General features: G+C 36.8%; 3 protein-coding genes and 1 long non-coding RNA gene across 12 annotated transcripts; 2 read left to right on the top strand and 2 right to left on the bottom strand.

Annotated features, from left to right (window-relative positions):
• Positions 1 to 1,325: 1,325 nt before the first annotated feature.
• Positions 1,326 to 5,157, top strand: LOC104225100 (uncharacterized). 2 transcript variants are annotated; one of them, XR_011406180.1, is made up of 2 exons: positions 1,326 to 2,503; positions 3,837 to 5,157. It is a non-coding gene; the product is annotated as an uncharacterized lncRNA (long non-coding RNA). The 2 variants fall into 2 exon arrangements; XR_011406179.1 differs by having other exon boundaries at positions 2,728 to 5,157.
• An 8,563-nt stretch (positions 5,158 to 13,720) lies between these two features.
• LOC104225101 (low-temperature-induced 65 kDa protein) lies at positions 13,721 to 16,687 on the bottom strand. The gene is made up of 5 exons (XM_009776867.2): positions 16,404 to 16,687; positions 16,074 to 16,310; positions 15,230 to 15,931; positions 14,163 to 15,137; positions 13,721 to 14,047 (listed from the first exon to the last, which is right to left on the bottom strand). The coding sequence occupies exons 1-5, from the start codon at positions 16,447 to 16,449 to the stop codon at positions 13,998 to 14,000; spliced, it is 2,010 nt and encodes a 669-aa protein (XP_009775169.1). The 5' UTR covers positions 16,450 to 16,687; the 3' UTR covers positions 13,721 to 13,997.
• Positions 16,688 to 39,501: 22,814 nt separating this feature from the next.
• LOC104229366 (protein SHORTAGE IN CHIASMATA 1) lies at positions 39,502 to 58,221 on the top strand. Of its 7 annotated transcripts, none has more exons than XM_009782005.2 (10): positions 39,743 to 39,832; positions 40,473 to 40,594; positions 40,925 to 41,014; positions 41,110 to 41,181; positions 41,999 to 43,944; positions 45,518 to 45,725; positions 46,442 to 46,948; positions 48,550 to 50,196; positions 50,309 to 50,441; positions 57,151 to 57,355. In XM_009782005.2, the coding sequence occupies exons 3-9, from the start codon at positions 40,967 to 40,969 to the stop codon at positions 50,396 to 50,398; spliced, it is 4,518 nt and encodes a 1,505-aa protein (XP_009780307.1). In that variant the 5' UTR covers positions 39,743 to 39,832; positions 40,473 to 40,594; positions 40,925 to 40,966; the 3' UTR covers positions 50,399 to 50,441; positions 57,151 to 57,355. The 7 variants fall into 7 exon arrangements, with proteins under 7 accessions (XP_070027121.1, XP_009780305.1, XP_009780306.1 ...); XM_070171023.1 differs by lacking the exon at positions 39,743 to 39,832 and adding an exon at positions 40,087 to 40,162; XM_070171020.1 differs by lacking the exons at positions 40,473 to 40,594; positions 57,151 to 57,355 and adding an exon at positions 57,848 to 58,221 and having other exon boundaries at positions 39,502 to 39,832.
• LOC104229367 (uncharacterized) lies at positions 51,069 to 57,476 on the bottom strand. Of its 2 annotated transcripts, XM_009782007.2 has the most exons (9): positions 57,349 to 57,476; positions 56,979 to 57,204; positions 56,568 to 56,768; positions 56,355 to 56,477; positions 56,131 to 56,168; positions 55,926 to 56,034; positions 52,695 to 54,542; positions 51,819 to 51,967; positions 51,069 to 51,696 (listed from the first exon to the last, which is right to left on the bottom strand). In XM_009782007.2, the coding sequence occupies exons 2-9, from the start codon at positions 57,048 to 57,050 to the stop codon at positions 51,459 to 51,461; spliced, it is 2,778 nt and encodes a 925-aa protein (XP_009780309.1). In that variant the 5' UTR covers positions 57,051 to 57,204; positions 57,349 to 57,476; the 3' UTR covers positions 51,069 to 51,458. The 2 variants fall into 2 exon arrangements, with proteins under 2 accessions (XP_009780309.1, XP_070027125.1); XM_070171024.1 differs by lacking the exons at positions 55,926 to 56,034; positions 56,131 to 56,168; positions 57,349 to 57,476 and having other exon boundaries at positions 56,979 to 57,158.
• Positions 58,222 to 71,870: the final 13,649 nt, after the last annotated feature.

Here is a 71,870-nt window from a genome sequence, read left to right as displayed (position 1 = left end):
ACGAAGATTTCACATGATAGTTTTATCAATCTAATTTATTTCGTATTTTTTTCTTTCAATTTTTTTTTAATATATCCAAGGTTTACATTTGTACTTGCAATTACTAAATTTTTTTAGATTGTGGTGAGAATAAGGAATTGGTAATGCACTATGAGATGAATATTTTATTTGACGATTCATTTTTGTTAACAAAAGAAGAACCACAACTTATTTGCTTAAATTAAGAATTTGAAATAACCAAACCAGGTACTCCAAAATTAAACTTTTAAAATCAAGCCAATCTGAACTTATTTGGTTTTGTTATAAATAGAATTTTATTTATGGTGAATGTCCATATTTAGAGAGATTCTAGGGTTTATTACTTGGTGGCTAAGTCACTCTCTCCCTAAAAATAGAGAGTTCTATTCCATTGTAATTCATGTCATATCAATAAGAATTCTCTCTCTCTTTACTTTGCTCTGCAATACTCTTCTTCTTTTATTATTTTATAACACATTATCAGCACGAGACTCTACCGTCTCAAGAAGATTAAGGTACAACTTTTCTCCTCTTTTAATTATGACTGATATTATGAAAAGAAAGTTCGTTGCCCTTGAAATTTCGGGCAAGAACTATATGACATGGGTGTTGGATGCTAAAATCCATTTAGATGCAATGAGTCTTGGAGACGTCATTAAAGACAAAATTAAAGCATCCACTCAAGACTATGCTAAGGCCTTGATTTTCTTGCGTCATCACCTTGATGAAGGGTTGAAAATAGAATATCTCACAGTCAAAGATCCACTTGTTTTGTGGAATGGCTTAAAGGAAAGATATGACAACTTAAAGTTGGTCGCTCTTCCACAAGCACGATATGATTGGGCTCATCTGAGGCTCCAAGACTTTAAATCTGTTTCTGAATATAATTCTGTGATGTTCAGAATTACTTCTAAATTGAAACTCTGTGGAGATACTATCACTGATTATGCTTGAAAAAATGTTTACAACGTTTCATGCCTCCAATATGGTCCTGCAACAGCAGTACAGAGAGAAAGGTTTTAAGAAGTACTCTGAGTTGATTTCTCTTCTCCTTGTGGCTGAGCGAAACAATGACTTGCTCATGAGAAATCACGAAAATCGACCCACTGGGTCTATACCATTGCCTGAAGTGGATGAGATATATTCTCATTATGCTAAGCGTGGAAAAGGTCGTGGCCCTTGTTGGAGAGAATGGCTAAGCATAGAGAAAGATTGAGAAAGATTCTGTAGATATAGTAGTTATATTATGATAAAGTTACTTTGTATTATTGATAGAATTATGTATCCTGATAAGTGTAGGACTATTCCTTTGTATCTATCCTTATCTCTTAGAGAGTCTTAGTTGCGCCTTAATCAGTATAAAAGGCAACCATTGTACGATTGATTCATGAACTGAATACAAAAGATTATCCCTTTCTTCTCTAATTTCTACATGGCATCAGAGCATTAAGCTTTCTTGTTGCGCAGTACTTATTCAACAGTCTAATCCTAAACTCTTCTATTTAAAAAAAATGATGGCCTCTGCAACATCTCTATCTACTGCTTCTCTCCATCATCTCATTTTATCATGTCCTATTAAGCTCAAACCGACAAACTATCTCATATGGAGAACTCAAATGCTTCAATTGATCTAAGCTATGAAGCTTTCTCATCTTATCAAAGGTGAAACTTCAGACAGTACATCCAAGAAGAGCACGGATAGTGATGATTTAGAGGAGAAGGATGTGTTATTAAGAAGCTGGATATCTGGTACAATGTCTGAGGAAAGCATATACCTTATCGCAGGATGTTCATCTACTAAAGAGATGTGGGACTGCCTGGAGGAGACATACCTTCAAGAAACCAAAGATAAGGAGTTTCAAATTAAGCAACAACTCCAAAACATTAGGTTGGGCAGCAGATCCACGGATGATTATCTCAAAGAATTCAAGGGCATTTGTGATGATTTGGCAGCCATACACAAGCCTGTGGATGAAGATAGTAAGGTAATCAACTTTGATAGAGGGCTAGGTCTTAAGTATAGAACATTTAGGACAGTTATGCTAGGAAAGCCTCCATATCCCATCTTAAATCAATTGATCAATGCACTAAGAGGATTCGATATAAGAGAGGATGACGAAGATACTCAACTAAATCACAATATGGCTTTTCAAGCTCAAAGGTTTTATCGAGGCTGTGGTGGATCTAATCAACGAAGAGGCAGCTTCTCTTCTAGATAGAGGATTTCGTCCTGCTGTTGGTCAAAACAATCAGATTACTCAAGGTATGAATGCCCAAAAAGGTAAGGAGATCTCATCACCCTGTCAAATTTGTGGTAGAAACAATCATACTGCTCTTAAATGTTTCTACCGATGGGATTTCTCTTATCAAGCGTCTGATGATCTTCCTCAAGCTCTAGCTGTAGTAAACTTACAAGACACAAAGAATGAGGACAACACAATGTATGTCGACTCCGGGGCTAGTACACATATGATAAATTCTCCAGGTAACTTGTCCAATCTTCAGCCTTATAAAGGTTCTGATAAAATTGTTGTTGGTAATGGTTCAGAACTTAACATAACACTTGTTGGAAGTGCAGAAGTTTCTGGCTTAAAAATGCAAGAAGTACTTGTAGTTCCAGAACTTAAAAATAACTTACTTTTAGTTAGTAAGTTATCAAAGGATAATTTTTGCACGATTGAGTTTTCTGAATCATTTTTTGTTGTAAAGTACAAGGCAACAAGGAAAATATTGGCGATAGGATCTAAAAGAGGAGGACCGTATGCTTTGGATAACAACAACCTTAAGTCCTTGACTGCGACACAGAGGAGTACATCTAGTATTTGGCATGCAAGATTAGGGCATCTGAATTTGAAGCTTTTACATTTCTTGAGTAACAATAAGCGTATCAATATCACATGTTGGAATAAAACCCCTACTATATGTGTTAGTTGTCAAATGGGCAAAAGTTGTAAGTTACCTTTTGAGCAAAGAAATAAGATTGAAAATGAACCTTTGTTGAAAATTCATTGAGATGTATAGGGACCTGCACCTATTGAATCATCGCAACATATGTTATATTATGTAATTTTTGTTGATGATCATACTAGGTACACCTGGTTGTATCCTTTGAAAAAGAAATCTGAAGTGTTTGCGGTATTTGTTAAGTTCCAAAGAATGGTTGAAACTCAATTTTCAAAGAAGATTAAAGTTTTTCAATGTGATGGAGGGGGTGAATTCTCCAAAGCTGAGTTTATTAATCATCTAGAAAATAGTGGAATTGTGAGGCATATTTCGTGCCCGAATACTCCTGAGCAAAATGGAGTTGCAGAGAGAAAACATAGACACATTGTAGAGACCGGTTTAACACTATTGTTTCATGCTAAGTTGCCTCTTTTCTTATGGGTTGATGCATTCTTGACTGCTACCTTTCTTATAAATAAGATGCCCTCATCGGTTCTCAAGATGGAATCTCCTATTTTCAAATTATATGGAACTCATCTTGATTATAATATCTTGAAGGTGTTTGGATGTTGATGTTATCCCTATTTGAAAGGAAAGTTTTCTCCGAAGACTTATCCGTATGTATTCATTGGCTATAGCAATCTGCATAAGGGTTATAGATGTTTTCATCCAGTGAGTTGGAGAGTTTTTATATCAAGAAATGTGGTATTTGATGAACTAACTTTACCATATGTGAAGTCTCAAGAAAAGCATCAGGATGTTGCAAGTTCCATTCATTTGGCCATATTTCATGAATTTTTCACTACATCGTCAGATTATGATGCCTCGAATTCTTCTAACAACTCCAATGTGAGCTCTTCAAATTTTGAATGCAGGAATGTAGATGAGGAGCCCATTACTTCAGGGGAAGTGTTCACAGGAGGTGAACAATACATCATTGAGCTAGCTGAAGTTATTGCTGCACCAAATGAGTCAAATCAAGTCGTTGTACCAGATGAGTCGACCAAGGTTGTTGCACCAAGCGAGACTGAAGCTGCTACATCAAATCAGTTGACTGAAGCTGTTGTACCAAGTCAATTGGCTGAAGACACACAACCCGAAGAGGTGCAACGAAGAAAAAGTCAGAGAGAAACAAAAACCCCAAGTTATCTTGGCGATTATGTTTGCAATGCTGTGATTGCAAAAATAGGAGGTGCATATGGTGAACCCAAATCAGTGAATGAAGCATTAACTATCCCACACTGGTACACAACAATGCAAGAGGAGTTAGAAGCACTCGATAAAAATGAAACATGGAGTCTTGTTCCCAGGAAAGCAGGTATGAATGTTGTTGGCTCGAAATGGGTGTTTAAAATAAAATAAAAAATCTGATGGATCCATAGAAAGGTATAAAGCACGATTAGTAGCTAAAGGTTACTCACAACTTGAAGGTATAGATTATGAAGAAACGTTTAGTCCTGTGGTTAAGTCTGCAACAATAAGGATAGTTTGATCACTAGCTGTGAGTTTGCATTGGCCTATAAGACAACTTGATGTTAAAAATGCATTCTTACATGGATTACTACATGAAAAAGTATATATGGCACAACTTCCAAGTTTCGTGAATTCTGAGTATCCAGATCATGTTTGTTTATTGAAAAAGGCATTATATGGATTAAAGCAAGCCCCTAGGGCCTGGTTTGAAAGGTTGTCTTTACTTGCTTCATCTTGGTTTTAGATGTAGTAGAGCAGACCCTTCTCTATTTATACTTCATTGTAAACAGGGAACAATTTTGCTTCTTCTCTATGTGGATGACATAATTGTAACAGGAAGCAATCATGAGCATATTTCAGAAATTATTGGGAAACTAATGTTGAGTTTGCCATGAAAGATCTTGGACCTTTAAGCTTCTTTTTGGGCATTGATGTGTCTTACTTTCGAGGAGGAATACATTTGAGCCAACGTAGGTATGCTACTGATTTACTCAAGAAAGTGAATATGACACAAGCAAAGGCAGTTGGGACTCCATTAGCACAAAAACATGGATTGCAAGAAGCTTTTGGTGATTTAGTTGATCCATCATTGTATAGGAGTATTGTGGGAAGTTTACTGTACTTAACACTCAATAGACCCGACATAACACATGTTGTAAATCTTGTAAGCCAGTTTATGCAAACCACATTTCATTTGCAAGCTATTAAGAGAATTTTACGATATGTCAAGGGTATTTTAGATTATGGGTTACGCATTTTATCTCGGTCTCCTTTGAGGCTATATGGTTTTTCTTATGCTAATTGGGTAGGATGTCCTTCTACAAGGAGGTCAACCACTGGGTATAACATTTACTTAGGAGCAAATTGCATTTCGTGGTCCTCAAGGAAACAACATAAAGTTGCAAGATCAAGTGCAGAGGCTGAATACAGAGCCTTAGCATCCACAGCTGTTGAACTTACTTGGATAACTTTTGTGCTACGTGATATTGGGGTTTGTCTCAAAACAACTCTTATATTGTTTTCTGACAACCTTAGTGCACTTTATATGACCACAAATCCAGTTATGCATGCTAGAACTAAGCATGTTGAACTTGATTATCATTTTGTGAGAGAGAAAGTTGCACAAGGACAGTTTCTCACTCAGTTTGTGCGATCAAGGGATCAACTCGCAGATATTCATACTAAAGCTCTGGCAAAGGATCAGTTTACAATTCTTCGCAGCAAGCTAGGAGTGGTGAAACCACCTCTCACTAGCTTGAGGGGAAGTATTGGAGAGAATGGCTAAGCATAGAGAATGATTGAGAAAGATTGCCCTATTCGTGGTCATGGTCGTGGCCGTGGACAAGGAAGAAATTTTCCTGGTGTTAATCACCCCCCAAAGAAAAATAACCACCAAAAATGGAAAGGGAAAGATGAGAAACCAAAGACAAATGGTTTAGAAACCGAATGTTATCATTGCGGTGGAAAAGGCCATTGGGCAAATATTTGTCGTGTACCAAGACATTTGGTTGAGCTTTATCAAACATCTCTAAAGAACAAAGGCCCTGAAGCTAACTTTGTCTATGACAATGAATTTGACATCACCCACTTAGATATGGCAGACTTCTTTGAGCGCCCTGATGGGAAAGTGGACCATTTGATCGGTGATGGATCTGTGGTTAAAGATGATTGAATAGTTTAATTTTTATTTTTGCCTATTCATAGTAGTTAGTGAATAATTATCATGTAATCATAGTTCTTTACATGAGTATAGTCATTAGTTTTATTTGTTTTATAAAATTGTGTTAGTTCGTTTCGATTAAATATTGTTCTAGTATTCGTTTTAAACAATGTTTCGGTTTATTTAGTCTTCTGGTTTCGTTTTTCAACAATGCGTGCTCGTTAAAAACGTTGGAACACTTTGGTTGCTGGTGGTAGTAGTAATACGTTATTATACGTATGTTGTGCATTCATGCATATATATGTAACGCACAGAACTTATTTTAGCGTGTGAATATATTGATAATAAAACTGTTATTTCATAATACAGTATGTATTGTAAACCATCAATAACTTTGTAACATTGTATGTATGTGAATACATGACTAACTTATTTTTAAACGTAAGAATTATAGTCCAATTGTTATCATCAATTTTTAGCTATAAGTAAACTGTATAAGCATGTTTCGTAAGTGATTTGCACACTTGATCACTTAAATTATTATAGTTATTTTTTGTTGTTATTTATTTTACGATATTGTGATGGTATAACCAGCTTAATATGAATGTATAATTGTTTAATATAATTAGTGTTGATACTCAAAAATGGGGAAACGGTCCATTCATTCATTTTTTTATTTTTCTTTATTAAATATAAAAGTAAATAACTTATACATGTAAATAAATTTGTTATAATTGTATTAATCATATGTGTTGTGTACTTATAATTGTTTCTTTTCTTTTATCTCTGAAAATACTAATATTTATTCATATATTTCTTTTGTATGTCAAAACAATGGGAAGCAAATATGGATATCTCACAAAACAAACTTGGAACAAAGTTCAATTGTAAAAATATTTGTTTAATTGATTCATGTACAACACATACAATATTCAAAGAGAAGAAATATTTCTCTCATTTAAATATGTGTAAGGCAGATGTTACTACAATTTCTGGTAGTAGTAAATTAATTGAAGGCTCTGGAAGAGCTACTATAACTCTGCCTAAGGGAACAATACTTATCATAGAGAATGCAATGTTCTCCTCCAAGTCCAAGAGGAACTTGTTGAGTTTTAAAGATATCCGTCGAAATGGATATCATATTGAGACAATAGATGGGAATAATCTTGAATATCTCATCATTACCAAGAATGTCTCTGGCCAAAAGAGGGTTATTGAGAAGTTCTCATCTTTATCTTATGGCCTGTATTGGCCAAGAATTAGTGCAATTGAGGCACATTCTACCGTAAACCAAAAGGTTACCGATTCCAATATTTTTGTACTTTGGCATGATCGATTGAGATACCCTGGATCAATTATGATGAAACAAATTATAGAAAACTCAAATGGGCATTCATTAAAGAATTTAAAGATTCTTTTAAATAATGAATTTTCTTGCACTTCTTGTTATCAAGGCAAGTTAATTATTAGACCATCACCAACAAAGATTGAAATTGAGTCCCCTGCATTTTTGGAACGTATACAAGGGGACATTTGTGGACCTATTCACCCACCTAATGGGTCGTTTAGATATTTTATGGTCTTAATAGACGCATCTTCTAGATGGTCCTATGTGTGCCTATTGTCATCTCGCAACCTCGCGTTTGCAAAATTAATGGCACAAATAATTCGATTACGGGCACAATTTCCCGATAATCCAATTAAGTCTATTAGACTTGATAATGTTGTTGAGTTTTCATCCCAAGCATTTAACGATTATTGCTTATCAATTGGGATAAAAGTGGAACATACTGTAGCTCATGTTCACACTCAAAATGGTCTTGCAGAGTCTTTAATTAAACGTCTGCAATTGATAGCAAGACTGTTACTCATGAAAACGAGGCTGCCCACTTCTGTTTGGGGTCATGCCATTTTGCATGCAGCAATACTAGTTCGTCTCAGACCGACAAATTATGATAAATATTCCCCTTTGCAATTAGTTTTGGGTCATGAACCTAATATGTCCCATTTAAGAATTTTTGGATGCGCAGTATATGTGCCTATAGCACCGCCATATCGCACCAAAATGGGTCCGCAAAGAAGGTTAGGAATATATGTTGGGTTTGAATCGCCCTCCATTATTCGCTACCTCGAAACATTAACGGGAATTTTTTTACTGCACAATTTGCAGTCTGTCGATTCGATGAGACACTTTTCCCAAAATTAGGGGGAGAAGTTGGTGAAACCAAATGGAAAATTTTGTGGAAAAATCCATCATTATCTCATCTTGATCCACGTGCTTCTATTTGTGAAAAAGAGGTGCAAAAGATTATCCATTTGCAGAGAATAGCAAACCAAATGCCAGACGTATTTACGGATTTGAAAAGGATAACAAAATCACATATCCCTGCAGAGAATGTTCCAATCCGTATTGATGTCCCTATTGGACAATCTTCTAGTGTCATAGCTAATGAGTCAAAAGCATGCCTAAAATGTGGTAGACCATTAGGTTCAAAAGATCGAAATCCTAGAAAAAGCAAAACAAATGATCAAAATGACACTACGAAAGAATCTCATGAAGAAATCCATGATTTAATAAATTCTGAGATTCATGAGGAATCCACTGAGCCCGAGGCTCAAGAAAATAAGGAACTATCAATAAATCCAATCGATATTGAGATAAATTTGAAACGAGTGGATATAGTAGTGGATTATGTCTTTGCATATAATGTTGCATCTAGCATTATGCAAGAAAGTGAGGATCTTGAATATCAATCTGTTAGAGAATGTCGACAAAGACTTGATTGGCCAAAATGTAAAGAAGCAATCCAATCAGAGTTGAATTCACTTGCAAACCGTGAAGTTTTTGGGCCTGTAGTCCAAACACCTAATGGTGTTAAGCCTGTTGGCTATAAATGGGTCTTTGTACGCAAGAGAAATGAGAAAAATGAGGTACAAAGATATAAGGTACGCCTTGTTGCACAAGGATTTTCACAAAGGCCTGGTGTCGATTATGAAGAGATATATTCATCTGTTATGGATGCTATAACGTTCCGTTATCTCATTAGTTTTGTTGTCCATGAAAATCTTGACATGCATTTAATGGATGTGGTTACCGCCTACCTTTATGGCTCACTTGATAATGAGATATACATGAAAATTCTCAATGGATTTAAAATGCCAAACGCACATAATTCAAAGTCCCGAAAAATGTTTTCAATCAAATTGCAAAAATCTTTGTATGGTCTAAAGCAATCAGGACGAATGTGGTATAATCGTCTTAGCTAGTATTTATAAAAGAAAGGCTATATAAACGATGTCATTTGCCCATGTGTTTTTATAAAGAAAACAACATCGGAATTTGTTGTACTTGCCGTATATGTTGATGACATAAACCTTATTGGAACTCCTATAGAACTCCAAAAGGCAATTGATTATTTAAAGAAGGAACTCGAGATGAAAGATCTTGGAAAGATAAAATTATGTCTTGGTTTGCAAATTGAACATTTGGCAAACGGATTTTTTGTTCATCAATCTGCCTACATAGAAAAGGTATTGAAACGGTTTTACATGGATGGAACACATCCATTAAGTACTCCGATGGTTGTTCAATCATTTGATGTGAATAAGGATCCATTCCAACCTCAAAAAGAGAATGAAGAGCTACTTGGTCCTGAAGTACCATATCTTAGTGCAATTGGTGCACTAATATATCTTGCTAATACTACAAGGACTGACATAACTTTTCAGTTAATGTCTTAGCAAGATATAGCTCTGCTCCTACAAGGAGACATTGGAATGGAATCAAACACATATTGCGGTATCTAAAAGGAACTACCGATATGAGCTTATTTTATGGCAATAATTGCAGTCCTGATCTTGTTGGTTATGCCGATACTGGGTATTTTTCCGATCCACACAAGGCTCGATCTCAAACAGTCTATGTGTTTATATGTGGAGGCACTGTCATATTTTGGTGATCGACTAAGCAATCAATTGTAGTTACTTCATCTAATCATGCTGAGATAATTGCTATTCATGAAGCAAGTCGAGAGTTTGTGTGGTTGACGTCTATAATACATCTTATTTGAGACAAATGCGGTTTGAAATGTGACAAACTACCCACAATTTTGTATGAAGACAATGCAGCATACATAGCCCAATTGAAGGGAGGATTCATAAAAGAAGATAGGACAAAGCACATTTTACCAAAGTTATTTTTCACACATGATCTTCAAAAGAATGGTGATATCAATGTGCAACAGATTCGTTTAAGTAATAATATGGCTGATTTGTTCACAAAATCTCTACCAACGTCAACCTTCAAGAAGCTAATGTACAAGATCGGGATGTGAAGGCTCAAGGATGTGAATTGATGCTCTCATCAAGGGGAGTTAATGTGCGTTGCACTCTTTTTTCCTTACAAGGTTTTGTCCCACTGGGTTTTCCTTGAAAGATTTTTAACGAGGCAACCAAAAGGCGTATTATTAGATATGTGTACTCTTTTTCCTTTTCTAGAATTTTTTTTCCCATTGAGTTTTCTTTTAGTTAACGTTTTAACGAGGCACATTATCTATTGAATAGACATTCAGGGGAAGTGTTATAAATAGAATTTTATTTATGGTGAATGTCCATATTTAGAGAGATTCTAGGATTTATTACTTAGTGGCTAAGTCACTCTCTCCCTATAAATAGAGGGTTCTATTCCATTGTAATTCATCCCATATCAATAAGAATTCCCTCTCTCTTTACTTTGCTCTGCAATACTCTTCTTCTTTTATTATTTTATAACATGTTTGATTTTTTTATTTATTGTAATTTTACAAATCTAAAATAAATTCAAATTAAATCAAAATTTTCAAATCCAATCCAAAATAACGACGCCAACCCCTAACCCTTAATATTATGAGTCGATTACAATTAATCCACTAAGTTGAAAATATGACTGATAAAGGATGAAAAGTATGTTTTGAGTGTGTTTGAGTATTAATTTTTGTGGGAGTTCACACCGTTTTTGAAGTGAAAATACTCATTACGTGTTTCTTATGTGTAGGAACAAATTTATGCGGAAAATGATCAAATAGGAGAAAAATTGGTGAAAAAAGAGCTCAAGAGAAAAATTCTAGACAGCCAAGCGAGGCTCACTTCGCCAGTCCGAGGCCGGAGCAGAAAAACCCAGAAAAAATCCCGGACAACGAAGCGAGGTTCACTTTTCCAGACCGGGAATGGAGCAGAAAAAAACCAGCTTCTCTAATCCGAAATAGGAGAAAGAAAATTTGCCCCATATAAACCCTAGTCACTATAAATACATCACGAAACGTGATTTTGAAGTGAGAGACACTACTTTGGGGTGAGAGAAGACTTTGGGGAGGCAAGAACACACTTGGAGCAAGGATAATGATTCAACTTCAAATTTTCCCCTCTTTCTTCCTCTATTTTCATTATTGATTATGAATCTAGTATTGTAGTTTTGTATACTATTATGAATATCTAATTTGTTATCTAGAGTTTTGATGGAACATTTTGTAGGATAAATTTCTTGTTATGTTTTTATATAATTGAGCCTTTGAATTTCTCTACTTATTTAACTACGTGCTTATTTCAGTTGATTGAAGAGCTCTCAATTGGTTGTGCCTATTTAGTATGTATTGCTTGGAAAAGGGTACATATTTAGGTAGTTATTGAACAACATCACTCCTAACGTACGTGATGAATTAATACGGAGGGTTTAAAGGTGGAATTAGGAATAACGAAACCTTGATGTTATCTTAGTGAGCGATGAATTAGTGTCAGCTAGTGTAGTTCGGAAGAATATGTCTAGTAAATTGTTGTAGTTGCTCAGAAGATAATTACGACACCGGAAGTACTCACGATCGGTAAAGAATATATAGGCAAATTTATAAGAGACGTAGTGGGGAGGATTCCGACGATTGGGGAAATCGTAACCCTAAACCTTTCAAATCTTATCTTCAATCCTTAGTCTGTTAGTTGATAATTTTACTGCTTTTAATAGTTGCTTGTTAATTAGTTTAAAATAAGAATCGAAATTTTTATAACTTAGGAATTGTTCGAGCTTGTCTTCTTAGTGATATTGAACAGTTATAGTGAAACCTTAGTTTTCTGTGGGATTCGACTCTAGACTTTTAAACTGAATTATATTTGCAACGACCGTTTATCTTTTTTAGGATTAGAGTTGGGTGTGATCAATGGCTACATCGGCAACTTACCTAGTTTGACATTGTTGCTGCATCAGCTCAAATTAGCTATCCATCTCCTTCTATCTATGTGACACTTCCCTTATATTTGTGTTTTGAATCCTTCATAATGTTTGACAATAATACATTTTTGTACAACTTTTACAATAATCGAGAACCTAAATATATTAAACAATTCAAAATTTTAAATAATAATGAGACATTTGTGGTGTTAACTAAGCTAACTTTTCAGCTGCATTATGGTGTTTCTGTACTTACTACCAATAAAATATAATACAATAAAATTTAACATATTAAACTTCCATCAAATACGTTAATGTAAATGGATAGCGAGACACTATTTTTGTTCTTTTACGAGAAATATGCAAGTACCAACCATGTGAACTCTTGTTGCTTCTATATTTGTCCTCTAGAAAGTAGAAACCAAACTATGAAATTATAGAAAAGGAGAAATACACAGGGACTACACGATAATAATATACTCGAGATACTTCTCAATGCTCTGAACAAGAACAGAACCTCAGAAACGATAATAATATACTCGAGATACTTCTCAATGCTCTGAACAAGAACAGAACCTCAGAAAATGTTAGGTTCTAGCTGAAGTTTTGTGAGTTGTGTGAGACACAAAATAAAATTTTTAGTTGTAGTGTTTCAGTAGTTCAGTTAAACCCTGTGTTCTTTCTCTATGCTGTATTTTGGTAAAAGTATCGAGAAATGTAGGACATTGTGGCGTAGACTTCTCCTCCTTGATTTTTTTTAAAAGATAATTTTGTTAATATACTATAGAAACTAAAGTACTACGTGACTAGTTCCTTCTAGGATATACAATCCCAATAGAGTCACTTACAAAAGATACTGGTATACGTAAGGTGGAGAATCAAAATACACCATTAAGCTATCAAAAAAATTCAGTATTACTTTGTTTCCATAACTTTAGCTCAACTTGCTTAGTAAAAAGTTCTGTGACTGTGGTAGCCACTTTCGTATTCATTCAAATAACAAAATGGGAGGAAAAAGGTATAGCTAGTTCCGGGTAATTGGCCAATAGCGCAAGGGGTTAGTGACAATCATATCCCTCTAAATTCAATTTTATTGTTTTAATTTGATTGTCGAAAATATAAGCAGAAAAGTTTGATACAAGGGGATCCTCTATAAGAGATGAAGAGGCAAGTGAAACGTAAAACGTGATCCAAAACTTTTCCCAGTTCCATTTATTGCTCGGCACTATTATCAGTTTTCTCGCCTTATGAACATTAGCAGCGGAGGAAATAAATGATGCGTGTTATTTCAAATCGAACAGATACATTATATATTCAGTTTCAGATTTTAAGTAGCCTCTTGGTAAGGAAAAGAACTGAGTAAGGACCCAATGCAATTTATTGGCCTCTAGGAAAAACTAGAAAACACGGTGGAACACAACACCAATAGGTACAGGAAACCACATGTCCATTTGGCCCGCTTGTCCATGAGTTTCACAGGTCAGTACAAAACAACAGAACCCCAAACTAGCTGGAGTGAACCACCACAGATCGATATACTACAACTTAATATGTGTGATTACAAAACACAGAATAGGCAAAATACAACTTCCTAGAATAAGCTTATGTTTGAACACACCACAACAAAAAAGAAAATTAAGCGAAAATGCAAAGCACAAGAAGTCAAGGAATCATGGTTGTATAACTTCAATTTCGCAAACATCCTGATCATGTACCCCTTCCAACTACAGCACCTCCATCCACAGCAGAATTTGTTCCTAAATCCCAAAAACAAAAATCAACTCAATTAGCACTAAATTAAACATTTATTTTGTTGTTAATAGATGTCAAAATGGGGAAAACTGCAACAAACATCTGATACATTTTGCTTACCATTTGTGGACGTCTGTGTTTCACCACCTTTCCCAAGCCACGTAGTTACAGCATCTTTAAGCCTATCCACTACACCCTGTCCAAAGCCTTCGCCAACTTGAGTTTCCCCAGAAGCACCATCTTCTTCTTTCTTTGCGTCTTCAATAGGACCTAATCGCCTCTCCTCTTCCTCCGATTCCGTTACCTTCCCCATTGGCTTTGACTCCTCTGTTTTCTCCTTCTGTCTCGAAAGTGATCCTGAAATCACCTCAGACAGCGCCTTGTCCTCCTCTCCAGGCTTAAATTTCTCGGCCAAATACTCCTTCATTGAAACTCCTTTATCAGTAGCTTTAGTCTTGTCTTCATGTTCTGCATCAACTCCTCCCCTGCTTTCATGTCCTGTTACTCCAGTTGCTGTGCCCTCAACTTTTGCCATGACTCTGGTGCCAGCACCTGCTACTTTTTCATAAACAGGAGCAAGTTTTTCTGCCACTGTGCTCACAGCTTTTTGTGCTAATTCAGTTGCTGAGGTTGTTTTTGCTTTATCTTCATCACCTACACTTGCCTGTGACTTTCTTGTGTCCTCCTCTGTGCCACCATACCCAAGCTTGGAGGCAACAACATTCTTAGCAGCAACTGCCTTATCAGCAATTGCTGATGTGGCGGATGAAATTTTCTCTGTATAGCTACCTGGTTTTCCAGTTAGTGCGTCCTGAGGCGAATCTTCTGGCTTGCTAGGATTCATGCTTTTAGGAAGTGATTCAGTGTTTTTAGGAACTGAGGGGAAACCAGTAGGTTCTTCCTGTGGTGCAAATTGATCATGTGTTCCTGTATATAGGCTGTGTTCTGTTCCTTGATCAAATTTGTTGTCCCCTGCTCCTAGCTCTGGCATTATTTGTTCAGTCCCTTGCTTTGGTGTTGTTTCTGGAGGAGCATCATTCACACCCATTTTCTCGAATAATGGAACAAGTGGACTAACTCCTGCCTCTTCATTAGCTGTTACAAATGCATCATATAGCATTTTTTCAAGATCCAATCAAAACATATTCAATCTATTTTACTAGCAATTTAAGAGAAGTGACACTTACTGGCGCCTGTTGGATCAGTTACTTTACTCTGATAGTTGGTTGGATTCGGGCTCAACTCAGGACGGTCCTTAGGAGCGTGAGGATCCTCCTCTATGCCTGTTGGTACACCGATTTTTTGCCCCTGCAGTCCTTGATCTTCTAATTTCCCACGGGCAGTAACATAATCAATGTCCTTAGTCTCATGTATATCAGATTCAGCAGCAGCATGTGGCCTATGCATCTCTTCACGGAAGCGGGAAGAGTAAGGCTTCTCCAAACCTGTTGGTGCCCCAATATTTTCATGCTCCTGCAGTCCTTGATGCTCTTGTTTTCCATAGGCAGTAGCATGATCAATGCCCTTAGTCTCAGCAAAAGGTGATCTATCCCTCTCTTGGGAGAAGTGGGAGGCGTGGGGATTCTCCAGACCTGTTTGTGCTCCAATTTTATACACGTGTAATCCTTGATCTTCTACTTTCCCATGATCAGTGCCCTTAGTTTCATGAGTCTCAGCAAACGGTGGTCTATGCCTTTGTTCAGGGAAGTGAGTCTCGCCCACGGATGGTGGCCTTGCAAATTCGTCTTGTCTCTGCAAAACTGGCCTATGTGTTTCTTCATGTTTCATCTTAGCATGATCGTAACGATCCTCCTTTGGGCTTGTTGGATTCTCTAAATTGACCATTGGCCCAACATTCTCTTTTCGAATATCTTTACTCCTAATAGCATCTGACCAGTGAATATTGCAAGAAAATCACAAGTTCATTAATCAGAAAGCAGTTAAGCCAGTAGTAATTGACGTGCTAAAAAATTAGTAGTACTATTTTATTTTATTTTTTTTTTTTTTGGGGGGGGGGGGGGGGGAACGTACAGGGTCCACCATGAACTTCTGCACCTTCCTCCATTTCTTCATCGTCAGTTTCATCTTCTTCTTCCTCATGTTCACCTTGCAGTGGACGATGCTCGTGCTGATCATGGTCGTGATCGTGTCCAAGACCATGCTTTAGAGTATCCTTGATCTTTTTTGCCTTTGCCTTAACCTTCTTTAGTACTGATTTCTTATGATGATGATGTTCACCTTCATCATGAACTTGACCTTGGCCTTCCCCTTCAATCACAAAAACACTTTCAAGTCAGACAATTCAAAAAACACGGCATATATAATACTACTACATCTCATTGTTCATTAAGAATTTCTCACCTTTGTGCAATCCAGTATCCTGGGGATGGTGCAGTTGCGCCTCCATAATCAAAGCTTAAAAAAACAGTAATTCCTGATCTCTAATTATATACGATGCTCCTTTGTTTTCTTTGGGATTTCTGACACCAATGTGTAAATATAATGTACAAATAGTTATAGTCATCAGAAGAAAGAAAGCAGATAGCTGTATGGAGAGAAGACAAAAAAGATGAGAATGGTTTATAGAGGGAAAAATTGAACCAATTGGCCACCTTTGCATGGCAGTGGCATTCTCTGAGAGACACACGTTGTTACTGGACATAGCACGTCTCTGCTATAGGACGCGTGGTACGGCCTTTATGGGAAACTACTGTGGACGTGGCCTTCTCTTTACCGACGTGATTGGCCGTTAGAATATGAACTGCAATTATATGAATGTCGGCACTTCTTATCTTCCAACATCTTTTTATTTCCTTTTCTTTCAAGATCTTATGGCCGTAAAATTGTTAAACCGATCCATTACTCGTGTTCAAGCAGTTTCAATCCTTATATAATTGAACTGCCTTAAATCACTGGATTCTTTCTGAACCGTTTTAAATGATACTAGACAGTAGAGTAGTTGTTTTCTTTCAAATTAAGTTTTAGACTTAGACATAATTTTATCCATGGTCATTGAACTTTTGTGTTTGTTATCCAAAGTCTTTTTTTTTTATTATTTAAAAATTATTCAACTTTGTGTTCATTACACAAAAATTATTTTTTTTCTTTTATTACACAAAATTACTTTACTTTGCTCTAATTATCATAAAAGTCACATTTTTACTTGAAAAATCTATTATGTCCTTGATATTATATAAACCTTCGTATTTATCTAATACCTTCTATATTTTATATATATATATATATATATATATATATATATATATATATATATATATATATATATATTATATATTTTTAACTATATATTTTATTTTAACTTAATATTTTTTATAATATTTTATATATTTAATTTTTTCTTAACGTTAATTTTCAAGATATATTAGTAGCGTTATAAAATAACCTTTTTTCAGCAATTATTTTTTTTTTGAATTTATTGACCGACCAAAGTTGGTCTGTAATTATCGACCAACTTTGGTCGGTATGCCCTTCCGACTTTCAAAATACCGACCACACGTTAATGGTCGCGTTTTGAACGGTTATTGGCCATTACCGACCAACTTTGATCGATTTTTTTGGACGATTTTTTCCGAATTTCTAGTAATATAATTTCCCAAATAACCAATTACCCAGGTAAATCCCTAAGAAAATATCCTTAGCTCAATTCACATCAAATTGACATATGATTTTTTCCTCATTTTCTTGTTTATTTACCTGCGAATTTTCTCACGGAAGTGTATTTGCCGATTTATTTCTCTACTAATATATATTAAAGTTACTGACAAATTTAATAATGCTACTAATATATTTTGAAAATTAACGTTAAGAAAAAATTAAATATACGAATATATTATAAAAATAATATTAAATTATTTTATTTGTAAATAAAATACATAGTTAGAAATATATTATATAGTATATAATATAGAAGGTATTACATAAATATGAAGGTTTATATAATATCAAGGGCATAAGACTTTTCAAGTAAAAATATGACTTTTGTGATAACTAGAGCAAAGTAAAATGATTTTTGTATAACAAAAGAAAAAAAAAAGTGACTTTTGTGTAATGAACACAAAGTTGAATGATTTTTATGTAACAAAAAAAAAAAAAAGTATGAATAACAAACGCAAAAGTTCAATGACCCATGGATAAAATTAACTCTGATTGTTTAATAGTCAAAGTAAATGTATTACGCATTCAAACAAAAAGGTCGTCCCAAAAAAAGAAAATTAATAATGTCGCGATTTAAAAGTCTAATGATCTTATGTATGGTATTGTAATATGACAATTTATTATACTTCTAAACATGGAAATAGTAACATGGTTGACATATGAAACACACCGTCTTATAAGGCTATAACTAGGGGCGTACAAATCGAATCGGAAAATCGAATTATACCGAAAAGTCAAATCAAATCAATTAAAAACCTGATTAGGTTTGCTTCTATTTGATTTGGCATTGAGTAAAAAAATTCGAACGAAATCGACATATAAATATATAATTTTTATATATACTTTTAAGAATTTTCTTTTAAAAATATCTTGAAATATTTGTGATTCTCTTATGGGATGTAATAATTAGTTAAAGATGAAGTGCTCTATTTTTATTAACTTTATATAACGGGTTGTATGATCACTTTCTTATCAAGTGTTAGTGAAATGCGTCAATCTCTTTGTTCTTCCATATTCATATGTCAAGATCTATTAAATTCTTATTATCTTTTTCGAAGTTGAAGTGGTATTTCGATAATTTAAAATTAAATATAACATATAGTATCACATTGATTTTTATGTTCAATTATTAAATTCAGTTAACCTTGAAAGTGTACATTAACAAAAAATTATTGTCAGACGATTAAAAAAATAACTATCATATGTTACTAAGAAAATTTTCCCATAAGAATATGTTAATAGATCATATGTTTGTCAATTTTTCAATTTGTACTAAACATATATTTACTTATAAAAAATTTAACAACGTAAGAGTAAAATAGTATTCATGTAACAAAAAAAATCGAAAAATCCGACAAACACGATCTAATCCAAACCGATATAATTGGTTTGGTTTGACTTTGATAAAATTCAAATCAATCTGGTCCATGTACACTCCTAGTTATAACGTACTATACTTGCTTAAAAGGAAAACCGTTACTAAATTATAGTTGGCAAAATACATATGATGTCACCTAACCTATGGACCAAATCCTCCTTACACATTTTCTGGACAATAATAATATTACACGCGCAATCTTTCTAAAGTGTATCTAGTACACACCTTCTTTGATCATGTCCCGTAAAAAGTTCATCTGTGTAATTCACGCGTTTGACTTTAACCATTAAACTTGACCCCCTTATTTTTAACCTTTTATATTTACAAACAAACTCGACCCTACCCGGTCCATTCGGTAAAATGGTTAAAACTAATTTATCCAAATTAACTCTCATTTCTCGATACATCTCGAAGGTGCTCTGGTGAAGATGATTCCGGCGACTATCTCAAATGCGACTTTCATCTTGTATGGGAGGTAGATTTATGCGATTTTAGGTTAGTAATTTCTTCCCCTTGCATTACCCGTTTGTTTTAGCAATGGGTGGGTTGAACCTAGGGTTTTTTTGAAATTTCTTCATTTGCTTTAGGGTTTTCGCACTTTTTAAAAGGGGAATCTTTTGTCATTGTCGATATTACTGTGAAGTTGTCGTGTTGTTGCCTTTACAGAGAGTTTTTTATAAAGAGATTTACTTTGTGTTTATAAACTGTATGTAAAGTTAGGGTTTATATTATTATTGTAATACCATTGCTTTGAATAATGTGATATGCTCTTATCTTTGTCTCTACTTTTGTATTTCTTTATTTTCAGTTGTTGCATGTGGTGGTTGATTTATTTATCCCCTTGTTTGTCTGTAGAAAAAATATTTTTTAAATTGGTTACATTCAAGTGGTACCACGATGAGGTTTTAGTTTCTGGTAACTTTGATCGTTATGTGGGGATAGTCAAACATTGACTTTAGATGTAAATGTGGATTTACTGTCTTTTATTGAACTGATGAACTACACTAGGTTAATGAAATTTAAAAATGTGGCTGAGTTGTATATTTGTCCAATGGATAGGACAGATAAATTGGTAAATATTCTCACAAACAAAGATATATTAGACATTTGTAATAAATTGGAAGATAGGGATACTTTAGATATTTATGTGACTCATGTTGTCCCTTTAAATGTTGTTGACATAAATAAGGCTAGTAAAGGGGTTGGTGGGAGTAATAGTGGAGCTTTTAAGAACACGGTAATCTTACAAAAAGTCGATAGTGAACCTGCACATGCCCCTGCCCCTGCACCTTCAAGAGAACAAGAGAATAAAGTAGATAGTGAATCAGATGATAATGAGGGTGATGATGACAATGAGAATGATTCTGACTTTAATATTCCTGATGGTGATAAGAGTGATGGAGTAGACTTGCATGTTCCTAATGATAATGATTATGGATATGATATTCATGAAGAATTTGTAGAGTGTACAGATGAACTGAGGAAATATAGAAGGAAAAGGAGTAAAAGGCCAAAAGATAGGGGTGATATTAACCTAGGTGATGTAGGAGTTAATGTTGGTTTTGATGAATTAAGAATTGGTAGCAAGCAAAATAGGTACACGTGCTTAGTAGGGACAAATGAGCCTTATTTTAGGTCTTCTAATCCTGAAAGTTTTCCTTCAGATGCTGAAGATGAATTCGATGAAGAATATAAGGAGAGAATGGCTGCCAATAAGAGAAAAAAAAGCCCTGATATATGATCCAACTGTCAAGAAAATAACCTGGGAGTTGGGGCTGATTTTTTAGAGTGTTGATGATTTTAGGTTGGTTGTTACTAAGTATGCAATTCAGAAAAAGAAGTTCAAATTGAGAAGTATATTAATGAACCTGGTAGGGTGAGGGTAAAATGCATGCACCCAAAATGTCCATGGTTGTTGGCTGCTAGCAAAGATAGCAGATCCAACAATTTAAGGTAAAAAAGTATTGTCATGTCCACAAGTATTACAGAACAAACAAAAACAAGCTTTGAAACTCCAGATACCTTGCAAAGTATTACATGGATAAGATTGTGTCTCAACCAAATATAAAAGTTTGGGAGCTAAAGAAACTCATTAAGGATGAACTGGACATGTATGTTAGTAGGTCTACTGTCCATAGAGCTAGAGCAAAAAATTTTAAGGAGATAATAGGTGATGTGCATGCTGAGTTCAAGAGACTCTATGATTATAGAGATATATTCTGTTACAGACAAATTCAGGTACAACTTATGTTGTGTAGGTAGATGATCAAGGTGAAGGCAAGCTTGTCTTCAATTCATTTTATATGTGCTACTATGCTATGAAAAAGGGATGGTCTGAAGGTTACAGAAAGATAATTGACCTTGATAGATGCTTTTTGAAAGGCATTTGTAAGGGTCAACTGCTTGTAGCAGTATTAAAGGATGGCAACAATCAGATGTTCCATATTGCTTGGGCCATTGTAGAGTGTGAGAACAGTTTCACTTGGACATAATTTCTGAAGTGTGTGACTCATGACTTAGAGTTTCAAGATGAAAGGGATCTCACTATCATGTCTGATGTGCAAAAGGTGATTTCATCGCTGTCAATATTTTATTTTTCTTATTTCTATTTCTGTTAGCAACTAATATATTCTTCTTATGTTACAGGATTGCTTAAAGTTGTATCAGAAGTATTGCCTGAAAGTGAACATAGGTGGTATGCCAGACATATATTAGCAAATTGGCCCAAAAATTGGAGAGGATTGGATAGGGAAATAACTTATGGAGGTGTGCTAGAATATCATGTATGGCAGAATTGAATTTCCACCTGGACAACTTGAATATGCTTGGGAATGGGATATGTGAGAGCCTCTTGAGGTATAACAAGGAAACCTGGTGCAGAGCATACTTCAAATGTGACAGAAAATGTAATATAATTGACAATAATATGTGTGAGACCTTTAATGCTTGGATACTTGCTGCTAGACACAAGATAGTCATCACAATGTTGGAGGAAATCAGAGTGAAGATGGTGGAGAGAATAGAAAAGTTGAGGGAGTTTGCAGATACATGGATATGTGATATATCCCCAATTGCTATGAAAGTGTACCAGGATAATATGACCCAGCCTATGAGGTGTACAATCAAATGAAATGGTAAATTTGGCTATGAGGTTGAGGATACCTTATTAAGATTGGTATTGAAGCGCTGTGTGAATATGCAAACCTAAACTTGTACCTGCAGGTCATGGATGCTGAAGAGTATCCCTTGTGCTCATGCAATTGCTTCTATGCACTTCAAGAACATTGAGCCAATTAACTACATATCCAACAGGTACTAAATCCACTTATCTGAAGGCATATTCAACATTTATCCAGCATATAGCAAACATGCAGATGTGGCCAACATCTACCAATCCACCAATTAAAACCCCACCAATTAAAAAGATACCTGACAAACCAAAGAAAAAGAAACGAAGAGAAGAAACTAAACATCCTAAGTCTGGAAAGCTTTCAAGAAGGTATATAGAGATGACATGTGTAAGCACGTGATTTTTGCCCTATGAAAGAATTACTCCCAAAAAATTCAAAATAAAATAATTTTTCTTTGGTGTGCAATTTTTTGAATTTTTGTGGTATTTTTGTATAATTATTTGTATTTTTGTCTGTGCATGTTTATTCTTTTAAATTAATAAAAATATAAAATATGTCGCATTTTCATTTAGTATTTATTTAAGTTTGTTTTACAAAAAATGAGAAAATCATAAAAAAAATAATGTATGTTGCATTTTAGCATTTAACGTCTAAATTGTGCGATTTTATCATTAATTGCTATTTAAATGTGTGATAATAGTTATTGGGAATTATTTAGTATTTTTGATAAGTTAATTTAGTTTATAACTTAATTTAGATTTTTAGTTTTATTAATTAGAAAGTAGAAGAAAATAGAGAAAAATATAAAGAGAATCGGAATTGGGCGCTTCTTCAAATTCAAGCCACAAGCCCAAAAAATACTCAACCTTCCCTACGACCCGGTCCATTTCAAACCGGGTCAACCCAGTCCATAAGCCCAAAGACCCACCCCCATCTTCCCATTTTTCATTTTCCACTCCAAAAAACCCTAACACCTAAAACTACCCGCCCCCTTCCCTCTTCTTCTTCTCCAAAATCCCAAACACCCCAAGCAACCATGGTAGTCCTTCCCCTCACACCCCTGCCCCCCACGTCGTCCATGCACGACCAAACAACCCAGCCACCCCCATCTTCATCTTCTTCATCTTCACCAGTCCAAACGACTTCCAGCCTCGTCGACCAAACGACCCCTCGCCGCGAACCGGCACCATGAACGACCTCGAACCCCAGTCTGCCATGGTCACTACCTCTTCTTCTTCGACGAGCTCCAATAGCCATCGCGCGAGCTGCCCATCATCATGTCATCATCTTCGTCGAACCAACAGCCTTCGTCGTCGCCATCTTCTTCGAGCTCGAGCTCTCATGGCTGCGGCTTCTTCTTCTTTTTCATCGCACAACTCAGTCCATCGAGCTCCATAGCCATCCCTTCCCTCATCTTCCTCATCGTCCCAAACAACCCCCAGCTGAACCCACCACCATTTCCGTCGCCCAGCCTGTTGCCCGCCACCAGTTGGGCAGCGTCGATATCCAACCACAAACAGCAGGATTGATGTTGCTGCGTTATTGTTTCTTCACATTGCTGCTGCCCTCGATGTTGTTTCACCATCCAACATGTTGCCTTCTGCTTCGTTTTCATGCTGCTGATTTTGCTCATGTCCTTGAGCTTGTAAAACCAAGCATTTGGCATCATATATGATAATCCAAACCTATAATTTCTCATGATGAGTAAAAAGAGCTGCTTGTATTTGTGTGTTTTCTCTCTTATTCGGATCGTCTTCGTCGTCGAATTGTTTTGGTGCGATAATCGCTTCTGGACAAATTTGTTTTCATTCAAAGTTCTTCGTCGTTCCGATCCGGTTAGTTGGTTTAAATTTCGTTTCTGTCCGTAATTTGTTTGATATTTTTCGAATTTGAAATCAAATATGTTTGAGATTAATTTCATGTTCATCGTTTTTTTATCTTTCAGTTTGTTTCATTCATTTTTCTTGTTTATTTTTAGGAAGAAATTGTTACTTTAATAATAATATTGTTAGATTTAAATTGAAGTCCAATTAATTATTTCTTCAGTTTGTTTTATTAATTTAAAAGGATTTAGTTTTAATATAGAAAAGTGTTAGTTTAAATCATTTGAATCCGTCATGTTTGTTGTTTACTATAGATTTCATTCGTGTTCATTTTGTTTGAAGTTCATTTTTAATTCAGTGATTTAATGTGAGTTTATGTTTTGGTTTTTAATTTTTTGGTTTAGTTTGAACCATGTATCTTTGTTGTAATTTTTTTTGAATTTAATTTGAAGATCAATTGATTATTTGAGTTTAGTGATTTGAATCTGGTTATTTATTTTGTTTAAAGTTTAATTTGAATGTGAGCTCATGCTTTGAATATATTTGTTTGTCATTGTTGGTGAATCTGAAAATAAGTTTGTTGTGTAAAAACATTGTTCAGTCAAAATAATTCAAGTTGTTTCTTTGTTGTTCATCATATAGTTTGAGTTTGTTAATAAAATCTGATTAGGAATTGGTTATAGCTGCTATATTTTGGTTAGAATTGATTAGTTGAACTTGTTATAGCTGACAGGGATAGATTGGTAATTACAATGTTTTCAAGGTCAAAATGGTAATTTCAGTAAGGTCAGAGGGGTATTTTTGGAATTAAAATTTTGAACAATTATTTATTTTGAGTGCTCTGTCAATTAGGATTAAAATAATATTAAAATAATCAATAACGATGGACAAGATATAATGGTGAGGAATAATGCAATTGTTTAAAATAAGCATGGGGACAAGATATAATGGGGTATTTGTTTAATATAGTGGGGGACAAAACATTAGGTAGTGGGATTAAAAGGGGATGAGTGAGAAGATAGTGGGTTTTTATGTTTAAAAATGCTGAAAGATGGTAATAAAGAGGGGACTTGATCAGATTTTTAGGAGGGAGAAAAAAAAGAAGAGAGAGAGATAGAGAAAAAAAAGAGCTGGATATTAAAGAGAGAGAAAAATTCCGAAAATACTAAGACTCCAAAAATAAAAAGAAAAACATTCTGGAAATTCAAAAGAAGAATAGTATACACCTGATATACAATTTAAATATTCTGATATACGGATTCAAAAATTAAGGGTTGAACATTAATTAGTCTTTCAAATCTGAAAAGATTCCCTTGGCTTCTGTCCGTTGATTGTTGTTGGTGTTTTCTGGATTTTTATCTTGAGTTTTAAAATCCGTCACTGGTTTCTCATTGCTGGTTGCTGGGTGTTGCTGTTGTTGTATGCTACTGAATTTCTGCTGATCTCTCTTTTCTTTTGCTTCCAATATCAGGTACACAACTGACACGTTGATTATTGTAAACTGAAACATGAAGCATGAATACAAAAAAATGAAGAGTTGAAGTTCTAAATTTATTCTGATTTTTATTTGTATATATAAATTATTTAGCTTACTCTAATCAGAATCATGTAGCTGTTAATATATATAGTGGAACATCTGACGATAGCTTAACAGACGAACTATCTATATATTGCCTAAAAAATAAATAAATGGTGTAGTAACTCCGTCTAGTTAATTCGTTATTGTTTGGATGATTATCATGTCTCAAAAAGCACGTTAGTTCATCAAACGAATAGACCATTTAGGAACTTGTAGGAATGTTGTTTAGTTAAATACTATTGGTTAATTTCAGCATGTAAATGGTTTAGAATTAAAATTAGATTTCTAAGTTTTTTTTTAATTTGACAAACTGTGAACATGCCTAGTATAATGTAACTAGGTAGTAACATGTGAATAAGATGGTCCAGGTCTAGTTTATGTCATACACGTTGAGCCTGAGCCCGCATTGGAAACAGATTGCCCCGCTTGCATCATTTTTAGAATTTATGAATCATATTCAAAACCCAAATATAACAACTCAAGCATGTAAATAAATTAAGACATTTTTCTCTTTCATTTTGTAGAGACAATTTTAATAGAAAAAATGTAGGCACTTTAGGATTATCCTTTTAAAATAAATGAGATGAGCCTCGCCCAATAAAACACACAAATTGCGGGGCCCTCGATAAATGTTTAATTAAAATTACTTAGACTTCGGGATGAGCCGTTTTAGCAAATTTCCACGGCCTTACCCAGAAATAATAATACGCTAATTGTTGTAGGCGCGCATTTTTAATAATCTTACCCTCTTAAACTCGGGTGCGCATTTATGCGACCCAAATCCAAATCCCAAAACATTGAATAAAAATGCGTTCCGGATCGCGGGTGCATTTCATGTGATGCAATCCAAAGACATGTTTTTAAACGATGTTCATATTCTTTTAAAAGCGGCTAAAGGATAAAATTTGCACATAAGTTATAATATATATTATATCAGATAATCAAGCCGAATATAACAGTTGAGCGACCGTGCTAGAACCACGGAACTCGGGAATGCCTAACACCTTCTCCCGGGTTAACAAAATTCCTTATCCGGATTTTTGGTTCGCAGACTGTAATACAGAGTCATTCTTTTCCTCGATTCGGGATTAAAATTGGTGACTTGGGACACCCCAAATCTCCCAAGTGGAGACTCTGAAATAAACAAACAAATCCCGTTTCGATTGTCCTTTAATTGGAAAAAACTCCTTCACCCCTCGCGGGGACGAAAAAAGGAGGTGTGACAGCTCTGGCGACTCCGCTGGGGATCTTTTCACCGAGAACCATTGGTTCAGGGTTCAGAATTCGAGCTTATATGAATTGTTATATTTGGCTTTATTTATTATTTGATCTTATTACATGTTTTGGCCTAAATGTGCAAAATGATGATTTTTACTGCTTTGATATTATTTGAACTGTACATATAAACTGTGCCAAAACCTTCTCTTCTTACCTTCGGGGATGTGCTTACTGGTTAAGACTCCCTATTCTGTTAGTGTCATACCCTAAATAAAAGAGGCTCGGAAAGTTTCTAAGCCGGCTGGCCTTTTAGTTCCCGGAAAGGAGCTCTTTCCTCAACTCGAGTTGTCCGCTCGGGTACACTGTCTAGAACACCGACCCAGGTTTTGAACATAGAATAACGTGACTTCATGCCGGATCCCTAGTAGGAACGCTTATTTGCATCACGTTGCATTTGACTTAGGAGACTCAACACAGGGGTTGGGTCCGTCTAGGACTAGCAACCTGATATGAAAAGACCATCCTGATGCATCCTATTTGTTTTCCGGGCATTTATTTGTCTCGCGCCCGCATGCTGACCAGTTTTTGAATATTAGGAATATTGTGGGGAAAAAAAAAGAAATAACGGTTAGGGAGTTAATTGTTTATTTTTGAAAAACCCAATGCCCAAATACCGTCGAACTCTGCCGAAATTTTGAGAAACTAAAAAAAAATGTTGTATTAATTTGTTTTACTAAAAGCAAAGGAAAAATAGAAAAAAAAATCATTGTTTTGTCTTGTTTTCAAAAAATAGAAAAAGGAAAATAGTTTGTCTTGCCATGAAAATGAAAATAAAAAAAAGGTCTTATTTTTAAAATAGTTTTATTTTTTATTTTTATGAAAATGCCCAAAATCGAAAAGGAAAAGAGTCGTGCTTTGAAAGTGGTTTTTATATTTACTGCCAAAAATGAATGAAAAAAAAAAGTTCAGTTAATTGCCCGAACTAGGCGGGTTTGATTCTCACCGGATGTGAGATACGTAGGCAACCCTCATCGGGTCCAACCTCCCCTTTTGCTAAAATAGCCAAAAACAAATAAATAAACATGTCAAAATTTTAATTTTGTCATAAATAAGTCGGGTGATGTCCTTCCTCCCCTTTTGCAAAAAAAAAAATTAGCAAATATATATATGTCAAATTTTAATTTCATCATAAAGAAGTTGGGTGACGCTGTTTTGTCAAGGCATAGCCGAATGTTCCCGAAAGGGACGCTGGAAGGCTGACTTTGCATAAACAGCCACCTTTTGGGTCATGTTTAAGATTTGGTCCAGTTGACCCACACAGCCTTAAAAATCTTCGTCCCTGAGGCGCTGAAAGGCCGTGTTTGCGTTATTGAGTTTTCTATTTTTGAAAAATGATAAAAAGAGTCATAAATAAGTCGGGTGATGTTGTTTTTGTCAAAAATAGCCGAATGTTCCCGAAAGGGACGCCGGAAGGCTGACTTTGTATAAACAGCCACCTTGGGTCATTTTTTAGGATTTTGGTCCAGTTGACCCACACAGCCTTAAAAATCTTCGTCCCCGAGGCGTTGAAGGGTCGTGTTTGCAACACCACGTTTTCATTGTAATTTGAAGAAAAAAACAAAGAGTCAGCGGTTAGGTGAACACCGTTTGGATTTTTAGTCAAAAATAAGCCAAGCCAGCTTCGGCCGCGTCTTAAACCGTTCTTGCCGAAATAGCCTCAGAGTATCTTTCAGTTGTCGAAAGGCTATTTTCGTAAAAGAATGGGCAAGTTTGTAAAGTGTCATAAAATAATCCTTCCCGGCCTCAAAATTCATATGAAATTGGGAAGGGGGCACATTTGAAAAATAACTGTTTGGTTGCCTTTGTCAAACGGGGAAAGAAACTGGTCGTTTGTCTTTGAGTTTGTAATTCTTTGATTAGAGTATGCAGGCTATTTGATTTTCGAGGCCGTTTGTTATCTTTTGTCAAAGTCTGTTAGTATGGTCAGTTTTTAAACTTTTGTAATCAAGTTTGTTTTAATATGAAAATTGAAAATTCCAAAAAAAAAAAGAAAAAAAATGTTTTATTATTATTTATCTTTTATTGGTCCGAACTACGCAAGGTCTGATTCATGCGGGGTCATGATACGTAGGCAATCTCCATAAGATTCGACCACAACAAAAAAGAAAAAAAAGAATGGAAAAAAATGAAAAAAAGGAAAAAAAAGGAAAAAAGATGTTGTTAATAATGAGGACCGATTCAGTCCATTCTAACCTGTTTTGCTTTGAATCACAAAGAAAGTTAAGGTGGTTGGTTTGAGGTAAACCAGATACACAAGATCTAGAAGCACACTTTGCAGGAATGAGGTCTGATGACAGAAGCACTCGAATCCTATTGGGAACTTGTTGACTGAGGATTGATAATATTGAAGGTTGTAATGGTCTGGGCAATACTGATGCGAAGATCAGTGGCTAAGATGCCAGTTTTGATAAAGTGGGAGGACGCTCCGTTCCTTGGTTAGCAGAGAGAAGCTTTTGGTGGCTTATTTTGTTGTCATTTCTGTTCTCCAGATTATTAGGGTTGTAATTCGGATATTGTCTTGCATCAAACTTTCTTATCTTTCCATTTTGTCATAGCGGTTTGTTTAAGTTTTGTCCAGGCTGTTTTAGGATTTTATTTTGGTTTGTTTTGTTTGTTTTGTTATTCAAGCCATTTCACTAGTAGTCTAATGCAAAATCCGTTCTTTTATTATTTCCAGTCATCTTTTTGGTCCTTTTATCATTTTTGTTCAGCGCCGATTCTAGTGACATGTCATGCGCACACAGTTTGGGCCTAATCTTAAAAGTTAATCATAAAACCCTGGAAAGGTGACCAGAACATTTAAAGGAAATAAGGACAGTTTGAAATTATTCGGAGCTCGAGTCATATGGAACTGGGGCAAGTAAAACATAAAGAAAATCGTTAAAGGCAAGATTCGCCAAATTGACATGAGGGTCGTTCATGATAATGAGAGTGAGAGTGTCGCCAACGGTGCTTTAGAAATGACAAATGAAAAGCAAATGAAGAATATAATTGTCAAGTCCAGCACCATCAGAAGAGACTATAAATCTATGTTCAATTGTGTTGTTTGCACTTGACATATTTTGAAGACTGGAATGACGAAGACATTTCGTTCTGCTACCTAAACACTTTATCCTTCGTTACCCCTTTTGAGCCTTGTTTATTTTTTCTTTCATACCCCTCTTTCGGAATCAGTAGCAAAGAGTAGAAACACAAACATAAAAAGATAAGAAAAGAAAAGAAAAAGAAAAAAAGACACAAAAAGAAAAAGAAAAAAATCAACAAAAACGAAAAAAAATGATGAAAAGAAAAGAGAAAAATGATAACAAGAAAAAAAAAGTCACAAGAAAAACAAAGGAATTGGGAACTACGTTCGACCTGATTCCTCAAAGAGGATACGTAGGCGCCTCACGGCTCGATCATGGTGTAATAAAATAAAAATAAATAAATAATCCCCAAGCAATAAATTGGGGCAAGAGTTGCGCTTGTCGTAAACAAATATGGTTCCGAAGGTTGTAATTTTGAACCTCAAATTGATTTGTTTTTGAGCCTTTAATACCCTTTCTTTCTAGCCTATCCAAAAAACCCACATTACGGTCCAAAGAAAGACCTTCTGATCAGTCTTCAAAAGATGCTAAGTCAGACAAATGAGAGTCTTACCGGTGAACATAACACTCTATCCCACAGCAGAAGGGACTCTAATCCCCAGCAGAGAGAATCATACCGGCAACACTCCAAATCCCCAGCTGGAAAGTGATACAAATGAGAGAGTCTTATCGGTGAAAATCTTCACGGACACCATAAGGCGGTGAAAGCTGGAAAAAAAAACAAAATGAGAGAGGCTTGATAGTGAAAACCCTTCGGGCACTACAAAGTCGAATAAGATTGAGAATCAGATGGGGAATCACTAAATGAAGATCTTGAAAGACGATTGACGGTAGAGGATAGGCCACATACGCATGTCATGACCATTAGAGTCGGTATCTGCGTTTGATAGGTTTTTATTTATAGTTTCTCTTGTTAAAGAGTCATCTTTTTCCTTTGTCTTTTATTCGGTTCCTTTTTGTTTGTCTTTCTCCTTTCATAGAAAAATTCCCCAGTAGAGTCTGTTTGGTCAGAACAAGTGAGAAATAATTTCAAAATCTGCCATCGGCTTTTCAATTATGCAAGATGAGATCTGACTAGTACATCCAAGTGGTATAGTCAGCAAGGAACAAGCGCGAGGCTAGTGTCAAGAAAGATATCTCTAGCAAAAGGGAATTGACAAAAGGATTGACGAGTGTCAAGAGGGATAATTACTCCAAAATGCTTCACACAGAGTACTCGGATGGGCAAAAATCGCTCACTTTATCTTTGCACAAAAACCCTTCGTGTCTTCGGGCAAAGAGGGGCAGCTGTAAGCACGTGATTTTTGCCCTATGAAAGAATTACTCCCAAAAAATTCAAAATAAAACAATTTTTCTTTGGTGTGCAATTTTTTGAATTTTTGTGGTATTTTTGTATAATTATTTGTATTTTTGTTTGTGCATATTTATTCGTTTAAATTAATAAAAATATAAAATATGTCGCATTTTCATTTAGTATTTATTTAAGTTTGTTTTACAAAAAATGAGAAAATCATAAAAAAATAATGTATGTTGCATTTTAGCATTTAACGTCTAAATTGTGCGATTTTATCGTTAATTGCTATTTAAATGTGCGATAATAGTTATTGGGAATTATTTAGCATTTTTGATAAGTTAATTTAGTTTATAACTTAATTTAGAATTTTAGTTTTATTAATTAGAAAGTAGAAGAAAATAGAGCAAAAAATATAAAGAGAATCGGAATTGGGCTCTTCTTCAAATTCAAGCCACAGGCCCAAAAAATACCCAACCTTCCCTACGACCCGGTCCATTTCAAACCGGGTCAACCCAGTCCATAACCCCAAAGACCCACCCCCATCTTCCCATTTTTCATTTTCCACTCCAAAAAACCCTAACACCTAAAACTACCCGCCCCCTCCCTCTTTTTCTTCTCCAAAATCCCAAACACCCTAAGCAACCATGGAAGCCCTTTCCCCTCACACCCCTGCCCCCCACGTCGTCCATGCACGACCAAACAACCCAGCCACCCCCATCTTCATCTTCTTCGTCTTCACCAGTCCAAACGACTTCCAGCCTCGTCGACCAAACGACCCCTCGCCGCGAACCGGCACCATGAACGACCTCGAACCCCAGTCCGCCATGGTCACTGCCTCTTCTTCTTTGACGAGCTCCAACAGCCATCGCGCGAGCTGCCCATCATCATGTCATCATCTTCGTCGAACCAACAACCTTCGTCGTCGCCATCTTCTTCGAGCTCGAGCTCGAGCTCTCATGGCTGCGGCTTCTTCTTCTTTTTCATCGCACAGCTCAGTCCATTGAGCTCCATAGTCATCCCTTCCCTCATCTTCCTCATCGTCCCAAACAGCCCCCAGCTGAACCCACCACCATTTCCGTCGCCCAGCCTGCTGCCCGCCACCAGTTGGGCAGCGTCGATATCCAACCACAAGCAGCAGGATTAATGCTGCTGCGCTATTGTTTCTTCACATTGCTGCTGCCCTCGATATTGTTTCACCATCCAAACATGCTGCCTTCTGCTTCGTTTTCATGCTGCTGATTTTGCTCATGTCCTTGAGCTTGTAAAACCAAGCATTTGGCATCATATCTGATAATCCAAACCTATAATTTCCCATGAAGAGTAAAAAGAGCTGCTTGTATTTGTGTGTTTTCTCTCTTATTCGGATCGTCTTCGTCGTCGAATTGTTTTGGTGCGATAATCGCTTACGGACATATTTGTTTTCATTCAAAGTTCTTCGTCGTTCCGATCCGGTTAGTTGGTTTAAATTTCGTTTCTGTCCGTAATTTGTTTGATATTTTTCGAATTTGAAATCAAATATGTTTGATATTAATTTCATGTTCATCATTTTTTTATCTTTCAGTTTGTTTCATTCATTTTTCTTGTTTATTTTTAGGAAGAAATTGTTAGTTTAATTATAATATTGTTAGATTTAAATTAAAGTCCAATTAATTATTTCTTCAGTTTGTTTTATTAATTTAAAAGGATTTAGTTTTAATATAGAAAAGTGTTAGTTTAAATCATTTGAATCCGTCATGTTTGTTGTTTACTATAGATTTAATTCGTGTTCATTTTGTTTGAAGTTCGTTTTTAATTCAGTGATTTAATGTGAGTTTATGTTTTGGTTTTTAATTTTTTGGTTTAGTTTGAATCATGTATCTTTGTTGTAATTTTTTTGAATTTAATTTGAAGATCAATTGATTATTTGAGTTTAGTGATTTGAATCTGTTTATTTATTTTGTTTAAAGTTTAATTTGAATTTGAGCTCACGCTTTGAATATGTTTGTTTGTCATTGTTGGTGAATCTGAAAATAGTTTGTTGTGTAAAAACATTGTTCAGTCAAAATAATTCAAGTTGTTTCTTTGTTGTTCATCATATAGTTTGAGTTTGTTAATAAAATTTGATTAGGAATTGGTTATAGCTGCTATATTTTGGTTAGAATTGATTAGTTGAACTTGTTATAGCTGACAGGGGTAGATTGGTAAATTATAATATTTTCAAGCTCAAAATGGTAATTTCAGTAAGGTCATAGGGGTATTTTTGGAATTAAAATTTTGAACAATTATTTATTTTGAGTGCTCTGTCAATTAGGATTAAAATAATATTAAAATAATCAATAACGAGGGACAAGATATAATGGTGGAGAATAATGCAATTGTTTAAAATAAGCATGGGGGACAAGATATAATGGGGTATTTGTTTAATATAGTGGGGGACAAAACATTAGGTAGTGAGATTAAAAGGGGATGCGTGAGAAGATAGTGGGTTTTTATGTTTAAAAATGCTGAAAGATGGTAATAAAGAGGGGACTTGATCAGATTTTTAGGAGGGAGAAAAAAAAGAAGAGAGAGAGATAGAGAAAAAAAGAGCTGGATATTAAAGAGAGAGAAAAATTCCGAAAATACTAAGACTCCAAAAATAAAAAGAAAAACATTCTGGAAATTCAAAAGAAGAATAATATACACCTGATATACAATTTAAATATTCTAATATACGGATTCAAAAATTAAGGGTTGAACATTAATTAGTCTTTCAAATCTGAAAAAATTTCCTTGGCTTCTGTCCGTTGATTGTTGTTGGTGTTTTCTGGATTTTTATCTTGAGTTTTAAAATCCGTCACTGGTTTCTCATTGCTGGTTGCTGGGTGTTGTTGTTGTTGTATGATACTGAATTTCTGCTGATCTCCCTTTTCTTTTGCTTCCAATATCAGGTACACAACTGACACGCTGATTATTGTAAACTGAAACATGAAGCATGAATACAAAAAAATGAAGAGTTGAAGTTCTAAATTTATTTTAATTATATTCTGAATTTTATTTGTATATATAAATTATTTAGCTTACTCTAATCAGAATCATGTAGCTGTTAATATATATAGTGGAACATCTGACGATAGCTTAACAGACGAACTATCTATATATTGCCTAATAAATAAATAAATGGTGTAGTAACTCCGTCTAGTTAATTCGTTATTGTTGGATGATTATCATGTCTCAAAAAGCACGTTAGTTCATCAAACGAATAGACCATTTAGGAACTTGTAGGAATGTTGTTTAGTTAAATACTATTGGTTAATTTCAGCATGTAAATGGTTTAGAATTAAAATTAGATTGCTAAGTTTTTTTTTAATTTGACAAACTGTGAACATGCCTAGTATAATGTAACTAGGTAGTAACATGTGAATAAGATGACCCAGATCTAGTTTATGCCATACACGTTGAGCCTGGGCCCGCATTGGCAACAGATTGCCCCGCTTGCATCATTTTTAGAATTTATGAATCATATTCGAAACCCAAATATAACAACTCACGCATGTAAATAAATTAAGACCTTTTTCTCTTTCATTTTGTAGAGACAATTTTAATAGAAAAAATGTAGCCACTTTAGGATTATCTTTTTAAAATAAATGAGATGAGCCTCGCCCAATAAAACACACAAATTGCGGGGCCCTCGATAAATGTTTAATTAAAATTACTTAGACTTCGGGATGAGCCGTTTTAGCAAAATTCCACGGCCTTACCCAAAAATAATAATACGCTAATTGCTGTAGGCGCGCATTTTAATAATCTTACCCTCTTAAACTCGGGTGCGCATTTATGCGACCCAAATCCAAATCCCAAAACATTGAATAAAAATGCGTTCCGGATCGCGGGTGCATTTCATGTGACACAATCCAAAGACATGTTTTTAAACGATGTTCATATTCTTTTAAAATATAATAATAAAAGCGGCTAAAGGATAAAATTTGCACATAAGTTATAATATGTATTATATCAGATAATCAAGCCGAATATAACAGTTGAGCGACCGTGCTAGAACCACGGAACTCGGGAATGCTTAACACCTTCTCCCGGGTTAACAAAATTCCTTATCCGGATTTTTGGTTCGCGGACTGTAATACAAAGTCATTATTTTCCTCGATTCGGGATTAAAATTGGTGACTTGGGACACTCTAAATCTCCCAAGTGGCGACTCTGAAATAAACAAACAAATCCCGTTTCGATTGTCCTTTAATTGGAAAAACTCTTTCACCCCCCGCGGGGACGGAAAAAGGAGGTGTGACAACATGTTCAAACATGTGGTGGCTATAGACTCAACAAAAGCAATTTCCCCAAGAACCAAGGCCTGCAAACTCCACTCTTGCAAATGCTTCTTATAGAGAAAGCATGGGAGGAAAAGGAAGAGGAACAACTGCTCCAACACTTTCAGCTTCAACTACTTCTGCCTATGCTGCTACTGGCAAAGGAAGAGGAACTGGTAGAGGTAGAGGAAGTAATACACGTTAAGCTTCAATTGCTTTTGCCTCTAGAAGAGGAAGAGGAACTGGTAGAGGTAGTGGAAGAGGAACTAAAAGTTCTGGGATTGGACTGTTTCAATCAAGCAGTGGGTTCACAAGTTTTTTTTATAAGTACTGCAAACTTAAGTTTATGTCTTGTTTGGTTAAACTACTATACTAAATACTTTACTTGTTTGCAGTTTGGTGGAGGTAAACCAAGAGTGATTTCTCATGGTGGTGAAAGGAGGCCCTCAACATATATTCATGAATGTGCCTACAAGCCAACAAGTGGAGTAAAATGGAATGGTAGTCCAGCCATTACTAGAAGAAAATTTGAAAGAACTGCTGCATCCCATTCCAACCTAAGTCAAGCAAGTTCATCATCCCAGCCATCCAAGAACAACTATATGTAGTTGTGTATTGAATGTTGTTATTGTGAAACACTATTAAGTTATTTTGGAATTGCTGTTAAGTTATTTTGGAACTGTTGTTAAGTGGTGTATTGAATGTTGTTATTTTATTAAGGCAGATTGTTGTTATTTTGGTATGATGTTAAGATGTACTTATTTTTGTTAAGGCATGCTGCTATTAGATGACTGTAATAAACACCTTTACTTTATGGTTTTATGTGTTTTAAACTAAAAATTTCTGGGCAGATTCATCTCTTTAGTATTACAACTTCAGTATTTTAGCATTTGATCTGTATTTTAAACAACAATTTCAGCCACCATTTAACTGTGTAAGCAGTGTATTATCTGCATTTTCAGCTCACATAGCAACAATCACAAACCAAACAACATTAACAATTATAAAAAATTTCATTCATTTCTAACAAAGGAATCCACCAAAAAGCTTCATTCATTGTCTTACATAATATACCATTCTTTAGAACTACCAAACATAATCAACTTCAATACAATTACAATTAAAATCAATACACAATCTCTTCCAATTTCTTTGATTCCTATTTTCCTTCAATAATGCATCGAACGCCCTCTTCTTCTTAAGCAACCCCAAAATCACAATTTTCAAGTGCTTGGGGATCAAACCACACAAAGAAATTACATCCCGAGCATTCGTCCATCTGAAAATCGAAGAGAAAAATTATTAAGGAATATAAAATCGCTTATAAAAGTACAATTGATATTTACCTCATAAAATGGACATCCGTAAAATTGACGTCCGGGATTATCAACACTCCATGACTGTGTCACCACATCTTCTTCACCACAATAACAAAATTTTCTCAGATTATGCATTTTCGCTAACCCTAAAATTGAACTCTAAAAATTATAATGTCGAAACAGAGAAGGAAGAAGTAGAAGAAGAAGATTATATTGGCAATAGAAAATCGCATAAGAAGATTTCAAAAAGAAAAATATTTCTGCAACTTTCGAGCTTTCGACGAGGAAGAAGAAGGGGGAAAACAGGCCCAATTTGAGAAGGAATGGGTCGGGGGCCCTTTTATTTGTTTAAAATTGGCCGTTGGGATTTGTTTCTAGCCTTCGATTTAAGTCAGAAATTGTCTACTTCTACTTTTCACGCGCTTCTACTGTTTTGTGTTACACACGCTTGGACCTAATCAAAGAAGGTGTGTACTAGATACGCTTAAAAAGCTTGCATATGTAATATTATTATCGTCCACAAAAAGTGTGTAAGGGAAATTGGCCCATAGGTCATGTGGCAACTTATGTATTTTGCCATTATTATTTAAGAAGGAAACTTTTGACTTGAACGTTTTGCATTGAACTTTTATGCATGGTGACGTGGGAAATATATATAAAATTAGGTTATTTGAAAATTAATTATATGTACGTATTCACACCAAATAACATAATAAATAACGTATACTGTGAAACTATTTAAAAATGTCGATGTTTATAAATTAAATTCAAACTTTAATGCTCGTCATCTTTCTTATTTTTTCAACTCTCATAAACTAGTTTGACTATATTGGCTTAGCTATAGCCTATAGATCTAATATATATTCGATAGGAGTGTGTAATGTCTAGTACAAGTGTCAGATTTTTGCTTATTCTATTATATTTTGAAGGAACAACATAAAATAACCATATCCATATAACACTTACTTCATACGAGTATGTTAAGTTAAGCAAAATGCAAGCAACATATATATCTTAGGATTTTTTTTTATTTATAAAATAAATAAATAAATAAATAGGGACAGGGAAAGGAGAAATATGGGAGAAGGTTACAATGTGAGGAATCAAATACTAACCAACCAACTAAGCTATTATAATTTTCAACATAATTACAAATGACTTAGGTTATGTTTGGTGTGAAGAAAATATTCTCATGAAAAATATTTTATTAGAAAATAAATAATTTTGTTGCTTATTTTCTGGTGTTTGGTTAGACAAATACTTTTTTAAAGTTATTATTTAGGCAAACACTATAAGAGACAAAATAAGTAAGGGCAGGAGAAGGTGGTAGGTTGAAGGTCTAGGGGCTAGGGTAGCAACGACAAAGGGCAGGGCTCGGGATGGTGGGGTTAGGGGGTGGTAGAGTGGCAGGTGTGAGGGGTTAGGGTGGGGTTGGGGGTAGGCCAGTAGGGTGGGGTTGGGGTAGGGATGCTGGAAGGAATTGGTGGAGAATAGGATGAGAAAGGTTGAAAAAGAGTTGTGAAAAATATTTTTTATCCTTTTGGCAGGGAAGTCATTTTCCTCCAAATAAATTCATAAGAAAAGTAACAATCAATAACATAACAAGTATTATCCCACATCGTGGGGTCTGGGGAGGGTAGTGTGTACGCAGACCTTGCCCCTACCTTTGTGAAGGTAGAGAGACCGTTTCCAATAGACCTTCGGCTCAGGAAAACATAAGCACCATATTAATTAAAAGATAGACAAGGAGGGATAACACCAAAAAGCCATGTAAAAGTAGCATAGAAATAACATGATAATAAGATGATCAAAATGAAAGAAAACAACGAGTAGTCAAAGAAACCTACTACCAACAGAATGCGAGCGTGCGTACTAATACTACCGGTATGAACAATCCAGGCCACCTACCCTAATACCCTAATCCTTGACCTCCACATGTTCCTATCAAGGGTCATGTCCTCGGTTAGTTGAAGCTACGCCATGTCTTGCTTAATCACCTCTCCCCACTTCTTCTTCGGCCTACCTCTACCTTTGTCAACATCTCATACCTCCTCACCGGGCATATGTGCTCCTCCTCCTCCCATGTCCAAAACACCTAAGTTTCGTTTTCCGCATCTTATCCTCAATAGGGGCTGCACCCACATTGTTGTGAATAACCTCATTCCTAATCCTATCTAACCTGGTATGCCCACACATCTATTTTAACATCCATCTCTGTTACCTTTATCTTTTGGATATGAACGATCTTCACATGCCAACACGCAGCTCCATACAATATAATCGGTCTGACCATCATTCTCTAGAAATTTATAAGAAAAATATTTTTTAAAATATTTAATCCAACAAAATATGAAAGTTTAAAAAGAATTTTTCATTAGACCAACTCACTCTTACATAACACTGTTTCCATAATCTCAATAGAGTAGGAAAAAGAAGAACAGAAAAGAAAAGAGCACATATCACACATGGGGCCATGGTAACGCCGCATTTTAGCGGGAAGCAGCTCAATATATTACACTCTCGCCATGGGCGCCATTTCATTTTGCAAATACAAATCCGTGACATTTCAAAAACCTTGGCGATCTGATAACACACACTCTTTCCCCCAAAATCTCACCGTAATCAGGACATGCGAACTCGATTTCTCTGCACAGATTACTTCAATTCCACTCCAATTTCAGCTCGCGATTTCCTCCGCCTCCCCCTTTCGCCTCTCCTCACTGATCCGAACACCTCCAAATTCGAAGACCTTAATTTTTCTGACGGAGTTTCTACTCTCAGTATCGATGTCGAAATCGAGAAATTTCCGATCGAGGCAGCTCTCTCCAGCTTCTTCGCCGATGTCCTTCCGCACAACATCGATATTGAACTCTCCGAGTTCGCAGATCCTCAACCTTTCGCTAGTTGCAGTTCCGAGGTGCAAACAAGCGAAACTACGAACTCAGAGGTAAGTGCTGAGCATAATTCGAACTCGTTTAGGGTTTAAATATTACTACATACGTTACAATTTATGTGACGTGTTTGACTCGGAGTTTAAGAAGAAGAAAAAAAAGAAAAGAAAACTCTGAAACTTGTGGTATAAAATGAGTCATAAATATTTGTGTGGCTATAAATTATCTCATTAAAGGTAAAATGAGCATTTTAAAGTAAAAACTGCTACTAAATATAAGAAGATGTCATTCTGTTTGGCACTGACTAAAAAGAAAAGAATGTCACATAAATGGAGGAGTACTATTCGTTACTTCATCATGAAATTTCCACCTATCTGATACATCTGGTAATGGTTCCCGTGTAACATTTTAATTGGAAGTGTTGTGTGAATTAAAATGCATGCTTATGTTAATTGATGATCTCTCCAATTTGCATTGAGTTATCTGTCAATATAAGCTTCCCTTGAGATTTGTTCAAGGATTTGTCACTTCCAAAGGGAGCTTCAGTGCACTGGACTTGTCACTTTTAGTTTGACAAAAATTCTACAAGATACTGCATATTAGCACATTTTGATGTGATTATATTAAATTTTAAAAGATGTTTCTTCTTCATTTATTGTAATTTAGAAAATTTCTAATGGAGAGTTTATGGTGCAGATGTGATGATAATAAGAGAATTATTTTCGTGTTGCGTGTTTTGGAACTAAGATTCTCCATTTGGAACTCATATTCATCAGTACAACCTTCCAATTTTGTTAAACATACAACCAAAGATTAAGGTATCCTATTAAATCTTTAGAGATTTGAGATTCCTGGTAGACTTTCTAGTGATGGCTCCATGTGCTTCACTGATACAGTAATACCTGAGTTTGTATTGTGATACTGGTAACTATTTGCTATTTATAAGGTAGTGTTATGTTAAAGTCTAATACATAAAAAAGTACATGTGCTGCACATGTCTTTAAGAATATTAATGAGGCTTAGGCAACGAAAAGAAATTTAATCTCAAGTGAGAAAGAATACAAGTTGGTTTCAAGAAACAACTCCAGTCTTCACCTTATCTCAACATTACGTCTGGCTTAGGCTGCTCATTTTCTTTTTTGTTGCAGGGGACTATTGTTTCCTACAGCAAGGGGAAGGAAAATCTTGAAATGGTCCAACTTGAAATTCGGGTGCTGGATACATCCTGGCTTCCATTGGTAAACCATCATGGCAATCAAGCAGATACGATTTATATACTACTAGCTAAATTCTTATGTGGAATTTCTGGATTTATTTGTTTTCCTGTTGTCAGCTTGAAGACATCCCTTATTTTGGAAAGGAGAATATGTCGATTCCCTCTCATTCGGATGGTGAAGATAAGCTGGTAATATTTTGATGAATTACATATCTCTTTAGGCATTCAAGTTTCTATGACCGCAGTGAAGTGCTTTGGTTTATCTTGCTACCTTTTACAATGACAGTGAACTACCTAGGATAGGAATTCTATGACCGCAGTGAAGTGTGTTTGGTTTGTCTTGCCACCTTTTACGATGACAGTGCATTACCTAAGATAGGAATTACCAACTCCCTCCTTCTGTTAAGAAGAAGCCTTTTGTCAAAAATGAAAAATGGGTCGTTCATATTGATAGAAGAAGCTTAGCGATTTTCGATATGATATAACTTTGTAGTTACATGTCTTCTATATGTTTGTGCAGCTGGGGACTATGATTCTGAAGACAATGTCCTCTAGCACTTTTCCTCAATCATCATTTGTGAAACTGGATTACTATCTTTCTTCTTTTGTATTTTCTGATGCTCTTAACTTGACTACTGAAATCTAAGAATCACCTAATAAGGTTCTTAAATACAATTTGCTTGGATATTGTCCCAAACCGAGCTTACACAGTTATGCGACCGAGACCTTTCACTTCTCAATCTGCGCCGTCCTTCAGTTTCAAACATCTTTTCTTTATATATTGAGCTAAAGTATAGTGATGCTCAAAGACACAGTGACCTCTTATGAAGTAATGAAGTTTGTTCATTGTAGAGGACATGAAGAAATTGTACTCCATGCCATCATGGTAATTTACTTCTCTGAGACTGCGTAGACAGAAGGGAAAGACCTAACCAAATAAAGCGCTACTTTCACTTTTTAAGTGCTCCACTTACTGGTTTGGTACATCATTGTTCACTTTTTGCAGGATATGCCCGGTCTTGAAGTTTGGCTGCCAGATTCCCCTGAGATCCTGCAATCAATTTGTTCAGTGGATGACATCTCTTCTGTGGCTTTACTGGAGAAAAGTGCTGATTTGATGGAAGATGGTGCTTTCTGTCAGGGGCAATATCATTCTAGTACATCTGTCTTTCCTCATCTTGAAGTGGATGAGGCAGGTTTGGTTATTGTCAGTGACAAATCTGTAAAGGAGAAAGTTGCAAGTATTGAAAATATTGAGCTTCACTGTGAGACGCCAGGAAGTGAAGGAATGGGTAGAAGCAATGAACTTTTGGGTTCCATAAAGTTTGACACAATGCAATACCTATCAGATGGTAGTTTCACAATGGGCAGTTGTGAAGTTGAGGTTCCGTGCTTGAATTTCTCTGCGGAGATGGATTTGATAAGTATTATTGAACTTGAGAAAAACTTGGTGATCCATGAAAGCATAGAAAATGATGGTCTAATATGGGTAGCAAGCCCAATCATTTTTGATGAATTGCAGTTCTTTGATTCAGACCTTTTTTCTTTTCATGAATTCCAGTCTGAAGCAAAAGTAGATATTGATAAAGATACATGTGACCTGATGTTGAGAGAAGCCGAGAATTTCAGGAACTTTGACGAATTGCTTGTTTCCCATGAGCTCATCCCTGTGGATAATTCTTTCAGATCATTGCCTGTGCCACCAGTTCCTGAGAATGGAAATATAAAGTCACTGTACTTGTGTATTAAGGAAATCCTAGCTGAGTTGGAGCTGCAGTCTCCCTCCATGTCCGATGGGTTATACTTAGATTGGCCTTTTCTGGAAGAAGAGAAATGCGAGTATCGAGAAGACTGCTTCAATTTGTTGAGGGATATAGATGCTAACGACATTGCCTTTTGCTTGAACTTCAGTGACAATGAGATGCTTGTATCGGACTATTTTTTCTCAAGTGATAGTCCACAAGAACCAAACAGAGCGGAGAGCAAGGAAATGCTGAGTATACCTTCTAATGGCAATCCTATATCTCCCATCCCTTATAACATAGAAGTGTCAACTAAGTTGCTGAATGATGGGAAGTTCCCAACTGAAGGAGTATCATCCCAATGTATTGCTAGAAAAGCATCTTCATTTGGTGACTCCAGGTCAAAGTTTAATGATCTTGATTTTTTCTTAAATCGAAAGGAGTATAGTAGAGGCAAAGATTATAAACCAGCTGACAGTTCAATTGATACTAGTGCCACGGACCAGATCAGTTTCCTCTCTTCTTCTGCTACCACATTATTGCAACCTCAATGGAATATCAAGGTGCATCAAATATTGTTATCTACTGATATTCTACTTCTAATTGATTATCTTAAGAAAATCTTTCTAGCTATCTTTGAAAGACAGAGAGAGTTAGTTGAGATTCAGGATCCATCTCAAGCTGTGGACGATGATGCTATTCTTCGCCTTCCAAAGAAAAAGCTCATCAATTTAATTAAAAAAAGAGGCATGTGCAGGTCATCTTTGTTCCAGGATGGTGAGAAAACCATGTCATTAGTCACATTGTCTGCAATCAAACAGATGGTTTGGTACCTGTGCTACTATGATCTGCATTCAACCTATCTATACATAGAAAAGTTATCCAGGAGCTTGCAGGGATTGGAATCTAAACTTGATTTCATCTACAACATCGTAAAAGATGTGCATCAGAAGGGTGAAAACGATATACATAAGTTCCATCCATCGCTATCCGTTATCAAGGATATTCTGGAGACATTTAAGAGCAAGGATAGTTCAAAGATATTAATTGTGGCTGAGCCAGTGTTCTGGTGGTCATTGAAAAAACTCTTGACGTCCATGAATATTGCATTTTTTCAACAACAGAATGGACAGAAGGATGATTTTTACAAATTAGAAGATGCCAGCATGCAAATGATTCACGAATCAGATTGCTGTTTAGTAACCCATGAGTAAGTGGTAGTTCCTACAGAAAGTATGCTGGGATTGGGATATTAGCCTGCTTAATAGTATGGTTGATCAAACTTACAGTTTCCGATTTCTTGTCTGTATCCTTGTATTTAGATGTAGTCTTTGCTATTCTTTCCAATTCATTGTTCAGGACAAAACACTAGCATTTTGACAGCTGGCCTGCTTAGTCTTCAGTGATTCAAATAGCAGAAGATATCTGTTTTTGATCAGGCTGGAAAATAGTTAATTTTTGACCTTTTGAGACTCCAGCTTGATGTTTTGCTAGTCTATTGTAATTGCTGTTCCATTCCTGATAAAGATTCAGGTTTTAGTTGTGTGATCTGTACAAACTTCACTGACGTTAAGGTGCCTCTAGGAGAAAAGTATTCTAAACTTAAAGATAGCTAGTCATTTTTAGCTGCAAAACTACTGATTATAAGAACTAAGATATTAATTTTGTCTGAGGAGAAAGGCAGAGGTAGGCCGAATAAGTATTGGGGGTGAGGTGATTAGGCAGGACATGGCACATCTTTAGCTCAACGAGGACATGGCCCTTGATAGGCGGATGTGGAGGGCGAAGATTAGGGTAGAAGGCTAGTAGGTAGTTGCACGTTTTCCCTTTCCTTCCGGTAGTAGTAGCGTTTTTTAGTATTTCCATATGCTTAAAATTCTATTACTACATGATATTGCTTGTGTTTTGATTGTTCTACTTCCTTGTTGTTGTACTGCTTCCCTGACTTTTACATTATTGTATTTCTTCTCTGTACTGTTGTGATTTGCATGCTTGCTTGGAGCCGAGGGTCTACTGGAAACAACCTCTCTACCTGCACAAGGTAGGGGTAAGGCTGCGTACACACTACCCTCTCCAGACCCCTATTTGTGGGATTTTGTTGTGGTTTGTTGTTGATAGATTGGCTGTGTGAACGGTATTAATCATTCACTCAATAACCTATAGATGTCATATTAATGGTCTTATCCTTCTCTGGCATATGCATTTCTGATTTTTGCCATTAATATGTATTTATGCAGCAAAAGGGTGTCAAAGTAGTTCCAAATTTGATTAGTTAGTGATAGATAGTAATTCCATATTGGAAAAAGAAAAATATCTACAGAAGTCTGGGAAAATTTGAATGAATTTACTTTTCTTGAATTTGAATGGGTCCTTAAGAATCATATTTTTTTCTAGATAAATTGCCCTGGAATGCTGAGGTATTACCACCAAAACAGAATGTTGATGTTACATTCAAATCCTTGAGTTTGAAATGTTGTGATCCTTATTGAATCCATGGCCTTGGTTGATGAATTTTAATTTCTTTTTCCTATTATCTCTTTTCTATCAGATCCTTGCTCTCTAACATGCTTGAATGAAGCTACTTATTTGCTTTAGTTTTAACTTAAAATCTACAGTTTACCATTTAGTAAGTATCATGGCAGACAACGTATGGTTTGGGTACATTGAGGCAGTTCAAATTTTATTTGTTCTTAATATTGTTTACCACAATGCTGTTCACAAGTTCCCTTAATTTAGATTGAGATTTAACGAAATGAACTGATATTCCCACTTTTTTTCTCCAGGCATCTGTTTGCCTCATTTCCATTTGAGAAATTTGAGATTATCTTGGAATATGGAGGTTCACAAGAATCATCTAAAGTATCTTCCATCTTGCCAAAGTCAGATAGAGTTCCTCCCCTTCATTTCCTTAAGGTGGAGCTGGAGGACCCCAGTGTTGCAAAAGCTCTTTGTGATGGCGTTGACATGTCCAACATTAATGAAGCTAGTGTGGCAAGTCTCTTTCCTTCACTCGACTACGATCTATTCACTATCAGTTTGACAAGTAGCACATAGTTCTGTGTTTCCTTTCCGGGAACGCATGACACCACATTGTCCTTGTAAACGGAATGAAAAGTTTAAATATTGTCAAATTTTTAAAATTTTAATTGTTTTGCTGTTTTGTTTGAGTCACAACATATAGTTCAATTTGCATTAAAGTGTTAACTTCTATGGTATTTTTACTCCAAGAGACGTGATGGTTGTTAATTTTCTGAGTTAGAATATGGTCCGTAATTAATCTTATACTTATGAGTTTGTACTTTTGACTACTTAGGTTTGATCCCTTCCTCATTCTTTTGGTACTCTGTCTGCCTTTTCTTGCTTGGCTGAAATTTTCAACATGGCCAAGTTGATTCCCTGTTTGACCTCCCCTTGTGGTGGATTAATCTCACTGTGGCCTGATATATTTCCGTTTTTGCATGGTAGTGAGGTTTTCTCCATCCAAGTCATATTTTGTGGCTGGTAAATTATGAACAGTTGGGGGATGAGCTTATCATTTCTGATAAAAGCACCAGATTTTTTACAAAAAGAGAATCATTTAGTGTTGAATACTTTATGCTGTCGATCAGACTAGAAATATTTAATTCAAATCTTCAAGAACGGATTCCTATAGTTCATTCCGAGGGGCTTCTAAATTTGGATCTTCAGCTGACATACTCTTTTTCTAGGAAGGAGGTCCTCACTTTTGCTCTACTCTCAATGAGATGGATGTTACCTTTGAAGAACTGCTAAATTACCTTCCAGTGGAAAAGAACTTGAAGGGTGGGAGCATGGAGGCATTACTGGGAAATGAAGCTTGCTCTACTGCAGCTGAAGATGCAGTATTCAGTTCAAAATCTAAGCAAAATTGCAGAAGCATAGATGGCTGTCCTGAGACTATCGTTATAGTTAACACACACAATTTTGACACGGAAATGGTAATTTCAAGGAGAAGTACATACCAAAAGATTCTTGCATTTGAGAAGAAAGGAGTTCAGGTCATAGAGCGTGATTTACGTCAGCCTGTCGATATTATAGTTAGTGCATCAGCTTGCCTTGCTTGGTATGACTGCAAAAACATTGCAAAGAAAGCTACTGCCTCCGACGAGGCTTTCTCTTGCTTGCCTCAGTGTGTCGAGAATCTTGCAGCAAATATTTTGACGTCACTCAGTTTTGCTTTCAGTGGCTGCACTCTGGTAATTAGCTTGTTTTTGTTTTTTCTTGTTTTCAAACTGTTCCACCCAGATAGTTTTCTGCTGGATCTAAGGTATGCAATACAATTATTTCCGCAAGAGAACCCCAGCCCCCCCCTCCCCCCCCCCACAAAAAAAACGGACTTAGTCAGTTTCTGAATATTTTCCACCCTGTAAGATAGGAAATATACAGGCTAACAGCTGAAAACCCAAGTGTTTGATATCAGAAAAGGAACGTTCATAAATTATGATGAAGATTGTTCTGTCAAATTAGTTCCCTATGAGGTAAGTGTGGATTCATGAATATGAGACAGGGAAACATCAAGTCGTTTTCTCCTATTAGAAAAACCGTGTCCTTAATATATTTGGAGAACTATGCAGACCAGTTATATGAGATGATTTGATGCTTGAGATGTTTTTTCTTTTTCAACTTTCTCATTTTATTTGGGAAAAGAAAATATTCATGCTTTTATAAGTTCATTCTATGTGTATTTCTAGGGTCTTAAAATGTTTGCACTTCCACTTAGAGAAAAGTCTAGATAACATTTTTATGCCCTGCGCTGTGTTCATTTAATTGCAGTTGCAGCAATTGTTAGATCATGACTAAAATGTTAATAATGAGAGACGGACATAGTTGACAATACTAATTTGAAAAGTGGAAGGCTATTCCTAAATTTTTTAACATTCCACTTACACACACTTCACTGAGTTACATTCCCTGATTGCTTGTAGTGTCTTACTGTCATTGTCCTTCCACCATTGCTACTTGTTACAATATGCCGAGTACCAGAGAGTCCGATTCCAGCTACTGTCATTACTGATCTTTACTTTGCTTTGTCTTGACACCCTCAACCATCATTTCATAATAGTGCTCTTCTATCTCTAGCTTACCTTTAACTCCTTCTAAGTTCAAATATTGAATATTCTTCAAGATGGTCATTTGGTAATACTCAGTAGAATTGATAGCAAGTAAATATGCAATTACTGGAAGCAACATCATTGAAGGAGTAAGAAAAGTTATGACAATCTGATGATATAGAGAAGACATCGGGGTATCAATTTGGTATTAAAATTTGCAAGAGTTATGTTTCTATGCGTAAGTCTTTCTTCTGGTGGACCTATTTCAGAACTTCCTGGAGATTGAAAATCTATCATGAACTTATTAGCTAAAAGAGGAATTCAAAAGTTACTTCTCAGACTTGTCTTGTTTCTTTACGCTTCCAATCTCACAATTGTTCCTCGTTCCTTAGCTCCAGTTGGTCACAGTTGCATTGCAGATGTAATGCCAATGATCAACTTGAGATAAGCCTTCTTTTTGGCCTCGGTGAACATGTTGATAACTGACTACTATCACCATGTGCACGTAATATCTCCCAACTTCAAGTTACCTTGTTTACATTATGATATAAGCACAAGAGGATGATCTTAATTACATGGTTATTCTTGAATATGCTAGATCACCTGAATGAAGTAACTGTGACTGGAAATGGAAATAAGAGGACTTATTTCTCATAGTTTAGAATGGACCAAGATAGTCTAGCACGAGCACAGCTTACGCATAATGTTTTGTTGATAATATTTAGTATTTCTTGGCCATTCTTTAGGTCTTTGAGGGAGAAAGCGACTTTATAGCAGGAATAATGGAGTCATCTGATGAGCTCTATGCTGCTGCTGCTAGCTTGGGCATGGATATACGGATCTTTTATTCATATTCTTCTGAGATGACTGATGAGATCATATTATCGTGCATTGAACTTTCATTGAGGACAAGCAGAGGACTTTTTCCTAAGATGCATGAGACACAAACGCTGGCAGAATCATTCCTTTCTGCATTTCCTTCAATCAATCCACTCTCAGCTCATGCAATATTGTCTTCAGCGGGCTTGCTTGTTGAGTTTCTGGAATGGACACATGAACGCAGAATTCATGCAGTCCAGAAATATCAGGTTCCTGATGAAAGCATCACATTACTGAGTGCTTTGAGCAGATTTGGGGAGCGGGAGGATTCTAAATCGGGAATGACAGATTGCTCCTCTTCAGTTTCTTCTGCTCCAGGCTCTGAAAGTCTTCATTGTAAAAGCAATTCTGTGGGGACGAAAAGAAAAACCACCTGGAATACTGAAAATCTTAATATGCCTACAAATGAGTTGTTTGATTTTGATCCACCACTAACATTTTCTAAAGACAGACCGAATCATCCCAGAGCATCTGGCCTGTGCGATTCTCGGATTTCAGAAGATATCGACTTTTTTGATGAATTTGGGAATTCTAGCTTATCATTTGACACAGAATTGTGTGTTCAAAGACAATCATTAGACACCTATGGGACAGAAGATCTTTTTAAGGTAACTGAGCTCTGCGATTATCAGATGAGAAAAGATCCACAGATGGGAAATGAGTTAAATAAACTTGAGGCTCCACAATGTTTGCGTCCAAGAGAGAGAGTTTACGTGTGTATGATGAACAAATTGGATAGAAAAAATAACTATTCAGGAAATTTTAAAGAGGATATCACAGATGAGGTTATTGATATTGACGATACTCCTGCAACTAGAAAAGCTTTTCGTAATGCAAAATACAAGTCCTTTTCTACCCTGGAGCATGCAATGGAAAGGTCCAAAACAGGGGTTCCTAAAGCTGCTAAAAAACTCTTTTTTGGAGCAAGTGGTCTCCAAGAATTCCCAACCACTGTGGATATTGACTCTAGCCCAGATGCCTGCACTTCTGTGAGAAACCACGGGCAAGGATCAGGGCAAGGAATGGGACAACATTTAAATGCAGGTTTCTATCATAAGAAGAGTCAAATTAAGCACAAGAAAGGTGTCACAGAAGAGGGTGTATCTGAGAAAGTAAATTGTTTGAGTGACCTGACAGTGCAAGACAATAATACAGCTTGTTATGGCGAGACACCACTCTCAAGCGCACGTCAATCCACTCGATTGCAGCAAGGTTCACCCTGGACAATTGAATTTCTGAACAAAATGAGGGAAAAGAGTCGGTCACGTCAGCAGTTTCTCCCACGTGACCTATCAGCCCCTTGGCATGGATACCCCGGCAAATCATCAGAAGTCACAAATAGAAAGAGTCCATCTACTATTGAATTTTACAAGTATCAAGGAAACAGTTGCCAAGAGGCAGGGACCAGGAGAAAGAGGCCTATGAAATGCATACAGCTACCAGCATCCACTACTGAGAAGGCTTCAGATCGTTTCATTCCAACGTGGACACCCATTGATAAGAGGGCAAAACGGGTATGCCTGCTGAAATGATATTTTGGTTTTTAACTGAATTTAAACTGTTTTTCTTTTCAAATAATTTGATATATCCTCATTGGATAATTCTTCACAGTTTGACTAACTGCAGGTGCTATCATTTGCAACAAATGGAAATGGAGGGCAAACTAACCTGGTATGGAGTGATAAGAACTCTCATACATTGGGTAGACCATATTAACTCTCTTTTATGAGGTATATTGGGCCAATACAACTGAGCTCAAGTAAGTGTCAGCTCATAGCGTTTTTTTAAACCTTACATTCCCGGGACATTAAATATTATCAAATTACATGATCTTTTACAACTCATATTGCATAATTCTGCAATTGCTGGTGTCGGAAAAATGTCGTTCACCATGTACCGAACATCTTATTTTTAATATAGTGATATACTTCTATGATGTAAACATGTTATGACTAGAGAAGCTAATGTCGATACTTGTAAACGGAGTACTGAAAGCTAAAGAATATACTGATAATGTTATAAAAGGGGGCACACAAGGCTTCTGACTTTCATCTGAGACTTTTTGGTTTATCTAAGGTAAAGTTGCGCCGATGATATTTAAGGAAGCCTGCACTTAAAACAAACAAAAAATGACCTTATTATGAATAATTTCCCCCTTCTTTGCCTTTTATTTTTGTGTGGGTGGGTGGGTTACCACGCTTGCATGGATTCTGTGCAGCCTGATCTGCATAAATTGACCAGCTGTGTGGGTAGTATCTGAAAAAAAGCACCATGCATGATCATGGTAAAGGACTACATACAAGTTTGAATGACTAGCTTGTAGAGTCATACTAGTTCTTCCTTGTCTATCCCAAAATGATCTCTTTTATGTACTGAAAAGTTGACATACTTTAAAATTTATTCACATTTCTATGATGTGAATAATTTGTGAACATTACCAACTGATCTATAGATATTATGTAAAATCTTACAAAAGGAAGGGAAACCTGGATATACTGCTTGCAAGTAATCTAGTAAGTAGACAAATTGTGTTAGACAAAAATGGATAGAAGATAATGATAACAACAGATTCTAACAGGTGCATGACCCTCGTTACCACGACAAGATTGCTTGTCTATGACATGGAAGTTGATAATTTGAGGAATGGAAGCAACTTATAATTGCCAGGGAATCCGCATATTCAGACCTTATTCTTGGCTGCTTCATTATCTTCTACAGAGGGTTGCTTTTGTGCAAATCTAATGATTCAATCATTTATTTACCAGTGGACAAACTGCTACCTCTTTCCATTTTTCAAATTGCGCAACGCCATGACAAGTTGTTGCCTTTCACCTTCTACTTCTGCAAATTTGAGACTTATTTCTGAATATCTCTCTTCCATTTCCTTCAATTCATGCTCCATGTGGTTGTTTTTCTCTTTCAATAAAGCTACTTCACTTAGTAATTCTGGATCAAGTATATTTTGAGTATGGCCATTGATCGTTTCTGACGCTCTCCCTGGATCAACTTCTCCACTGCAGAAGGAGCATAAAATTAAGATTCGTGTTTGCTTTATCCTTCCACAGAACTGCATTTCTTGTTGATAAATTTATATGAATAGATGCATAGCAATGGTTCAGTAGTCCTATTAGTTTACCTTGTTATATTTGCAATTTTTCTGGGTCCATTCTGCACAAATGTTTCTTCTGTAAAGGCATCCTGTTGGTGGTGAATGTTCTCCCTAATACAATTTCTTCCTCCAGCAACAATAATGTCCGGAGTTGCCTCCTCAGGTGGTTCATCCTCCTGTATGTCAAGACCAGCAGTTCCTTTAGAATTGTAGTGATGTTTCGTGAAGACTTCTGTGAATCTTTTTCTAAGCAGAGTTAAAAACTTGAATGAGAATACAAGATTCTAAGGTGTAGGAAAACTGACACAAAATGTCAACAAGTTGGTTTTCAGTGGAAGCGACTCATTTTATGTCTGTGCATATGTACTTAAAATCTAGGTCAATGGTTTAATATATACTCTCTTTGTTCCATATAATTTGACAATTTGTCTTGCATGAAGATGATAGTTGTAGAAGAAAATATTAAAGTACTAGGAGTTGTGAAGTATGTGCTGAAGCTCCAGGAACCGTGACATCATACTGGAAAACGAACCTGTTCCATGAATTTGGATTCTTGGAGCATGCAGAACTTGTATAGATTGTCATTATTTATAGAAGCATCAAATACCGAGTGTCTAAAAAGGAAATATATTATAGAAAATGGGATTAAATTTCCCATCAACCTGATGAATGCTTAATTGCTTATACTTACCTTGAAAAGAACCTGTTTGTGAATGACATCACTATTATTCTTTATAATATTCTCTGAATTTAATTCACTTGTAGGCATTCAATATTATTTTTGAAGAAAGGGATAGACCTAAAACATTAAGTGGACCAGTTTCTTCTCTTCTCAAGGCTTGAATATTGAAATGAGTAATATCATACGTTTTAGGTGTGTAACTTATTTCTAATGCAAAGTACCTGTTCCTTCTCTTGGTGGTGTCCCTGTAATTTGAACACCAACTTCATCAAGTTCTCATTTTCCAACTTTAGTTGATCTGTACTGCATCTCATTTCGTCATTCTGAAGTTGTAGCTTCTCTACTTCTGATTGTAAGGTCTCTTCTATGTTCTTCTTTTGATCCACTTCAGTCCTCAGGGGAATTAATTCCTCCAGGAACATTTCTGCGTCCCTCCTCACTGAAGCTAGCTCTCTCTCCAATTCCTTTTCGTTGGTCAACTTTTGTTCTATCTCCATTTCAGCAGTTGATTTTTCCATTTGTGGCGCATCATATCTGACTTCTCCTCTACGCTCCATTTCTTTGCAGTGCTCTGACCCCGCTATTTTTGGTCTTCCAACCTCCATTGATGAAGCTTTCAGCTCAAGAACTTCTCTTTCATAATGATCTTTTGCTGATTTAAGTTCTTCTTCGGATTTCTGCAGCAATTCCTCTAAAATTTTGTTCTTCTCACGCAGAATATTTGCTTCTATCACCGCATCACTGGCCAGTTTTTCTCTCTCATCAATCTTCAATGTCATTTCATCTGATAGCCTTTTTAATTCTTCTTGAAGCTTCTGAGCTGCCTTAGCATTACTCCACCTTGCCCTTCTCAATGCTTCCTCTGCTTTTATGGCCCTCTGTTCCTGCTTAACTTTGGCTTGGGTGACTTCTTCCAGATGTTCTTCAAATTCCTGTGCCTGCGTTTCCAGTTCTTTCTCCAGCGTTGAAACATTTGTTTCAAGTTCGTTTATCGTATCCAATGATTTTGAGTACTGTAATGTTTGTCTTTTCATTTCTTCCTCTAGCCGCTCCACCTGGAGTTTAAAGTGCTTAACAGCGGCTAAAGATTCTGAGTGTTCTTGTTGAGTTTTCACCTTTTGCTGCTCACATTGCTCTAGGTTATGATTAATATCGTCATTTTCCTCTTTTAACAATTGACAATGGCTTTCAAGCTGATCCATCTGTGCTTTCAGCTCTTCGTTGTCTTTCTTGTAGACCTCTATTTCATTCTGTAGTTTTTCAATGGTCTGCTTCATTGCTTGAGATACATCGGCAATTTTAAGCTCCTTAGCTTTTCTATCTTCATTCTGACCAATCTTGAGATGGTTTGCCTCTGCAACAGCCTCTAGCAAATCCTTACTGGACCTAACTTTTTCGGAAAGATACAAAATGTCCTTATCTTTCTGGTCCAACATTTTGTTGAGGTCTCTTACTGTAAGAATCAGTTCAGAATTTGAGTCTTCTGTCTTTTGCAGCTTCTGCATCAATTTGTTATTTAAGTTCTTCTCATTCTGAAGTTTATGCCTAATTTCTTCCAATAGAGCTGTCAAACTTTTGTCGTCCAATTCTATATTATCTGAAACTACTGCATCCACCTTATCTGTGCATCTCAGGCTAAGTTTCTCACATTCGGTTTTAAGGACATCTCTCTCCTCTTTTAGGTTGGCAATTTTTCTTGACTGTTCCTGTGCCTTTTTGGTCTCTTTCACAGTTTGCTTTCTGAGTGTCTGTAGTTCTATTTCTGACAGTTCTGCCTGCCTCTCAAGCGTTATGATCTTATTTTTCATTGACTCAAAACTGTTACTTGAAGATTCTTGGGCGGTGTCTCTCAGAAGGTCCTCCTCTGATTTGTATGTAGTATCAATTAGACTCCCATCTAAATCAGATCCAAGCGAGCAATCTGTGGACGACCTCTGATGCAGATGTCTTTCGAGGGGATTAGCTGCATTTTGGGGTGTGAACCGTTTCACAAGACTGTTTTTTGGTTGAGGATCCCGTGGGACACTATTTTTCTTGTAATAATGAGATGTTTCATTCAAATCCTCACCCTGGGGAAGATGAAACAAAAAGTTCAGTTGCAATTTGCAGCTATGAGATATAAATAGCTTCTATGAAGCCTGGACATTTTAAAAGTGTCAGTCTATCAGTCTAGGACAACATGGGCAAGATGTATTTGGAGCCCAGGGAATACTTGCCACATGACTCTATCTGAATTGCTGTATTTGATTGCTTTTGTCATCTGGACTTTAGCTTCTCTCAAATGTTTCATGAAATTTTCTATTTGGGAAAATGTAAAAGTTCAATTAAATATAAGTATAGGAGACTTAAAAAGGATTCTAGCTGATGAAAACATACAAGGCAAGAGAATAACATAGAAATTTATCCTTGAAGTAAGATAATACAGGTGTAACAATAATGATATTGTTGATAGAGATTTAAAATGTTACTATATTTGTTGTATAAGTTTTTCCAAGTGTTTATAATGGCTTTGGCAAACACCTATCGCATAAGGCTTTATTCAGATTCTTTTACATGTATGTGAAAACCTTAAACCCGTCCTCTTTCTTGTAAGTCGGATGTTCAATCCACAAGTGAACTATAGAATAGTCACACATGTTGGAGGACGTAAGGGATGTAAAATGTTTCACAGCAGTTTGTATAAAGGTGTCCAATTGGATTTGTATTGCCTCTAGATCAATTTATAAAGAGCAAAAGTTAAGAATTATGTCAGAGATTGTGTCACTGTTATTTGAGAAATGAATCTGTACGTCGATAGCCATGCCAAAAGGTTTTAATCCAAATAATTATTGTTCTTCCAAACTCTAAGGGCTTGATTTAATCATTCATTTTATATAGAGAAGCTGAATTCCCAAACTTCTCTGTTCCATGTTTGTCTTCTTCCCAGTCCTTCACTAAAGTATTTAAGAAGTAATTGTTTCAAACTCTTTTCATTTTCCTCCCCACTCCAAACTATTTGAGTATGCCTTTCCTCCAGACTCAAATTTTAAGCTGGACTAGTTGAGTCAAAATGGGGGATACCTTAGTAATACTGCAGGCAGTAAAATGAAATGCATGTTAGTGTCCCACATCAGCTATGGGTGGTTGTTTGATCTTTTTATATGGTTTTGGGCAATCCTCACCTCTTGATCTAGCTTTTAGAGTTGAGTTAGGCCCAAAGTCCATTTCTTTATCATGGTATCAAAGATAGGTTCACCGTATTGTTTCACCTGATGTTGGGCCCCCATCTTATTTTTTCACGCTAGCCCTAGGCGTGAGGGCGGGTGTTAGTGTCTCGCATCGGCTATGGGTGGGTGTTTGGTCTCTTTATATGGTCTTGGACATTCCTCACCTCTTGAGCTAGCTTTTGGGGTTGAGTTAGGCTCAAGGTCCTTTGTTTATCGATGCAAAAGTATATAAATGTGAGATCTTACTTCAGTAGATGTACACTGTCCATTTCCATAATGACCATCGCTTCCTAGTTCTGTTTCAAAACTCTGATCTAGAGATTCTGTCCTTGAAATTTCACTATTTTCACTGCACCTGTTTTTGGTTAAAACTCAACTTTAGTACTCAAACTTGTAGATAATTGAAGCCGGGGTGATAACATGTTTATTGTGGTGTGAAATGCTTAATCACCTGGTCCCCTGAGCTCCTTGCATATTCTGTACTGCGACCTGTTTCATATGTATATCTTTAGAACAGCATAGTTTAATGTAAAGGCTTTTGTTTGCTTTGTTAGCAAACATTATGACAAAGTTACCATTCTAAGACAATCTATTTTCTGTTTCCTTTCCCATTTGAGGTGCAGAGTTTGCATGTCTCTGTGTGTGCGTGTTAGGGAGAGGAGATAGAGGACATACATGTAAAATTGCGCCAGTCTCCAATGGCATCAGGGGTAGAGATACTACTAAGGTTTCAGTTGCCTCTACCAAATCTGCAAAATCAAGTCCAACTTCTCCCAGGAAACCTGATTTTGATGATCCCTGAGATAACATCATGTCTACGAGTAGTGAGCAAATATTCAAACAGAAAATGGTCAGAGTGCACATGGAGATTGCAATTCTGTAACTTACAGATGCCACAGCAAAGTAGTAAATATTTTGTTTAATTTGTCCTGTTTTTGGATCCCTGACTAATTTCACCGTCTCGTAGATGGGATTCTCCCATGAACAGGTTCCTTCGACAATTGCTGCTTTTCCTAGTCTCACTGTTGGCTTTCCGGCATCTGCTGGAACTAGTGAAATCATTAGTTTTTTGGCTTTTAGCTGAGGCACCTGAAATCATCATAATGTGTGAGATTCGTAAGCTCAGTGGGATCAAATTCCAAAAGTATAGCTTAGATTGAATCAAGCTTGTAGAGACTGCAATCACCCTGAATATGCTGTATTGGTTACTAGATGCAGTTAACAGCATTTGAGAAGAAACTGACCCTTATGAAATGGAAGGGGAAAAGAAAACAACTTTCCACCATCCTGTTATCATACCTGTGTTACTTGAAACTGCATTCTGAATACAGCTTTGATTTTCTCCTTTTTCCATTTCGATGATTTGAACATGATTGTTAAATCAAGAAATGAATCTGCTTGACCTTTCTTTGGAATTTGAGAAAAGTTGACTGCTTCACTTTACTCTGTATTTGGCATTTTTTGGTTTCAGACTTCAGAGTAGAGATAAAGCTGTCCTCTAGGCTCTAGTTGAAGGTTGCAGATGCTTTGCTTGGTATAAAAGTTGAAAGAAGAAAGAAGAAAGAAGAAAGAAGAAAAGAAAATGAATATAATAAAATATGCAATGTGAGTATCAGATAACAACAGCTAAATGTGTCGTACTATTTTTAGTACATAATGGAAGGAATACCTTTATTTTAGTTGAAGTAAAGAGATCATGAGTAAGTGCCCTGCTATGACACAGCAATTCTTTTATGGCACAAGCTTGTCTTCCTTTTCTTTATGTGGGACTCACTGATCCGAATCCAGACTGTCATTTGAGTAGAATAATTTTTTTTCCATGAAAGGTCAAACTGTTTTCTGTCTCCACCTTCAGTATTAAGAAGTTAGCTAACTTTTTAACCAAGTAATTCAAAGTTTTAGTTGTAAAGAGACTTGGACTTGGACTTATAGAAGTTGAGATCTTTACTCAATAATGACTTCCGCTTTTTAGTAGACATTTGCCTTTGTTATGCTGTCATTAGTAAGTTGAGAATTGAGATACCGAACTTTGTTTCTGAAATGGAAGGTATTTTTCATTCTATTTTAATCTTTCTCTTGTTTAAGCTGCAAAGTTCAGATCTGCAACAATTGATAGTTTATTGTTATTGGGTTTCTTTCTGACACTTACAGTCTGATTTGAGTTACAGATGACCAGGAAAAAGTGTAGGTTTGGTAAAATATGATGCTACCACTGAACTGATTTGGGTTTTTCCAGATGTGCCCCCAAGACCCAACAGAGACGTTGTTAAGACTATAACACTGTTGACTTCTTAGTCTATACCATTCTTGTGTAATTTTGCATATTACAACGGTACTCTTTTTGTTGGTTCTTCCATTGTGATCTGTAAATGCGGGTTTTCACGTGATGTAACATGGCATCCCTACCTCCACCATACCTGTCTTTCTTTCCCCAACTGCAACAAGAGAAATCATCTTTTTTTTTTCTCCACAATGGTGAAAACCAGGCTAAAATTTTAGAATTTGATTTATATTCTCAATAATGTAAAGAATTTTCGTTTGTTCATTGTAAATTTGATTTAAATTGCTGATTGCTTCTTTGATTGATTGATTCTTAAAGATAAGCATTCAGACAGTAGTATAGGCAATGATATATATCAATTTTCTGCTAGTTTGATTGCACGAGTCCTTGTATATCACAAGTGACCTAAGAAAAAGAATCCTAAATCAAAATGTTTAAAGAGTCGTGTGATGGGTGAAGATCCAGCACAATACGTAGAGCACTTTTATTCTGCCGTGGAAGCTCCATATCCAGGAAGAAGGAAGATGGCGGACACTGTCATGTGTTATCTATTTTCTACTTCCAATTATCCATTTACACGTTTATTCTACACAATTAATTAGCTGCTAAAAAATGTGTGGATGTTGGTAGATGTAAACGTTGCCAATTAAATGGCAAGCTTTAATTGCGGAATGATGAATATTAATGTCCAGCACGTGCTGAGACAGTCCCTACACAGCTATTCATGTGAGTTGCATTATTAATTGAACTCACCGAGAAAACCGATCATTTGGGTCCTGTTTTTTCCATATGAAAATAGCACATCTTGGCCTTTTCGTTATTCTCCCCACTTCGTCTGTCTTTTCAGAATTTGAAAGGAAAATACATGAGTTAAGCAAGACTTTGCCTTGTTAATCAACCATCTTTTGCTCGACCTCAATCAATATTCATGGTAGTTTGACTCCGCGCAATATTTAACAAAAATAAATAAATTTAAAACTCATAATCTTAAACAAGTCATAATACTTGTATAGTCATTATTAGATATTTGAAACTTGCGTCTTAAATGTTCCACGTGGCTATGAAATTTCTAAAGGTAAAATGAGTAAATACAAAGTTAAATTGCTTCAAAAAAATAAAAATGTGTCATTTTTATAAGACTGACTAATATGAAAAATTTATCATATACATGAAACATGAGAACTGAGTGAGTAATAATTTAAATTGCAACTGTCATTTTAAGTTAAGTTAATTTTTCACTTAAAAATTTACAAGCATTCTTGAGAAAATAAGCGAGTGACTGCAACTTTAGTTGAGATGATTTTAATACCAATCAATTACTAGCTTCAATTCTAAATTATTCGACGTTAACTACGTGAATCCTTTATATACGTTCATCGTATATGCTAAAATGATAAATATATCATTTATTCTGTTATAAAGAATGTAAGAACTGTATGTTACCTCACATTGATAAAGAGAACTAGTAAATATGCCGCGCTTCCCGTGGTTATGGAATGAAATCAGGATATGATCAAATAGTTAATATCATTAGTTTTGCTAAGCAAAATCATGCCTTGCTAATCAATTAAGTGTGTTACTAAATGAAATGGAGAAGAACAATTTTTCCTCTTGACTTCGCTTGATCAATGATTAAATATGTACTCTAAAAAAGGGTATTATCACTTTTAGCCCGCGACAAAAACTATTTACATTCGGTAACCGAAAAAGTGTATAAAAATTTGTATATAACATACAATATAAACTTTATATATATATATATATATAAAGTTTATACATTTTTTCGGCTATTATTTTTACAACGGCTATATAGTGTCATTTTCTCAAAAATAAATAAATAAAAAAATACAAGTTATAGGGTCATGGCCTTGAGATAAGTCAATAAAATTGCAATAGGAACATCTTGAAGATGCAATGTGAACTTGAAATCCATGACACACCGTTTATACTAAATTTAAAATGTATATCTTCCATAACATTGGAAGCTACTTAATTGAGTTTCTTTCGGTAAAGAAGATACAATACATAGAATCTTACATTATGATGTTAAATTTGAAGCACCAACTAAAACAGATCACAAAATGAAAGTCATTTTAGATGATCCAAAATTATTCATGATAAGAATTGAAGGCCTAAAAATAAAGTTATTTATGGCACTCTTGAACAACAAAAGAGGTAAAACATCTATCAAAAAATAGAAGGCATACCATACATATAGTTCATGAGAAAGGAGTTGGACAACTTTTAGTGTTCAACAACCTCAAAACTCCATCCCGCTCCCAGAAATAAAGCTGTGGCAGAAACTTTATGAGAGGATAGCAATATTTTGTCCAATGTTTTCATAGAACGCATAGAGAATGACGATAGAAAATGAGCATATCCTGCTCTGACGGCTTAAACCTTGTTGCTTGACTCGATCTTGAAAATATAGAAGAACTTGTAATTTGGAGTTAACTTCACTGTACCATTCCATAGAACTAGCATCCTTATGTGAGTTACACTAAAATTAGATCATGTATGAAGGTTAGATCCTAACATAAAAAAAAATGTACTAACATAAAAAAATGTACTAAAATAAAAAGTAAATGCAAATTTGACCTAGCCTGGAGCAACACCACCGGAAAAAACAAATTCTAATTCTCGTCCTATATATATATATATATATATATGGTGTATTCTATTCTGAAAATAATATTATATGTACAAAATAAAAGTTATATTTAGTCTTACAAAAATAGGAGGAAAAGGAAATAAAAGCTACAATATAATTGACCAAATAGCACCATTTCATGCATAGCTTCCTTAAAAACTATCTATTTATGCCACTCAACATCAGTGCTCATCCACCTTTTTACAAACTGTAAGACCTCATTTAAAAAAACTATAAGAACTACATCTTTACAGACATATACCATGCCCTCCTTAATGGATTTATCTTTTAGATGACCATCATCATCCATTAAGAACAGGATTGAAACCATCAAACTGCTAACAAATATCCTAGCTTTATATATATATATATATATATTATTTGCACGGGACAAAGCATGTACAAGCTTCACTTTATAATATAAATTTGGGTAACACTAAAATTCAGTGGAAACTGAATTGCATTATTCTCTGAAAAATGCAGCTATTTAATCAAGTTGCAAGAAGTCCTTGAAAGCAGATTACCGGAACAAAATAAAATAGTACTTTAGTAGATTAGAACTTCTATTTCCAAGAGGAGAGTAGTTGCCAAGTTAATATCTTCTTGTGGAGGAAGAAACATTCACAACCCTTAGAGATTTAGATAATTGGAAGATTGGAATAAATGTTCAATCATCCTCTTCACACCATAATAGTTTGTTTGCACCCACTACTCTGCTAACTCATATGTCTGAGAGAATATGTTATTCCAATTGAGTTGAGATCATCCTTATTTGAGCAAATAAATGCTAAATTAATTAGTAATAAATTAGCAGGATGAATCTCAGTTGAACTTAATAATCTCCAGATCAAACGGAGCGAAGCTCTTATACGATGAGAGGTTAATTTACAAGCATAAAATAGGACTTAATATGCAATGATTGGCAAGATGTGCAATATCATAATAGTGTAATAAATATAAGAAATAACAAGGAATATAGCATAAAAAGAATAATCACCCAATGATTATATGATTGGGTATTTCCCTTCTTTGCCGATATGGAATGAAAAGTAGTTGATATCTCTATGGGACTTTAAGATTATAGTTAAATGATGGACAATATGTATATTGATGAAATGAATGAGACAATTTTGTCGTATCTTCTTTCTTTCCAATTTTATAACCTCTTTTAGTTCTCAAAAAGGGCAGGCTCTTCCTTGTTTACTATCCCCTCCTATTTATAAGGGATATTCCCCAAAAAATCCTAAAAAATACAACACAAAGAATATTCCAAAAGTATATTCTTTCTGTATCTTTCGGAGTTGACACTACCGACCCTACTTTACTTCGGCTGCTCGTCTCTGGCCGTCATCCTTTGCCACAACGCCGTCAGTCGTCATATTGTAACGACTCCGCTCTCTGGCCTCGCTTACCCGTCGTTGTGGTGATCAAATTTGGACCAATACAGTTAGTCCCTCCGCTTGTTGAGGTCGTGGCCTTAAACGTCCTCGATGAGCGGATATCACTTGTTCCCGTTGCTGAATTTGGTTGTTGTCATGCTGGTTTGGCCAAAGTTGAGAGGTTGACACGTCGATATAGTTATCAGGATGTGACGTCACTCCCACGTGCGTCATCATTATGCACCTTCTCGAGACAATGTCTGATTTGCATGTCGTTTTGGTTTTAGCACCACTGACGGTTTTTCGCTTCGATTCCCGCGCCATCCAACCCTATAAATAGGTGAAGGTTTTGTTTCTTCAGAAACTTTTAGCCACTTCTTTGTGTGTCCATTTCCAACACTGATCATCTTCATCAATTCTTCAGCTTAGTTTTCGTAGTTTCACTTCTCTTTTTTTTGTTTAACCACCGTTCCTCATTTTAAGTTTCACCAACACACCTTCTATTACCACGATGCCCAGAACACACTGAACACATGAAGAGGTTTCCGACGCCACTCCGTTATCCATGACCCCTCCTTCCGGTGGAGAAGATATAGCGGCTGAGGAGGGGGGATAGTTTTCCCACCGTAGAGGAGATACTACCAAGAAATCCTATGTCCAAGCATGATTTCCACAAGAAACCTGCCCCTTCTCTTGTTCCGGTGGTCTCCAAAACTGGGCTGGCTCATATAAATAAACTCCGGTCTTCGTACAATATTTCCCCTCATGTCGAGATGGTTTCAGTTGAGAGGGACCTCGTGGAGGTCCATAGACCGAGATATTGTGCTTTCTATGTGTACCCTTTTGTGATTGGTCACACTCTCCCTCTTCTTCCATTGGTGGAGGAATTTTGTCGGTTCTATGAGGTCTGTCCGACACAACTATCTCCGTATACGTATAAAATCTTTCTAGTTTTGACGAAGTATGCGGAGTTAGCTGGGTGTAAAGTTAGCCTTCATCACCTTTTATATTTATTTTCCCCGAGTTTTCATAGGGGCACCATGATACACCTGCGGCATCGCGGGACCAAGGGGTTGGTGTTCGGAATGGATGACCGAGCGAGCCGCAAATTCGTGCACGAGTACCTCTTCATCAAAACTGAGTACCTGGTGTCGGGCCCTGCTGGATTTCCAGAACGATGGAATCACAACCATAGGTGTTGGCGCTACTTATTTACTTTCATTCTTTCTCATTTATATTTACTTGTGACTTTTCTGTACAGCTAAGAGACGTGCACCTCTTCCTATCATCGATATCGAGGATTGGGTAGCTCGCATACTACCTTTTGCGGCGGAGACTCGAGATTGGCCTGTCTTCCTCAAACGCTTTGGGCTGAAAGTTTCATCTAGTAAGTATTTCCTTTGCTTTGGCCTTTGACTGTTTGCTGTCGTTTGCTGACACGACCTCTTTGTGGTGATAGGTCGTAGGGCTTCTAAGAAGAAGGCCCTAGTCCCGGGATTTCGCTAGGTTGTTGCATTGGCGGGGGTGCAATTTGTCTTAGCTGAGTTTGTCCGAAAAGGTCGTCCTTAGACTGTACCGGTCACAGACTCTCTCTATGACATCATCATACAGGATGAGATCTCCTCTAGACCCATCTACCACCCGATGGACAAGCCCTCAAATGGGTATGAGTCACCGTCGAGGAAAATGAGGAGGGTTGAGCTTGGGAAGGTCGTCGCCACTGAAATTAGAAAGAACAGAATTGGTGCTTCGAAAGCGGCGTCTTTTCCTGGATCAGGCATAGGTCCCGTTCTTATGGCGGATGCTATTTTGGCGGGAAGGTTCCCTAGGGCCGAAGGAATATATCAAGGCGCGGGGGGTCGGTACCATCCGCCAAGGGTGGTGCGTCCTCTGCTGTCGGAGGAGGTGGAGTTGTACATGCTGATGGTGATGATTCAAGTTCGAACATCGATCCCAAAGATGTACTAGCTTACTTGGAGCGACATACCCGCGTGGAGGTGATGACGGAGGGTCCTGATCGACACATAGTCATCCCTGTAAATACAACTTGTTGGCGAACTGCGAGCAAGCAACATCAGAGTTTGCCTCTTTGTGAGCTACTTCTGAGAACGCGGTGCTTAGGGCGATGAGTGACGTGAAGCTGTTGCGGAGCATTTCCGGCATGTATTTGCGAGTAAGTGCTTTCCTCTTTTCTTTTCGTTTTTGGATTTATTTTGCATACCTATTCCAAACCTTGTTTCGAATTTGCTTTGCATGCTAGACCCTCATCATGGAGATTGAGCGCGATCGGAGGGATAAGCGGAAGACGACCATTTTTGGGAAAATGGCCTCCAAATACAAGGAGTACCACATGAAGCATCATGCATTGGCCGACCTCTTTACTCAGGATAGCAATTTTTAGCTTTTCCGTGATGGGCTCAAGCAGAAGGAGGAAAAATTGGTACAAAAGGTCGAAAATCCGAAAGAACGGGACGAGGACCTGATGAAGGCCATTGCCCGATGCAGTGAACTTGAGGTGGATCTTAAGGCCAAGGAAGATAAGCTTGAAATGAGCAAGGGGGTGATGGCTGAGAATGCCGACCTTCAAGCGCGAATGCCTCCTTAACTTCTGAGCTTGACAGGAAGGCGATAGAGGCTGCCGACCTAAGGGGTAAGCTGAGTGTGAAGACTGATGAATTGGCTCGTGCTGAAAGATAGGGTGACTACCATCTCTGAGGTAGCGTCTTTGGAAGACGCCCTTTACATTTGTAGGTCTGAATAGGACAATGAGGTGGAGACATCCGCGCTCAAGGTAGCGCGATCTGAGGAACGTATCTAAGATCTGGAGGCGAAATTGTCCGTGTTAAATGAACAAGTTATTGCTTTGAAGGCGGAGGGTGCGCGACGGCAATCCCAACCCTCTACATCTCATGCTTTGGCTGATCCCGTCGTGCCACGGGACTTATATGAGATGTGGGTTCATGTCGAAACTTAACTTGACGTATACAAGTCCCTTCGTGCCGGTGGGAAGGTGTCTGAGGCTGAACATCAGGATGTACATATCAAAGCACGTGCAACTCGTGAGGCATATGGTTACGACCCCAGCACACCTGGCGGGGACGATATTGATTATGATGATGCGTATAAGCTCGCCTCTGATTCCTGGTATAATGAGGAGTATGCCACGGGGGATGATGTAGAGTAGGACTTTATTGTATTCATTTTTGCTTTGCTATTTTTGTGAGGGCATCCTTGAGCCCTTTGTAAAACATTTTTGTAATATATCAGTCGTAATGGAACAATTACTTTTTGTTGCGTGCCTCTGAGTTGTTATTTTTGTTTGTTTGGGGAGCAGGCCTCAAGCTTTCTGGTCTCGTGTGACGTTTTGTTAAAGTTATAAAGTGATTCAAGCAACATCGGATGTCGAGTAAACTGTGCGACGTCGAGTATTAAATGATTTGAAAGAGGTTGAATTCTCCTTTTTTGGCGATGGCCCTAGGCCGTAGGGGTGTTATTTTGAGCTATTCGAAATGTTAACCCATCGTGATTCAAATGAGGTCGAACCCTTTTTCTTTGGCGATGGCCCTTGGTCGTAGGGGTGTTATTTCGAGCTGGTCGAAATGTTAACCCGTTGTGGTTCGAACGAGGTTGAATTCCTCTTTTTGGCGATGGCCCTTGGCCGTAGGAGTGTTATTTCGAGCTAGTCAAAATGTTACTCTGTTGTGGTTCGAACGAGGTCGAACTCCTCTTTTTGGCGATGGCCCTTGGCCGTAGAGGTATTATTTAGAGCTAGTCAAAATGTTAACCCGTTGTGGTTCGAATGAGGTCGAACTTTTCTTTTTGGCGATGGCCCTTGTCTGTAGGGGTATTATTTCGAGCTGGTCGAAATATTAACCCATTGTGGTTCGAACAAGGTTGAACTTCTCTTTTTGCCGATGGCCCTTGGCCGTAGGGGTGCTATTTCGAGCTGGTCAAAATGTTAACCCGATGTGGTTCGAACGAGGTCGAACTCCTCTTTTTGGCTATGGCCCTTGGCCGTATGAGTGTTATTTCAAGCCGGTCGAAATGTTAACCTATTGTGGTTCGAACGAGGTCGAACTCCTCTTTTTGGTGATGGCCCTTGGCCGTAGGGGTGATATTTCGAGCTGGTCGAAATATTAACCCGTTGTGGTTCGAACGAGGTCGAACTCTTCTTTTTGAACGGAGATCGATGGAGAGTGAAATGATTGAGTAAAATGTTGCTTTATTTCATTTATTAGAGTATTGTACATGTCAGTTTCATACACACTGGAGAAGTTTCCTTGTATCTAGTCCTTTCATTGTTCGGCCTGGAGATATCATCGACATGCTGCGTGATGAATTATACTTTTAATGTTGATAAGTCCCCTTCATCGCCTCATTAAAAACCAATTGGGACAAAACCCGGGTGAGGGAAAAAGAGTACGACTCGGGAGACGTCCTTTTTCAGAAGTGTAAGTATTTGAGGTGGGCGACATTCCAGTTATTCTGTAGCAGTTTTTCCTCCATTGTTTCTAGTTGGAATGCCCATTTTCTTGTTGCCGCTGTAATTTATATAGCCCGTCCCAGTTGGTTCCCAATTTTCCTTATTTTGGGTCTTTGGTCGCTTGTGTTTTGGCCTTGAGGAAGTAGTCCCCGACTTTGAGCGGACGTATTTTGGCCTTTTTGTTGTAGTACCTTTCTGTTTGTTCTTTTTGGGCTACCATCCTTACATGAGCCATATCTCCCCGTTCTTCTACTTTGTCGAGGTCCTGCATTCTGTTCTCGTTATTGTTTGGTCCACTTGCATTGGAGTATCTTAGGCTAGGTTCTCCTAATTCAACGGGTATAATGGCATCAGTCCCGTAGACTAATGAATATGGCATTTTGCCTGTGCTGGTTTTTGGAGCGGTGCGGTAGGCTCATAATACCTCCGGTAGTAGTTCTAGACACAACCCTTTAGCGTCCCCGAGCTTCTTCTTTAGTATATTCAATATTGTTTTGTTAGAGGATTCTGCTTGACCACTGCTAGCTGGATGATATGACATGGAGAGTATTTGCTTGATGCACCATTTGTCGAAGAACTTGGTCGTCTTTTTTCCGATGAATTGAGGTCCATTATCGTAGCTGATTTCTTTGGGGATGACGAAGCGGCATATGATGTTTTTACATATGAAGGTGATGACTTCCTGTTCGTGTATTTGGGCAAATGCACCTGCTTCCACCCATTTGGAAAAGTAGTCAGTTAAAACTATAATGAAGCGTGTCTTACCTCGACCTGTCGGGAGGGGTCTGACGATGTCCATTCCCCACTTGATGAATAGCCATGGTGAAGTGACAGAGTGCAGGAGTTTGCCCGCTTGGTGTATCATTTGTGCATACTTTTGGCATTGCTCACACTTCTTGACGTAATCCACTGCTTCCCTTTTCATAATGGGCTAGTAGTATCCTGTCTGAATGAGGCATCTGATGAGGGCCCGATTGCCTGTATGGGAGCCACAGTGACCTTCGTGAACTTTTTCGAGCACACGCCTTGTTTGATTTGGTCCTAGACATTTAGCCAAAGGGCCACCAAATGTCCTTTTGTAAAGATCATTGTTTATAAGGGTGTACCTGGCTGCCTGTATTAGAAACTTTTTGGCTTCCATTTTGTCTTGCAGGAGTGTTCCTTCCTGCAAATATGTCGTGATACGGTTGTGCCAATCCCAAGTTAAATTTATAGAATGTACCTCTACTTGGTCTATTGACAAGTGGAGGAGGGTGACCACGTTCTCCTTGGTGCTATTTTTGGTCGCTGCTGCTAGTTTGGCAAGGCCATCTGCTTCGATGTTTTGCACTCGTGGTATCTAATAGAGTCGACATTCATTGAATTCTAGAAGTAGCTTATAGATTTCTGTACGGTATTTATGTAGCCTTTGTTCCTTGATTTGGAAAGTCCCAGTAACTTGGTTGACAACGAGTTGTGAGTCGCACCTGAGGACGACTCGTCGTGCACCATATTTGAGGGCTCATTTAAATCCTGCAATTACGACCTCATACTCGGCCTTATTGTTAGTCATATCGGGGCACCGTATGGACTGACGAATTACTTCGCCTGTTGGGACTTCGAGTACGAGTCCTAGTCCAGATCCTGATGCATTAGATGCGGCATCGGTGTAAAGGACCCAGAGGTCGGGTTGCCCAGGGGAGGTGTGAAGCGTTTCCTGCTCGACCTTGGGCAATATTTCGGCACTGAAGTCGGTGACGAAGTTAGCGAGTACCTGCGAATTTATCGCTGTTCGCGGTTGATAGGTGATATCATGCTCGCTTAATTCTATGGCCCATTTGGCCAATCTTCCCGGAAACTCGGGTTTATGTAAGATGCTTCTGAGGGGAAAAGTCATCACCACTGATATGGGGTAACATTGGAAATATGGTCTAAGCTTTCGTGAAGCTATGACCAATACTAGAGCCAGTTTCTCGAGGTAGGGATACCTCGTTTCGACGTCAATCAAGGTTTTGCTAATATAATAAATTGGGGATTGCGTACCTTTATTTTCGCGGACCAGAACTGCGCTCACCGCTACCTCTGAGACGGCCAGGTAGATTAGGAGGCATTCGCTGGGACCGCTTTAACGAGTAGTGGCAGTGAGGACAAGTACGCTTTTAGTTTTCTCAGGGACTCGATGCAATCTGAATTCCACTGGAGCCCGTTGTCTTTCCTCAACACGTTAAAGAATTTGTGGCATCTGTCGGACGACCGCAAGATAAATCTCGACAGGGCGACTATCCGGCCCATCAGTTTTTGTACCTATTTTTTTCTGGTTAGTATTTCGGGTATTCCTTCGATGGCTTTGATCTGGTCTAGATTGATCACGATGCCTCTTTATGATACCTAGAAATCGAGGAATTTTCCTGAGGTTATACTGAAGGCGCATTTTTCGGTATTTAGCTTCATTCCATACCGCCTTAATATGCTGAAGGCCTCTATAAGGTGGTCAATATGGTCCTCTTTCCTTTTGGATTTGACCAACATGTCGTCGATGTAAACCTCCATTGTCTTGCCGAGTTGGTCTTTAAAATTTTTAGTGACCAACCTTTGGTATGTTTCTCCCGTATTCTTTAATCCGAACGGCATGACTCTGTAGTAGTATGTTCCCTGGTGGGTGATAAAAGTGATTTTTTCCTGGTCTTCCTACTCCATGAGGATTTGGTTGTAATCTGAGTTCACATCCAAAAAGCTTAGCAGTTCGTGCCCTGTTGTTGCATCGATGAGTTGGTCGATATGGGGTAGTGGAAATGAGTCTTTCGGGCAGGCCTTTTTTTAGGTCTGTGAAATCAACGCACATCCGCCATTTCCCATTTTTCCTTTTTACCATGACCACATTCGTGACCCAATGGGGATATTTTGATTCTCAGAGAAAACCATTGACGAGTAGCTTATCGACTTTAATGCTGGCCGCTTCATTTATTGTAGTATTAAACTTTCTCCTCATCTATCGTACCGGCGGATATAGCCGCTCGACGTTCAGTCTATGCATAGCTATGTCTTTCGGAATGCCTGGCATATCTAAATGGGAGAAGGCAAACAAGTCGACATTGTTAGTTAAGAATTTATGAAATATACCTGGTTCTGAAATTGTGTCCGATATAGGCCTTTTTATGCTATCGTTGCTATATAGTTGGACGGGGTTGAGATCTTCTATGGTCGACTCGGCGGCCTCTACGACGTCAGGATCTTTGATAATGTCTATTTGTGCATCGGGTTTGGTTCCCAATGTTATTAATTGCTATGCATCCGCGTTTGCTCCCTTTAGTTGTTAGGTGTGTGCGCAATCCTGGGCAATACGATAACATTCTTGTGCGGTGCGTTGTTCGCCCCGTATTCTGAATATTCCCTATGGAGTAGGGAACTTAATTACTTGATATAGACTTGACAGGATGGCTCACATGGCATGTATCCATGGTCGCCCTATGATGGCGTTGTAGGTTGTGTCTTGGTCCGTGATGTGAAACATTGTTTCTAGGGTGACTCCTCCGGCTAGAACGGGTAGCACTATTCTCCAGAAGTTCTCTCGACTACATTATTAAAAGCCGTTAGTGTTATGCAATGCGATATTATTTTATCTTCGAGCCTCATCTGTATGAGGACCCGAGGATGGATAATACACGTGCCAGTTCCGTCATCCACCATTATTCTTTTCACATCAGTATCCGCAACACGTAAAGTAATAACTAGAGCATCGTAGTGAGTGTGAGCACGTGATTTTTGCCTTATATGAATTACTCCCATAAATTCAAAACAAAATAATTTCTTTCAGTGTTTGCAATTTTGTGGATTTTCATGGCATTTTATGTTAAATGTTTACATTTTTCTGTGCATATTTATTTTATTTAATTAATAAAAAATACAAAAATAAGTTGCATTTGCATTTAGGATTTAATTCTACATTTTAGGATTAATTAAAAAATTAGTTGTTTTATAAAAAATGGGAAAATCACAAAAAAATAGTTTATTTTGCACTTTTTAATTTTAATTTCGAATTTTGGTAATTTTTTCCTTGAATTTAGTTTTTAATTAATTGGGGTAAATATTATTTCGAGTAATTAGTTTAATTTGGTGAAATATTTAGTTTAAAGAGTACTTTAAGATTTAATTTAATTTGAAAAGAGAAAAAAGAGTAGAAAAAGAATTGATTAAAAGAAATGGGAGGAGTCAATTAAAAGTGGGCTGTAATTTGGACCATTTTTTAATCAAAATCCGCCCAGAACACTCCCCAGCCTAGGATCAAACCTGGTTTCCACCCGATCCGTCTCCACACCCTACTAAACGATGTCGTTTCACCTTTTGATCTGGACCGTTGATCTCAGTTGATCAAACGGACCAGAACTGACTTCATCATGATATATAAATGTCGGAATCCCCCCTCTTACCCCCTCGTCATCTCACTTACCCTCATCTCTCCAGAAATACCCCCGAAACCCTAATTCGCCGCCCTAACTCCCACCGCCTCAGCCCAGCGGCGCCACCTCTGTTCACCACCAAAATTACACCCTGGAACCTCCACGACCCCCTCCTCCCAAATCCCAAGTCAGTTTCCCTCGAATGTTGCCCGATCTTCTCGAATATTAGATCAGAAATTGAAACCTAAAATCCCAAGATTTCCGAATCAAGATTTCATTGAAGATTTTAGGTCCCTTTTGAATTTATTCGTGTGTTTTTGATAAAGAACACACGATTAATCTCAAACTGAGCCGAAAATCTGAAAACTTGAAGATTCGTCACCATTCTTTACTGGTTCGAGTTGTTTTTATGTATTTTGTTCTTCTTTACCGTTCGTTATTTAACTTATGTTTCTTTGTTCTCTTCTTACCTTCTTCTACTCTTTCTTTTTGTTTTCTGATTTTGATTTCTCATTTTTTTTTATTTTTTTTATTTTTTCACACTGTCTGTATCTGCATGTTAAATTCAAGTTATGGTTGATTATCAGTTGGGTCTTGTCTTCAAGTACGTATAGTTTGAATTTTCATTCTTGTTTTGGCCTCAATTTTGTTCCGAGTCATTAGGTTTCTGAATTTGAACGTTTGGGTTTTTGGGTTTTTCTTCATATTAATTGGGTTCATAAGGATTAAATAGCCCAAGAAGGATCTGAATTGGGTCTAGTTCAAACCCATTCACTTGGGTCATTTGGACCCGGGTTTTGCTAGGCTGTGAGGGTAAATAATCAGGGTTCGAGGGGTAGATTAGGAAAGGGAATATTTCTGTAACAGAAAAGGAAGCTTCTAGGAAGCTGGGGTGGGGGATAATTTGAAAATCTGATTTTTAGACTAAGGTTTCCTAAGCAAAAATGAGAATTTCAAAAGGGGTAAGGTGCAAAAACTGAATACTTAGAGGCTGCCCTAATGCCTTGCCTTTAAAGGCACCT

This window comes from Nicotiana sylvestris, chromosome 3 (genome assembly GCF_000393655.2).
Source record: "Nicotiana sylvestris chromosome 3, ASM39365v2, whole genome shotgun sequence".
NCBI classification, from domain to species: Eukaryota; Viridiplantae; Streptophyta; class Magnoliopsida; order Solanales; family Solanaceae; genus Nicotiana; species Nicotiana sylvestris.
Note: the sequence above shows the minus strand (reverse complement) of the source record. Positions and strands in the feature narration are given on the sequence as shown.

Excerpts from the sequence above, each read along its gene's own strand:
- LOC104225101 (XM_009776867.2), bottom strand. The coding sequence starts at position 16,449 with ATGGAGGCGCAACTGCACCATCCCCAGGATACTGGATTGCACAAAG. Across the intron at positions 16,311-16,403 it reads GGATACTGGATTGCACAAAG|GGGAAGGCCAAGGTCAAGTT; the intron begins GTGAGAAATTCT and ends TTGTGATTGAAG. Across the intron at positions 14,048-14,162 it reads AACACAGACGTCCACAAATG|GAACAAATTCTGCTGTGGAT; the intron begins GTAAGCAAAATG and ends TTTGGGATTTAG.
- LOC104229366 (XM_070171020.1), top strand. The coding sequence starts at position 39,515 with ATGCGAACTCGATTTCTCTGCACAGATTACTTCAATTCCACTCCAATT. Across the intron at positions 39,833-40,924 it reads GCGAAACTACGAACTCAGAG|GGGACTATTGTTTCCTACAG; the intron begins GTAAGTGCTGAG and ends TTTTTGTTGCAG. Across the intron at positions 45,726-46,441 it reads ACATTAATGAAGCTAGTGTG|GAAGGAGGTCCTCACTTTTG; the intron begins GCAAGTCTCTTT and ends CTCTTTTTCTAG.
- LOC104229367 (XM_009782007.2), bottom strand. The coding sequence starts at position 57,050 with ATGTTCAAATCATCGAAATGGAAAAAGGAGAAAATCAAAGCTGTATTC. Across the intron at positions 56,169-56,354 it reads AGACTGGCGCAATTTTACAT|GTCGCAGTACAGAATATGCA; the intron begins GTATGTCCTCTA and ends CATATGAAACAG. Across the intron at positions 56,035-56,130 it reads CAAGGAGCTCAGGGGACCAG|GTGCAGTGAAAATAGTGAAA; the intron begins GTGATTAAGCAT and ends AACCAAAAACAG.